At 41.3% G+C, this 72089-nt stretch overlaps 1 protein-coding gene across 4 annotated transcripts; it reads right to left on the reverse strand.

Annotated features, from left to right (window-relative positions):
• Nucleotides 1-25895: 25895 nt before the first annotated feature.
• Nucleotides 25896-53004, reverse strand: LOC148035154 (Nucleotide excision repair, TFIIH, subunit TTDA). Of its 4 annotated transcripts, XR_015691160.1 has the most exons (4): nt 52794-52993; nt 52407-52592; nt 26731-26836; nt 25905-26555 (listed from the first exon to the last, which is right to left on the reverse strand). XR_015691160.1 is itself a non-coding variant. In XM_087680122.1 (3 exons), the coding sequence occupies exons 1-2, from the start codon at nt 52826-52828 to the stop codon at nt 52415-52417; spliced, it is 213 nt and encodes a 70-aa protein (XP_087536248.1). In that variant the 5' UTR covers nt 52829-52995; the 3' UTR covers nt 25896-26555; nt 52407-52414. The 4 variants fall into 4 exon arrangements, 3 of the variants coding, with proteins under 3 accessions (XP_087536248.1, XP_087536250.1, XP_087536249.1); XM_087680122.1 differs by lacking the exon at nt 26731-26836 and having other exon boundaries at nt 25896-26555; nt 52794-52995; XM_087680124.1 differs by lacking the exons at nt 25905-26555; nt 26731-26836 and adding an exon at nt 50658-50677 and having other exon boundaries at nt 52794-53004.
• Between the last annotated feature and the right edge of the window lie 19085 nt (nt 53005-72089).

The raw sequence follows: 72089 nt of genomic DNA on the forward strand, positions 1-72089 counted from the left end.
CTTGTTTCTTCCTTGATACAAACATGCAAGAGTATCTTATGTACCAGTAACTATCTTACATGATTGAATATGTGGGATCACGGTTCACTTAACAAACAATCCAATCAAACCATGAGCCTCTACATCTTTTCCATCCCAACAAATTTCCTAAAAATTAGGTGGTCGTGGTACTCTAACATTAAGTGAGTAGAATTGGAACTTGTAGCATTGTCGAGAGCACATGTTCTCTTGCTTCTACTGCACTTATAGCATCTAAAACATGACCAAGTCATCTTTGAACTTAATGTGCAATGTTCTAAAGCCCCTTTTGAAAGGTGAGAAGGATCAAAGCTTGCACTCGAGAGCTATGGCGGGAGAGCAAAAGCAAGAAAGAGAGAGACAAGAAATGGGAACTCCAATAGTCACAATGTGTGACTGGGCCTTCCTTTATTCAAACTGTCACTAAAAGAATAAAGAATAAAGTGGCGGTGACGGGCGCCCGCCACCTACAATGTGTAGTGGCGGTGACTGTCTCAGTGTAGTAATACAGGAGCGGCTAGGCGGAGGTGCCTTTACCCCCAACAACCTCCCACTTAAAGGCGGATCTACCCTAGTGAGGAGTGAAAAGAAAAAGAAAAAAGACAGTATAACATGTACACATGTACAACAGGATGAGGAAAGACGTCATCTCATCCCACGCCCATCAACCTCCTAAGGAAGGCAAAGCACTCTATAGAGAGGCTTTTCATGAGCAAATCTGCAGGATTCTGGTCAGTCGAGATCTTGACAAGATCAATAGACTTGTCCTCAACGACCCCATGTATGAAGTGATACCTCACCTCAATGTGTTTCGACTTCGCATGGAAGACCGGATTCTTGGCTAACTCAATAGCACTCACAGAATCCGAATGCAGTGTAGGGGTAGCATCAATACCAAGGTCAGCAACCAAACGACCCAACCAAATGACCTCCTTGCAAGCCTCGGTGACTGCAACATACTCACCTCTATAGTAGAAAGGGCCATGCATTTCTACACCCTGGATATCCAAGAAACGGCACCTCCAGCATAGGTGAATACATAACCGGAAGTGGACTTCCTACTATCTGCATGCCCTGCATAATCAAAGTCAGTGTACCCAGGACTCTTGTATCCTGGCTGCCATAGCATTTGCACATATCTACAATGCCCTTCAGGTACCTCATGATACCCTTCATGGCATCCCAATGCTTCTTGCCAAGTGTAGCCATATAGCGTGCCACAACACCAACTGCAAAGGCAATATCTGGACGAGTGGCGATCATGGCATACATAAGACTGCCCACTGCGGATGCATAGGGAATCTTGGCCATCTCGGCCCTCTGGTCATCTGTCTGTGGACAATTAGCCTGTGATACCTTCACATAATAAGGCAATGGATAGCCAATAGGCTTTACATCTTGCATGCGGAAGTGCTCAAGGACTTTATGAATGTACTTCCTCTGTGATAAGTAGAGGAGTCCTTGATGCCTATCGCGTCTAATACGCATACCAAGTATGTGAGAGGCCTATCCCAGATCTTTTATCTCAAAGCTCTTCTTGAGCTGAGCCTTAAGAGCATCTAGCTCATCATGAGCTTTACCTACTATCAGCATATCATCCACATAGAGTACCAAAATCAATAAAGAACCATCACGGGCTTTCTTTGTGTAAAGACATGGATCCATAGCACTCCTGTTGTAGCCCTGTGACTGCATAAAGGCGTCAAACTTATGATACCACTCCCTAGGTGCCTGTTTCAAGCCATAAAGAATTTTCTTCAATTTGCACACTAGGTGCTCCCTGTCAGGTTCTGCAAATCCCTTAGGCTGCTCCATATAAATCTCATCATGCAAGTCCCCATGTAAGAAAGTCGTCTTGACATCCATCTGGTATAAATCCAAGTCAAGCTGAGCAACCAAAGCCAAGACTAAGCACAGGGTGGTCATCTTAACCACAGGAGAAAAGACCTCATCAAAGTCCACACCATGCTCTTGCTTAAAACCCTTTGTTACCAATCTAGCCTTGTATGCTGTCTTGGGGTGTCCACTAGTACTTTTCAGCTTGTGCACCCACTTACATGGCAAAGCCTTCTTGCCCTCAAGCAAGGAAACTAAATCCCAAGTCTCATTCTTATGCAAGGAGTCTATTTCAGACTGCATAGCCCTCTCCCAAGAGTGACTATCACCCCTGCGCATAGCCTCATCATAGGTGAAAGGCTCTCCTGCATCTGTAACCAAGACATAATGCATCGAGGGCTGAAATCTATCTTGTGGATATCTGTCTCTAGTAGACTGTCTCACGGCAGGCTCTGTTGCGTGCCTAGCTACCTGTCCAATACCTTGACTGTGAGCATCTGCTGCAGCTGTAGGCTTTCCAACTAGCTATGTGGGAGCTCTCGGCTCCTCTTGAAATATGACCCTACGGATCTCAACAACTCTCTCAGGCTGCTGATGCATCTTGTCTTGATGGAAGATTACATCATGACTGTGGATGACTTTTCGCGTGCCTGCGGATCCCAGAGACGGTAACCCATCTCGCTTGCATCCCCATAACCAAGGAAAATGCATTTGACACTCTTAGGATCCAGCTTACTTCTCTTGTCCCTGGGCACATGCCAAAATGCCTCACATCCAAGGACATGGAGATGCACATAAGAGGGAGGTTTTCCAGTCCATACCTCCTCTACAACCTAGAAATCCAAACCACTAGAAGATGATCTGTTTATGACATTCACAGCTCTACTAACTACCTCAGCCCAAAAGCTCTGTGGTAGGCCTGCATGGCTAAGCATACTACGTACACGCTCGTGGATGGTTCTATTCATCTGCTCAACCAAACCATTCTTTGGGGGGGGGGGGGGGGGGAGGGGGGTGTAGAAGGCAGTCAATTGACGCTTAATACCCCTCTCTTCATATAACTGCTCAAAAGCACGTGAGACATACTCACCCCCATTATCTGTCCTTAGGCATTTGAGCCTATACCCAGACTGGTTCTCAACCAATGCAAGCCATCTCTGAAACTTAGCCAAGACATCGGATTTCAGCTTAATGGGATAAGCCTAAACATTCCGTGAAAAATCATCTATGAAAGTAACAATATATTTTGCACCACCTATAGACTGACAAGGCATGGGCTCACAGACATCCGAATGTACTAGTGCCAAGGGCTCACTCATGCATGGCCTACCAGATTTCTTATGCGTAGACCTAGTCTGCTTGCCATAAAGACAATGCTCATATGAATTAAACATGCATAATCGAGGGGTGGTAAGTACTACAAACCAGAAAGCATTTTCATTCCCTTCAAAGACATATGGCCTAAATAGGCATGCCAAAGAGATACATGTGGGATAGAACCCACAAACAAAACATGATCAAGGGAAGAAGCGGATACAATCAAGGGATAGAGGCTACTATCCTTGGTACCTCTCGCAGTCACAAGTCTGCCACGAGTGATCTTCCATGCAGAGTCTCCAAAAGATACATGATAACCTATGTCATCAAGCTGTCCAGCTGACATGAGACTGCGTGTCAAAGCAAGTATATGATGTACATCCTGCATAACAAAACTACTGCCAGAAGAAAACCACAGCCTAACATCACCAATGCCCACAATATCAAGAGAGCTGTCATCACCCAAGCACACAGAACCCGAAACAGTATGGAATGAATGAAACTACTCTCGGTAAGGTGTCACATTAAAAAACGCACCTGAGTCTAAGAGCCAACACTATGCATACATAGAGTGTATCTTTGTCATCTACGAAGCACTAGAAGAAGCTACAAGGATATAATCATCATCATCAACATCCTCAGGCTACATAACATTGATCTCTTTAATTTTAACACTAGACTTTGCAGGCACTATGCTGTGATCAGAAGACTTATCCTATACTTTGTCTTTCCCCTTATCTTTGCGCCTTTCATTACGCAGTTCATGGCATTGTGGCCTAATATGGCCCTTTTTTCCACAATGGTGACAAGTAACATCTGCATTCCTGCCACAGGATTTGCTACATGACTTCCCACAAGGCTTGGACCAAGATTTTTGGGAATCCCGTCCACGGCCACTGCCACTGCCATGCTTTCCATATCCATCATTTTTCCTGCCTCTAACTGTCATAGCATGCAACACACGAGAGGCATCCAAATTCTTACGGTGGCATCCAAATTCTTACAGTTAACCTCTTCCTGGAGAAGAGCACTCTCAACCTCAGATAATTTCAAGGTAGCAGTAGAGGCACATAATGCAGTGCGGAATACATCCCACGACTCATTAAGAGTACCAAGCAAGAAAAGAGGAGTGACATCCTTTGCAAAAGTGATATCCTGTGAAGTCAAGTTCTTGAGTATAGCATGGAACTAGCTCAAGTGAGCAGAGGTAGTCACATTCTCCTTCATGTGTAAATCCATAAGCTACTTTAGTCTCAATACATCTGACTCGGTGGACTTTTCTTGTCATAGAGATTCTTGATTTTATCCCACAACTACCATGCACACTATTCTTCCTCAAATACATTGTAATGAACATGTTCTGTGAGAGATAATACAATAGTGGACTTGCATAACTCATCAAGCTCAAGCCATTCCAATAGTCACAATGATGGCCGCTCGCCACCTGTAGTGTGCAGTGGTGGTGATTGTAAGTGTAGTAATACACGGGTGGCTAAGCGGAGTGCCTTTACTCCCAACAGCCTGTAGTGTGCAGTGGCAGTGACTGTCAGTGTAGTAATACACGGGCGGCTAGGTGGACTTGCCTTTACCCCCAACAACCTCCCACTTAAAGACGAATCTGCACTAGTGAGGAGTGAAAAGAAAAAAGAAAAAGATAGTACAACATGTACACATGTACAACAAGATGAGGAAAGACGTCATCTCATCCCATGCCCATCAACCTCCTGAGGAAGGCAAAGTGCTCTGTAGAGAGGCTTTTCGTGAGCAAATCTACAGGATTCTGGTCAATCCAGACCTTGACAAGGTCGACAGTCTTGTCCTCAAACAACCCCACATATAAAGTGATACGTCATCTCAATGTGTTTCGTCTTCGCATGAAAGACCGGATTCTTGGCTAACTCAATAGCACTCATAGAATCCGAATATAGTGTAGGGATAGCATCAATACCAAGGTCAGCAACCAAACAACCCAACCAACTAGCCTCCTTGCAAGCCTCGATGGCTGCAACATACTCGGCCTCTATAGTAGAAAGGGCGTGCATTTTTGCACCCTGGACATCCAAAAAACAGCACCTCCAACATAGGTGAATACATAGCCAGAAGTGGACTTCCTACTATCTGCATGTCCTGTATAATCTGAGTCAATGTACCCCACGACTCCTGCATCCTGGTTGCCATAGCATATGCATATATCTGCAATGCCCTTCATGTACCTCATGATACCTTTCACGGCATCCCAATGCTTCTTGCCAGGCGTAGCCATATAGCGTGTCACAACACCAACTGCAAAGGCAATATTTGGATGAGTGGCTATCATGGCATAAATAAGACTACCCACTGCGAATGCATAGGGAATCTTGGTCATCTTGGCCCTCTGCTCATCTGTCTGTGAACAATCAGCCTGTGAGACCTTCACATAAGAAGGCAATGGACAACTAATAGGCTTTACGTCCTGCATGTGAAAGCGCTCAAGGACTTTATGAATGTACTCCCTCTGTGACAAGTAGAGGAATCCCTGATGCCTATCGTGTCTAATGTGCATACCAAGTATGTGAGAGACCTATCCCAGATCTTTCATCTCAAAGCTCTTTTTGAGCTAAGCCTTAAGAGCATCTAGCTCATCATGAGCTTTCCCTACTATCAGCATATCATCCACATAGAGTACTAAAATCAATAAAGAACCATAACGGGCTTTCTTCATGTAAAGACATGGATCCATAGCACTCCTGTTGTATCCCTATGGTTGCATAAAGGCATCAAACTTATGATACCACTCCTTAGGTGCCTGTTTTGTTGGGGGTAAAGGCGCCTCCGCCGTGCCACCCCGTGTATTACTACACTGACAGTACCAGCCACTACACACTGCAGGTGGCGGGCGCCCGTCACGTCACTTTATTCTTTATTCTTTTAGTGATAGTTTGAATAAAGGAAGGCCCGGTCACACATTGTGACTGTTGGAGTTCCCATTTCTTGTCTCTCTCTTTCTTGCTCTTGCTCTCCCGCCATAGCTCGCGTGCAAGCTTCGATCCTTCTCACCTTTCAACTGGTATCAAAGCTTGGCATTCTCTTGCTCCAGCTCGACTCAGTGCTTCCCGACCTTCGCATCGACTCGCTTCACGCATTGGGTCTCCATCCCGGCAACCATATCCGATCTCCCCGAGCTCCCGTCACTCCCCGGCTTCCCGAGCACCTTCCCAGCCTATTGAGGCACCTTCAAGGCATTGACACTGAGGTATTTGATCATTCTTTCAGGGTTTTATTTCAGTCTACAAGTTGCAAATAGCAAGGGCAGCCATGGCTTCAAACCCTTGAAGCTTATTCCCCTCATATTGTGCCTTACACCTATCAAGGCTCAAAGAGGCTTGTCATAGGCCTTTGATAGGCCCTTCTTGAGCCCCCCATTACCCCCTTTTCAGCCCATGTGGAGCAGCAGCAAGTTCAGCACCAACAGGGTAGATTGCATCATTTTTTTCCAGGCTGTGAGCACTCATCTACTTCAGCTCCACACTTGGCCATTGCTTCTTGCTCTCTACCTTGATCAAGAGGGCTATAGACTTCATGTTTGATGTCATTCAAGCTTTGGGCATTGGTCTTGATCATTCGGGGCTGATTTCTTCAGATTTGGGACTGTCATAAACTGTCATAACAGGCTGAAAACAGGGCAGCACCATTGGCATTAGCATTTGTTGCTTATACTCCATTCCGGTTGTGCTATTTGATGCCCATATGCGGTCTACATGATGCCTAGTGCCTTGGGAATGTATGCACATGATTATGCCATGATTTTGGCTTGAAATATTGGCTGATTTGGGACTATTATTTACTATTATATAGTGCTGAAAACAGGGCAGCCACACTTGGCATTGGCATTTGATGCTTATACTCTACTCCGGTTACCTTATTTGATGCCCGTATGCAGTCGACTTCCTACCCGGATGTATTGGGGATGTATGCATTTGGTTTGACCATGATTTTGGCTTGAATTCGGGGCTGAAATCTACTATTTAGAACAGTAAATACATGCTGGAATAACAGTGGGCTGAAGGTACTTTACATGCTTTGGCACTTACCTACCGATACCGGATGTATGCTTTGAGCTTTGGCATGATGTCTCTAACATTTGGGGACGACTTGGAGCATATGTATGAGATTATGGGATGCTTTTGAGCTTCGCATTAGCTCCGTCTTCACTGGCATTTGGACCAACTTGGCATGCTCGTGGACCGCCTATGCCTCATGTCTCTGCTTAACAATTAGGCTTTTGCATTACATGCTTTGGTTCGTGACATATGCTATTTGGTTCGTGTATGCCATATCGACATTTGGAGCTTGGATTTGGATGTATTTGAGCATTCCCGGCTTACTTGATCACTGATCTTGGTTGCTATTTGGATGTCATTGAGTTGACCGAGAGCTTATTTGGGTTTATGTATTGCTTCATGGTTAATACGATCGGTGCTTCATGTATGTCATACTCTCTTGGATGCGCTTGATGCATTGACAGGGTCACTTATCACTGGTGCTTTCTCTTGGGTTATTTGAGCTTCTGAGCTCGCTTTGTGCGCCTTTTGTGCCAGTGGGAGCATTTTACATGCTTGCTTGACCTTTGACAGTTGCATGCTATTGGAGCACTTACATGTATTTGGAGCAGTTTATGTCTTGAGCAGCTACATACGCATTGAGACTTTGGGATCATACTCCGATCTTTATGGATATGCATTGATGTACTCTTGGTTCACAGGATGCTTATGAGCTGAGTCTCATATTTGGATCTTTCTCTTTGAGCAGACACCTATTTGTGTCAAGTTTTGGCAGTTACAGGAACACTTTGCCTAGAGTGTCTGGGGGTGTGCCTTTCACTGGCAGATGTTATTTTGACATGCTTCGGTGTTGAGCTCATGTTCTTTTCACTGTCATTGGCCTTGCTTATGTCCGTTTCATGCCGGCTTTGGACCTAGCATTGTTTGCTTGACATTGGATCCTATTTTGGGACAGTTTGCTCTCTAGATTGCATACCTGCAATTTATTACAGCAAGCAGTTATTGGTGGACTGAGGTGTACTTTTCATGCTGAAATATCCTGATTTGGTGTACCACACCTAGTACTAAGTGGGCAGCAACTTTTGGCACACTTTGCTCGCCCTTTGGACCCCGTTTTGGTCATTTTTGGGTAGTTTCTGCAGTAAAACAGCAAGTAGTTTTTGGACTATTTGGGCATTTCCAGCCTGCATAATGGCGTCATCTTCGCATGATAGTGCCATCTTTAACATTACAAAGTTGGATGGTACCAATTACTCTTACTGGAAGAATTTAATTTGGCAGGTCTTGGTGCAGAAATCTCAGATTAAGCCACTTTGGTTGAGTGGAGAGCAGCCTGAAACTATGGACAATGACGACTGGCTTGAACTTGATGAGCTATGCAAGTCCACGATTGTATTGTCTCTCACTGAACAGGTACATTATAATGTATTTGAGGAAGCACAGAGTGCATGGGATCTATGGAATAAGATAAAAAATCTTTATGATAAGAAAAGTCCGGCAAGTCAGATGTATTGGTTGAAGCAGCTTATGGATCTGCGCATGAAGGATAATGCGACTATGTCTGCTCACTTGAGCCAGTTCCATGCTATACTGAAGAACCTGACTTCGCAGGATATCACCTTTGGAGAGGAAGTAACTCCTCTTTTCTTGCTTGGGACTCTGAATGAGTCATGGGATGTTTTCCGTACTGCTCTTTGTGCCTCTAGTGCTACTCTAAAATTGGCAGATGTTGAGAGTGCTCTTCTTCAGGAAGAGGTGAATCGCAAAAACTTGGATGCCTCTCGTGGTAGTCATGCTTTGACAGTTAGAGGTAGGAATGACAGGAATGATCGTGGTAATAACCGTGATCGTGACTCGCAGAAGGGTCGGTCTAAATCTCGTGGCAAGTCGCGTAGTAAGTCGTGTGGGCGCAATGCAAATGTCACTTGTCATCATTGTGGGAAAAAGGGCCATATTAGACCACAGTGTCATGAGTTGCGCAATGAGAAGCGCAAGGATAAGGGGAAAGATAAAGTGCAGGAGAAGTCCTCTGATCGCAACATAGTACCTACGAAGTCCAGCGTCAAGATTGAGGAAATTAATGTCACGCAGATTGAGGAGTCCGATGGTGGTGATGAGTTTATACTTGCAGCTAGTTCTTCTGATGCTTCACACTTGACTGAGACATCTAGTATGTATGCATAGTGCTAGTTATTGGATTCCGGAGCATCCTTCCATGTGACACCTTACCGTGAGTGGTTCCACTCTTACCGCACTATATATGGTTCAGTCAGACTTGGAGACGACAAGTCTCTTGACATTGTGGGCATGGGTGATATTCAGTTGCAGTTTTCCACTAGCAGTTCATTTTTGCTTAGGGATGTACGCCATGTACCTGCGCTTACGCGCAGTCTTATGTCTGCAGGACAGCTGGATGATGCAGGATTTCATGTACGTTCTGGGGATTCTGCCTGGAAGATTACTCATGGCAGACTTGTGCTTGCTAGAGGCGCCAAGTCTGGCAGCCTCTATCCTCTTGTTGTATCTAGGTCCTTAGTTGACCATGTTTTGGCAGTGGGTTCTATCCCACATGTATCACTTTGGCATGCTCGTTTAGGGCACATGTCTTTGAAGGGAATGAAAATGTTATCTAGTTTGCAGTATCTTCCGCCTTTGGATTATGCATGTTTTGACTCGTGTGATCATTGTCTTTATGGTAAGCAGAATAGGTCTACGCATAAGAAATCGGGTAGGCCACGCATGAGTGAGCCCTTGGCATTGGTGAATTCCGATGTTTGTGGGCCTATGCCTTGCATGTCTATGGGTGGCGCGAAGTACTTCGTTACCTTCATTTATGATTTTTCTAGGAAAGTGTGGGCTTATCCCATAAAGCAGAAGTCTGATGTCTTGGCAGTTTTTTAGAGATGGCTTGCTCTTGTTGAGAACCAGACTGGGTATAGGCTGAAATGCCTTAGGACTGACAATGGGGGAGAATATGTCTCACGTGCTTTTGAGCAGTTTTATGATGACAGGGGTATTAAGCGTCAGTTGACCGCCCCTTACACCCCACCCGAGAATGGTTTGGCTGAGCGCATGAACAGGACAATTCAGGAGCGTGTGCGCTCTATGCTTAGCCATGCAGGCCTACCCCAAAGTTTTTGGGCTGAGGCAGTTAGTACGGCAATGCATGTCATAAACCGATCGCCTTCTAGTGGATTGGATTTCCAGGTTGCAGAGGAAGTTTGGGCTGGTAAGCCACCCTCTTATGCGCATCTCCATGTCTTTGGATGTGAGGCATTCTGCCATGTGCCCAAGGACAAGAGGAGTAAATTGGATCCAAAGAGCATTAAATGCATATTCCTTGGCTATGGTGAGTCAGGAGAGATGGGTTATCACCTATGGGATTCGTAGGCGCGGAAAATAGTACGCAGCCATGATGTCGTCTTCCATGAAGACAAGATGCACAGGCAGCCTGAGAAGGTGGTTGAGATCCGTAGAGTGATCTTTCAGGAGGAGCCTAGAGCTCCAGCACAGCCAGTAGTACAGCCTGCAGCAGTTCCTCCACAAGGCCAGGGTGTTGGACAGGCAGCAAAGCCTGCGGTGAGACGGTCTGCTAGAGACAGACGTCCACCTGACAGATTTCAGCCCTCTATGCATTATGTTTTGGTTACAGATGCAGGAGAGCCTTTCACTTATGATGAGGCTATGCGCAGGGGTGACAGTCACTCCTGGGAGAGGGCTATGCAGTCTGAGATAGACTCCCTACATAAGAATGAGACTTGGGATTTGGTTGCCTTGCCTAAGGGCAAGAAAGCTTTGCCATGCAAGTGGGTGTACAAGCTGAAAAGTACCCCTGGATGCCCCAAGCCGGCATACAAGGCTAGATTGGTAGCAAAGGGTTTTAAGCAGGAACATGGTGTGGACTTTGATGAGGTCTTCTCTCCTATGGTTAAGATGACCACCATGCGCTTAGTCTTGGCTTTGGTTGCACAGCTTGACTTAGATCTATATCAGATGGATGTCAAGACGGCTTTTCTACATGGGGACTTGCATGATGAGATCTATATGGATCAGCCTAAGGGCTTTGCAGAACCTGGCAGGGAGCACCTAGTGTGCAAGTTGAAGAAGAGCTTGTATGGCTTGAAGCAGGCACCTAGGGAATGGTATCATAAGTTTGATGCCTTTATGCAGTCACAGGGCTATAGCAGGAGTGCTATGGATCCGTGTCTTTACACGAAGAAAGCCCGTGATGGCAGTTTGCTTATCTTGGTACTCTATGTTGATGATATGCTGATAGCAGGGAAAGCTCATGATGAGCTAGATGCTCTTAAATCTCAGCTGAAGAAGAGCTTTGAGATGAAGGATTTTGGACAGGCCTCACATATACTTGGGATGCGTATTAAGCGCGATAGGTATCAGGGGCTTTTGTATCTCTCACAGCGGGAGTACATTCGTAAAGTCCTTGAGTGCTTCCGCATGCAGGACGTAAAGCCTATTGGCTGTCCATTACCTTCTTATGTGAAGGTATCACAGGCTGATTGTCCGCAGATAGATAAGCAGAGGGCCGAGATGGCCAAGATCCCTTATGCTTCAGCCGTGGGCAGTTTGATGTATGCCATGATAGCCACTCGTCCAGATATTGTGCATGCAGTTGGTGTTGTGGCACGCTATATGGCTACACCTAGCAGCAGACATTGGGATGCCGTGAAGGGTATCATGAGGTACCTGAAGGGCACAGCAGATATGTGTATTTGCTATGGCAGCCAGGATACAGGGGTCGTGGGGTACACTGACTCCGATTATGCAGGACATGCAGATAGTAGGAAGTCCACTTCTGGCTATGTATTCACCTATGCTTGAGGGGCTGTCTCTTGGATGTCCAGGGTTCAGAAGTGTACGGCTTTGTCTACCACTGAGGTCGAGTATGTTGCAGCCACTAAGGCTTGCAAGGAGGCCATATGGTTAGGCTGTCTAGTTGCTGACCTTGGGATTGATGCTATACCTACATTGCATTGGGATTCTATGAGTGCCATTTAGTTGGCTAAGAATCCGGTCTTCCATGTGAAGAGGAAACACATTGAGGTGAGGTATCACTTCATATGTGGTGTCATGGAGGACAAGTCTGTTGACCTTGTCAAGATCTCCACTGACGAGAATCCTGCAGATCTACTCACGAAGAGCCTCACTACTGAGCGCTTTGCCTTCCTCAAGGGGTTGATGGGCGTTGGATGAGATGTCGCCTTTTCTCATCCCTTGTACCTATGTACATTTGTACTATCTTTTCTTTTTTCTTTTCTCTCTCACTAGGGCAGATTCGCCTTTAAGTGGGAGGTTGTTGGGGGTAAAGGCGCCTCCGCCGTGCCGCCCCGTGTATTACTACACTGACAGTACCCGCCACTGCACACTGCAGGTGGCGGGCGCCCGTCACGTCACTTTATTCTTTATTCTTTTAGTCACAGTTTGAATAAAGGAAGGCCCAGTCACACATTGTGACTGTTGGAGTTCCCATTTCTTGTCTCTGTCTTTCTTGCTCTTGCTCTCTTGCCATAGCTCGCGTGCAAGCTTCGATCCTTCTCACCTTTCATGTTTCAAGCCATAAAGAATAGCCTCATCATAGGTGAAAGGCTCTCCTGCATCTCTAACCAAGACATAATGCACCAAGGGCTAAAATCTATCAGGTAGACGTCTGTCTCTAGTAGACCCTCTCACGGTAGGCTCTGTTGCCTGCCCAACTGCCTGTCCAACACCCTGACCATGAGCATCTGCTGCAGCTGTAGGCTGTCCAAACTGGCTATGCCGGAGCTCTTGGCTGCTCTTGAAATATGATCCTGCGGATCTCAACAACTCTCTCAAGATGCCGATGCATCTTGTCTTCATGGAAGACTACATTATGACTGCGGATGACTTTTCATGTGCCTACGGATCCCAGAGACGGTAACCCATCTCGCCTACATCCCCATAACCAAGGAAAATGCATTTGACACTCTTAGGATCCAGCTTACTTCTCTTGTCCCTGGGCACATGGCAAAATGCCTCACATCCAAGGACACGGAGATGCGCATAAGAGGGAGGTTTTCCAGTCCATACCTCCTCTACAACCTAGAAATCCAAACCACTAGAAGATGATCTGTTTATGACATGCACAGCTCTACTAACTACCTCAGCCCAAAAGCTCTGTGGTAGGTCTGCATGGCTAGGCATAGTGCGTACATGCTCCTGGATGGTTCTATTCATCTGCTCAGCCAAACCATTCTTGGGGGAGGGGGGTGTAGGGAGCGGTCAATTGACGCTTAATACCCCTCTCTTCATATAACTACTCAAAAGCACGTGAGACATACTCACCCCCATTATCTGTCCTTAGACATTTGAGCCTATACCCAGACTGGTTCTCAACCAATGCAAGCCATCTCTGAAACTCAGCCAAGACATCGAATTTTTGCTTAATGGGATAAGCCTAAACTTTCCGTGAAAAATCATCTATGAAAGTAACAAAATATTTTGCACCACCCATAAACTGACAAGGCGTGGGCTCACAGACATCCAAATGTACTAGTGCCAAGGGCTCACTCATGCATGGCCTACCAGACTTCTTATGCGTAGACCTAGTCTTCTTGCCATAAAGACAATGCTCACATGAATCAAAATACGCATAATCAAGGGGTGGTAAGTACTACAAACCAGAAAGCATTTCCATTCTCTTCAAAGACATATGGCCCAAACGGGCATGCCAAAGAGATACATGTGGGATAGAACCCATAGACAAAACATTACCAAGGGAAGAAGCAGATACAATCAAGGGATAGAGGCTACCAGCCTTGGCACCTCTCGCAATCACAAGTCTGCAACGAGTGATCTTCCATGCAGAGTCTCCAAAAGATACATGATAACCTGTGTCAAACTTATGTACCAGTGTCAAACTCATGCACTCTGTTCTTCCTCAAATACATTGTAATGAACATGTTCTGTGAGAGATAATACAATAGTGGACTTGCATAACTCATCAAGCTCAAGCCATTCCTCATCTGGCATAGTTACAAGCGAATGCCCGCTCAACCTCAAAGGTTTGATCTACGTTTTATGCACCAACACTTGTCAAATCTGGCTCTTCCAATAAGAGTAATTCGTATCATCAAGCTTATTGATGTTGAAAATAGCATGATTAGTGGACGGACTCGCCATAATGCAGACTGAAAGACTATAGACAGTTTAAAATTGCTTGTTGTTTACTGTAAAAAATGACAAAAAAAATCACCAAAATCGAGAGAAAAATGACGAGCAAAGTGTAACCAAAGCTACTGCCCACCAAGTACTAGTAAAAGTACATCATTTCAGAATATTTCAACATGAAAAATCCATGTCAGCCCGGAGTTATATGCTTGTAATAAATTATAGTAGGGTATTGTGAGAGTCAATTGCTGACCAAATCACTGCACCAAGTCAATAACACCAAAGCATCTGTTAGTGAGTAGGCATACCCCCTGGACAATAGGACAAAGTATACATAACACTCGCAAGACCTGACACCAGTAGGTGTATGCTCACAAGAGTGCAAAGCCCAAGCTCAGGTCAAAAGCAACTCCAAGATATCAGTGCATGAACCATGCAACATTTAAGTATAAAAGATCCCAAAGTCTCAAGTATCTGCAAAATGCTCAAATAGCATACACCTCATCCTCAATGTCAATCAAGCATACAAGATGCTCCCACTGGCTCAAAAGGTAGATAAACGAGCTCAACAGCTCAAGCAAACCAAGTCAAAGTACCAAAGACAGGTAACCAAGACAATGCCTCAATAGCATCCAAGGTCGTAATGGAAAAAGCCAAGTCGTAACGGAAAAATCCAAGTCAATGTCTAACTGCTCAAGGGAATACTCAAATGAATGTCGAGACAAGCTCAAACAGCTGTCATCCACAACCAAAGCATAAAGCATTCACCAAGACATCATAACCTGTACTGGGTAGCCTAGATATAAACCATGTCATAGATGAAATGCCAACTGCAAAGAAGTGACAGTCAAACCCAAATCGAGCTCTAATCTCAACTCAAAAGCATTTCGGAGCATAAACAAGACATGTGGCATAGTCCAAATACATCATGACATCATATCGAGTTGCCGAAAGCACCCCGTGACCAATAGACATAACCCAACTGTAGCATAAATAGCTTCAGCCCTGAAGTTTCCAGTAGCGTATAACCTCTATAAACTTAGCAAATCAATGCTCAATCCAAGCTCAAATCCATAGGCAAACCATAGGCATACATTCCCGTATGTATAGGCACCAACCATGCATAATCAGGCATCAAATGCCAAGACATCTAAGCATAAAATTGAAGTAACAAGTGACTGCCCCGTTTTGGATAGATTTGGGATTGTTCAAAAAGTCAATGGCTGAGCAAAATTAGCTCCAAATGCATCTCACATAAGAGGCATAACGTCCACAAGTGATCCGGTATCAATAGACATCAGTAGAAGCATCACATAAGCCATAGGCATACAAATACGTGTTGTCTCAGACCTAAAATCTGTTGCAAAATATTGTCATCAGAATTTGGCAAATCCAACATCACCATCGCGTCTAAAGTGTGCCAAAACCCCAACTTAGACTCTTACCTTGCCTGAATCGGGTTTCGAATGCCCAAGTTATGACAAAAATAGTGATTTTTGGGCCAGATTTTGAAACAGACGCAAAAAAAAACGTGAGCTGGCTGGGGGGGTCTGCTATCCCACGTGTCAACAATGGGGCCCAAAGGGGGCACAAATGGGGGCCAAAGAAGGCCTACACCAAGCCTCAGCAAGCCTTGATAGGCTGGAAGCAAGATCTAGGTGAAGGAAGCTCCAAGAGGTGTGAGCTATGGCTGCCCACAACAAACCTGTGAAAACCATGTTTACCTAGACCTATGGATTGAGATAAATCTCTGAAATAATGAAGCAATACCTCAATGTCAATGCCTTGATGGTGCCTCAATAGGCCGAGAAGAAGCTTGAGAAGCGAGGGAGACGGGAGCTCAAGAGAATGAGTTATGGCTGCCGAGAAGGAGACCCAATGTGAGTGGGGAGTCAATGGACCGGGCCTTCCTTTATTCAAACTATCACTAAAAGAATAAAGAATAAAGTGACGAAGACGGGCGCCCGCCGCCTGCAGTGTGTAGTGGCGGTGACTGTCAGTTTAGTAATACACAAGCGGCTAGGCGGAGGCGCCTTTACCCCCAACACCTTTGTAACCAATACTTGATACATTATATAAGCCCACAATGGATAATTGGTTCGATCTGACTTGTTGTGAACAACCAATATACGATATACATCAATAGAGATGGCAATTGAATAATCTTGAAACAAAAGTTTCATGTTCTATAAATAAATTTAAACAAAAGGATAAAAGAGCCTGTATAATATTAGCAATAGTGCAAATGAAGTCCAAAATAAACCCAAATCAAAAATCTGATCATACTCAGTCCGTATTCTGAGCTGCAATATTTTTTGACCCATGAGCGCTTGTCAAATCTCATACCAAACTTAGGTAATCAAGCAAAGGGTGTTAACAACTCTACTGAAGAGTTCAAAGCCCACTTTGATACCAATTACTTGTTTTAGGATCACATGAGAGCAAGCACATAGCTTGGAGAAGAAGACACTCAAGAGAGTACATCTCAAAGTGTATTGAGAAGTGTCAATAAAGAAGATGTACAAGAATAAGTATGCCTTAAAAGTCAATAGATATGTATACAAGGTTGAGAGAGAAAAACCTCCTAAAGAGAAAAAAAAAATGCCCTAAAAGACCTCTTATGGAAAAAGTGGATAGGCATATATAACATCATGGAGGGAAAAAAACCTCATGCCCATGCAATCCTAAGTGTGTTCACACACATCACTAGTAAAGTATGGTGACAACATTATATCCACACGACAATGAGAAATCTCATCCATAACAAGGAACAACCTAGGAGTGAGTTGGTATCTTATGAAAAGATACATCAATCACACTACTAACTTATGCAAGTTATATGACTATCATACCACTTACTGATGCTCTCTTGAGATATGATGATTTTTTATTCTAGTTTGCTTATCTCATGGGTACATGATTCTTTGACTTAAGAGGAGCTTGTCATGATCCTTGAGCAAAATAGTCAAGATGTTGACAATATTGGTGGGTCTTTGGATATCATCAAGTCCATCATACTATTATAATAAGTTCTAATATCATGGTAGGAAAGAAGAGGAAGAAGGAGAGGGTAAGCAAGAAAACAAAAAAGGGAATGGAAAGAGAGAGAAGAAGTAATGAAAGAGGAGCAACAATATGAAGAGTCAATGTTGGAAAAAGTGCCCCTTTCAAGAACTTGATTTGGCTACTTCAGAGTTGTTGATATGCTGTGGATAGTAAGGCTACTATCTTATGGCATATCATAGAGATTGGGTCAAACAACTATTTCTTACTACATAATTCATGAGCATAATAGCCCCACTAACATCTAAGAAGGCAATTTTCAATGCACAAATCTAGATATTGAACCTTGTTTGCTTCTTATTATTGATGGATTATAAGCAATAAAATTGCATAAGCAAGGCAAAAAAAACACATCTTTACATTATAAGAATGATACCAAAAAATTTTATTCATATGCACTTTGATTTGCAAAATTACTATCATGGTGTTAGTTGTCTTAGTGTTAGTATATAGCCATAATATCATGCCTTTATAAAGAGAGTAATTCATACTTAGAGAGTGATTCAAAAGTTGGTCATGTTTTGTTGGTCCAACTTTTTTTTTATGGAGGGTTTGACTGCAATAAATGGCCTTGCTTTCCACTGGGTGGCACAAGGCTAGGAAGATTCCAAAGGGTGAAGAGGAGTAGGAGGACGAGGGAGGGGTGAGGGAGGGGTGAGGGAGGAGAAGGGAAAAGAGAATGTGAGGGGCATTATTTGGGGGGGAGGGGAGAGGAGAAACAAAAGAAGAGCATCAAAAAGGAAGCAAGGAGGTGAAGGGTTCGTTTTCTTATGCTAGGTTTGTATATTTTTCTTGTTTTGTTTTTTCTTTCAATCATATAATAGAATTTCACATATTTATTTAATACTTCAAAAATTTGAGAAAAAACAAACAAAAAATTATCATAGATGCACATGTTAAAAGTTGTATGGGTAGGTTATGGAGCATACACTGTGGATAGCAATGAGAATTGCCAAACCAAGAACATGTTGCATTTCAATCATGACAACCATGTGATGATGGTAATGTTAGTAGGATAGTTGAAGAAATAGTTATGAGAACATAGAGTAGTTGAAGAGGGCACCAATAAAGCTACTTTTTGGTTACATTAGCATCATAGAAGGTTGGAATCATGTTTATCTAATTCTTAATTGATTGAGATCTGCATGTGTTGTTTTTCAATGCTAGAAATGGTTGTGAAAATGTGTCATGGGGACCTCGATAATGTGGTTGTTATGATGTATTTTGAGATATTCTAGACATGTTTTGATATCCCTCTTAGATTATTGAATGGCCTAATGTTTCTATCCTTTGTTTTTGAAGCTCGTGTTGCCTTGTATGTCTTTGTTGAGCTTTACACTTTATGTGGGATGTTTAGCTCAAGTTCACTTTATGCCTTGCAAAAGGGTGGATTTAGAACATTTTCTAGCTAGCTATCTCAAAGTGGAAGTTTCTTGAAGACTCAAGTTAGGAGTAATGTGACATTACAATGTGAAGAGATAGTGAAAGGTGTTGTAATGGCTCTCAAACTATACAATGCCTCTCCATGATGTCTTCACTACTAGTTATTCACATGTATCATTCGTGAGACATTTGTATGTGGTGTGTCAGTCGTATGATTGTACATTTGTGAGATTTTGTGAAAGAAAGACACTATAAAGACATTTTGATGCTATGAAAAAGATTTGTTTGTATTTTCTATGAGAATAATGGATTTGATTCTTGTTGGTGTCATAATATACATTTTCCTACACTATTTTCCCTTGGATGTTCTCTAAAGACCACATTTTTATATGAGATTGTGGAAGGTGCCATCAACAAGCCACTCTTAGATGCTAAAATTGAAGAAACGGCTCCATGGACAAGTATTCCATTGAAGGCCTTGTAAATCCTAAGACCTCCCAATGCCTCAAACCAAGGCCTCTTCCTAGCCCAATTCATCCTATAAATATGGATGTTCATTTTGCAAATGTAGTTCCATTGTCAACCTTTAAAGGAAAGTATAATGCCCAATAATGCTAGAACCCCAACGTTTAGTAGTAGCCTCCACCAACTTCAACGGTGTGAAATGTCAAATCATTTGAACATATGGCATATGGATGAGCTAAAGCAAGCTTTCCTAACCAAATGCAAGCAAGAAAAATTTAAAGAGCGTATGCAAGAGGACTTTAGGAATCTACATTAGTTGATTGGAGAAAGAGTTGAATCATATATTTCTAGAATAAAATCTATCATAAAGGGATGGTCAAATCATAACTTGGATGAGAGAATTCAAAAAGGATTATTCCTTAAAGGATTGGAGCTAGGGATAAGAAAGCTCATGAAGTTACCTGTAAATTTGTATACTGCACTACAAGGTGTCCAATCATATGATAAAGTGGAAGGGAGACTTGTTATGTAATAGGAAAGGGTAGTATTGCCTACTTGACTACAAGAATAAATTTAATAAAATATTCATATTATAAGTGATATTTTATAATCCTATCATCAAATGCCAATAGTTCCTCAATACAACGCAATCATCTAGCAACAACCCCAATCAATGCCATCGATGGTGAATGGCCAACGAAAACCACCCAACTTGAATCAACAAAAAATGAAACTCCAAGTAGAATCAACAAGAATTCCAACTCAAACTCCCAAATCAAAATCAAAGTGGGGCCCCTTTGCTTGTTACCCAATCCATGCATATTGTTACCATAGAGACACCTCAAAATTCTAGTACAACAACTCAACTATTTGGTGAGAATCTTAAGGATTATCCATGTAATGAAATAATTATATCAAGAAAGAGTTAATGGATGCGATTGTATGTATATCTACTACATCCAAATATAATTTATTTAATCCATACATTGGGGTTTGCTAGAGACGCGTTGCAATCTAGCACATCATGTGAAAACTTCCATCAAACAAGCCACTTACCCATTGCACGTATTGAAAGCCAACAATACCAAGTGCATTATATTCTTACTATTTAAGAAATAACTCTATTCAAGTTAGTTTTTCCCTAAAGGAGACACATTATGAAAGGAGACAAGAAGAACAAGCTAGGTTTAGCTTGTTGGAATCCAAAATTACAATGCAAGTTGTTAGGGAAAATCCTAGGGAGTTTAGATCAAACTTTCGACCCAAGAAGTTTCTCTCTCAAAGTTATTTGGATGCTAGCCTAGAGGAAAGTAAAGGTCAAAAGTAGAATGCTATGGTTATGAATCATTGTATAGTAGAATACATAAGCAAACTACCACATGACAAAAGACTATCCAAGTCCAACATCATCCAATGCAAATATCATTAATATGTAGTCCAAGGTTCAAGAATGTACATCCAACTTGGGAAGACCTTAAAGGAGTTTTTGTTTCCCCTACAAAGGAAGGAGAAGTAATAGCACAAAATTCTATTCCTCCAACTACAAAGGCTATAAATTTCAAGCTTCTAGTTTCAAAACTATTGAACAATATAGTGCATAACAATCCAATGTAGAAGAACTCACAAGAGATAGTCTAGTAGGATGATCATGAGATCAATGAACTAGATGAGTAGATATGCCAAGAACCTTAAATGATGATACCTGCAACCTATTTTTGAAGAGCTTTTATTTTTTTTTTTAAATGGGTGTTTCCTACTTCCCTAAGAGAAGCCCATAGAGCTAATCAGGGAGTACAATATGATACAAGATTTAAATGCACTTATATTAACTCAATGTTCTATCAACTATTGATGTTATGTGTAGATGGAGATTTAAAATTTTTCTATCTAAGAGAAAAGTACAATACCCTACCCATCCTACAAGTGTAGCAAAGTACACCTCAAGTCCATGATTTGTAAAGTAGATAAATATGGCCAAAGCTTTTCTAGATTTGGAAACTCTAAAGATAGGATTACAAATCGATGGCGGTTGATAGCCAACACACTAATTAACAAAGGTTCTTCAATGAAAATGATAATCAATGTGACAAGAAAGGATCTAGGACGTCAAGAAAGCATCCAATATGATGGCTCATTTGATGAGGTGACCAAAATAGGGTGCATTTTACCCTTGCATATTCTCCCCTATGTAAATACCACCTTTGTTGGAAAGGACTATTGGCTCTCCGACTTAGTTATCAAATCGAATTCCTATGGTACCTCTCATCCACTACTATTGGCTAAACCTAGGTTCTTCAAAAAAAGGGCTTAGATTGATTGGTTTAAAGCAACCCTAACATTTGGATGAGGATTAAACAAAAAGGTCCTCAAGTAGTATGGAGCTCAAAAGGGCAATTTTTCCACCACTCTAAAAATCTCTTTCGAAACATCTAAAGAGATGCAAGATGGAACCCCAATAAAAGAGGATGAAGTGAAGCATATCTTTTCATTGAATATAGGACAACCACTTAGATTTAGAGTTGCTACTTGCTTGCAACTTAAAGCAAAATCAATGACCATGAGTGACTATTTCTTCCTACTTCTAAATCACTTACACATAATCAATTTTTACACTAAAATTTAGATATGGTTGGACCACTTCCCATGCTATACAACTAGTTTAGAGCTAAGCGTTATGTAGCATGATTCCATATTACCTCATCAAGTGGAACAACATAAGCTTCCATCACTTACCCATGATCTAAGTGTTTGCCCCGCTCTTTTCCATAGTTACCCCCATCTACCTCATCATACCTCTACATCAACCCCTTTAACTCCTTGGGTGGGCTTCAAGTAGTCTCAACTAGCGAGACCTTTGGTCCAAAATCTTGCTCTCTTTCGGGTGGGACCTTTGGATCAAGACTAGAGCCTTCTTTTCTCTTCTTGATCACCCTTTTTGGGCCTAAGTGAGGGTGTCAAGCCACAAGAAAGTGCCAGCTTGTTCAATCTACTTTGTGGTACTTTTTTAGCTCCTAAAACAATTCCAAGAGGGTTACATAAATTAGTATAAGATTTGAGAATATTCAACAGGACAACTAGCTCAAATTTTCCTTTAGAATGAAACTTAATGTGCATTGCCCAATTCATCCCTTTATCCCTAACTTTTATCCTTTAATGAAAGCTCACCCCATACCCAATTACCTCACATGTTGTCAACAATAGTCTCTCTTTTAACCACCATGATCAATCTTTTCATCCCCTAGTGCATTTAGGCTACCACCCTATTGCTTGCTTACTAACTAGTGTTGTTGCCTACATCTCCAACCCTTCTTGAGAGGTGCATTTTCATTTCTTGACACTCATCACTACAATTTTTTGTCTATTAATTATTGCTCACACCTTCTTAGGTAGTCACCAAGCTACATATCCTTCTATTTTGACATCCCAATAATCATACTTGTTGCCTTTCACTCTTGTATGATGTCTTTATATCTTTAACCTCTTATCGTCACTTATCTTCTCCAAAAAATTTGTGTCGGATAGTCATCTTCATCTATGTTGCTACCATATTGGTATACATCAAATTTTTGCATTGGCATGGGCCATTTGTTACACTTGGGATCCATTCTTAGAGGACAACACACTCCCTTAACCAACTCCCACGAGAGTGATAGGATGTTAAACAACCTCCACCCCTTAATTTAGTTGTAGATCATCCTTGCTATTTCATTATTCGTTCAAGATTCATCACTCATTGTCTTTTTCTTGATTTCTTTTCTTGTCTGAGCTCATATAGTGTTAGCTGCATTCATACAATCTCTATGTTTTCTCTACAAATCCTAGTGTATCCTCATAACAACTCTTGAATATCACTGATTTTCCTTCAAATTCAAGAGACAATCAAGCAAAAAAAAAAGCACAATTTTATAAAGGTTGATCTCTCGAGAAGGATTGTCACATCTTACACATAAATCTCTAATTGTAAGACAAGCTTTGTATAATGCCTCTGTACTAGAGAAGAAACTATTATACTATCATTGTAAAACAAGGCAATGTAATTGCAAGGGCTTTCCTTCATGAGACCATAAGCATAAAAAAGAAAAAGAATAAATTTAGATCAACCAATAATTCTTAAATGATTAACTCCTTTTTTCAAGTAGAAACAATGTTCACAAAATACATCTTTTGGATTTTTTTCACATATAGGAATACATTAAACTTCAAATTTCATGGACATTAAGTAAAAGTAGTAAGTAAATATAAAGGGTTCCTTCAATAGAACCCTTTTCCAAAATCATGGTAGATTCTTTCTTGAGTTGGGGGTCATTCATCCATTTGTTAAAAGCCTTCTCCAAAATATGATTACACAATGTTCTTTATCTTAATAAGATACCATGTGAAACGTGGAAATCTGATTCAATACATAAACTTCATTTAATAAGTGAAAAAGGGAGCCTTTTATTGAAACCCTCAAATCTAATGAAAATTTTGGGGATTTTCAATTCTAGGTTATTTCACTTTACAATTCATAAAGGGTTGCAAGCTTAAGGGTTTTAATAAAAGAATGTATGACATATGCCTTTAACATTACATGTGTGCCACATCAAGGACAAGGGTATCTTGTATAGTTTAAAGTGAGCACGACAATTTCTAGTTTTAAAATTAGAAATGAAGTATGTAGAGAGGTAGCATATTCATTTGGTGGCCCACGCTTTGGCAATCATGTATCAGTACTTAGTAGGGAGCTTAAGTCAAGCGAAATGGATCTAAGCAGAGCTTTTTGCAATAGTTACAAGCAAATACATAGGTGTTATTAAGCAAGTATACATTGAATTCCAAAGGAGAGTGATGAAAAAAGTATCATTAGAGAGAGAGAGAGAGAGAGAGAGAGAGAGAGAGAGAGAGAGAGAGAGAGAGAGAATTCACATCAAATGTGATGATCATCAAGCTTATGTTTAAGGCAAATCAATGTTTGTCATGCTATTGAGAAGTTTGTCAATGTGCATCTCTACTTTAAGATAAAAGAGGAAGATGCAACAAAAATGAGTTTTTGGTTACAAGATATCCTTGGAAGGTGTGGGATCTATAGTAAGATTGTAGGGTATGATGGCATGGTAGTCTAAGAGGAAGGCAACCGCATCCAAAGCCCAAGTACATAATATCAATCCAATAACAAAAAGAACAAGCTAATGCATCAATAATATGCAAAAAGAAGGGGTAAATAAAATGGAGATAATCTTGCAATGGAGTATTGACATAAGGAACAAATATGCTACCCAATAATGTCTAGAGCAATCATTAAGGCATTTGTGTGGGTTACATGAGAAGCCAGATTCATTCCCAAACAAACTGGTGGATTTCAACTTCTATATGTATGGATTCTCTAAGGGGATCTAATAAACTTGCCAAAAATGACATCATATCTTTAAAAAGGACTAGCTATCCGTGAAATCCACAAAGATCATCCATCAACTCAAACTTCAAAGTTGCACCGTGAATGATAAATGGAAAAAAATACACCACACTTTATTTTGTCAAACTTTCAAGTTGCAACATATGCCATCCACATTAATGATTTCTAAGTACTTTGTCATAAAAGAACACATGATAATGACCTAGATGATCGTGTTTTATTTTGTCAAAGTTTCAAGTTGCAACATAAGCCATCTGCATTGATGATTTCTAAGTACTTTGTCATAAAAAAACACATGATAAGAACCTAGATGATCGTGTGTTCTTGACCCAACAATCGATTCCAACTTCAGGCAACTAATTCCAAAGTCCAAAGTGTACAACAAAAACAACATCCAACCTATGAAAGACATGGATGTGACATATGGATGCCAATGTTTTGCCATGAGCAGCTTCTTTAGGGCAAGTACACTTGTCCAAAATCCTCCCACAAGGCCATATCAAAGAGATTCAACATCTAAACAAGACTTACAAAGAGCCTCCAAAGAATTATATGGAAAGTCTAGCTTAAGTTTGGTGCTTTATCACAACCCATTGTAATAACTTCCGCAATAACTAGCCCACCTTAAGTCCTCCATCACCTTTTTCAACACCTCAAAAAATTTAACAACAAAAGCAACTCTCGAATGGAAGGTCAAGGCTTAACAATACCCATAAATGGGATCGCATTGACTAAAGTAATATATCCCTTGTCCCAATATTACCTATCCTTCAATCAACTTGCATTTTTCTCACTATGGAGAGCAAGAAGAATATTAGTCTTACGCATAAGAGTCGAAACCCCATGGACATTACAACACCATCACAATGACAACTAGAAATATAATATGTAGAGTGTCTTTTGGAAATCAAATTTGCCATCATTGAGGGAGGAATCACAATCATAGCGCCACACATTGTATGAGGTTTGCTTAGATCCACCTCAGACACTGAAAACATAATCTTCAGCAACACAACAGAAATAACATTGAACACTCATTCTTTACTTACTCTTAGTGTCAAGGGGTTGACTAGTGTGTCTACTTGAGGTGATTTTTATATAGGGTTTGAATTTTTGATGCATCCAAGCAAGGGCAAGTAAAGGATATGCAGACTTAGGTTAACTAGGATGGCAAACCTACCTTCAAGAACCCAGTGCAACCTCTCCCCCCTGATCTCTTCTCCCATTCCCCCTTCCTCCTCTCATTCACTTCATAAATTTCACATCTACCTCTCCTTCCAATTCTCTAATTAAGTGGCATTTTATCCTCCTAACCTAACAGATTATAGCGGGTCTATAATGCACATTGCAACACCAACCTGACACCAGCTGTAAGCACGTTTACTTTAATATTGTATTTTTCAAGGCTTTGCAACGAGATCAATTTACATACCTTTTCTTAGCTGAATACACTTTGGTTTGTCCTGCAACTTCAAGCTTTGAAGCAAATTCTTGTGGACAGGCACCAATTTGTATCCCTTTTCGAACAACATATAAATGTCCGAATTTTCATGATTGCTTGCCGCATTGATTTCAATCCATACCCATGAAAGGGACCACCTTCACTTTGTGAATTCATACATTTGGTGTCGGGGATATTGATGCTAGAAACAAGCATTATCAAGACTAACCCAAAATGCAGAAACAATTCTCAGTTTTAATTATCACCTGTGCAGATAACAACAAAGTAACATTCCAGTTTGGAAAGTGAAGAATAGCCCTGTCATGTGCATTGGTACAAGTCCCTTACAAACTTTCATATTGGTAAACATTTGAAAGCTTTCTGCTGCGATATAAACCCAATTCTCTTATGCTGCCCCTGTAAGTGACTTTATGTGCTACTAAAAATCTGTAACCTGCAACATCCAACCAGCTAAGTAAATAGGTCTTCCCTACAGATGCCCAAGATTTATCTACAAAACTTCCACCTCTCCTTGCCCTCCCTCTCCTGATCCTTCTTATAGCCATTGGTGGAATGCTTTTTTATCTATGAAACCATGGCCAGAATGAACAAGAATGCGAAGCACTTACTGTAATGTACTCCACATGGCCCCCAAACATGGTTTCCAGAAAATGCTGGAACAAACCATCTGACGCTCGAATGACCTAGTTCAGGTTTTGTATGGTACAAAAGAACCTGTATAGCATTTGGAGCTTCACTTTAAGAATTCATACAATTAGTTTCATGGTTTTTGATGTTTCATATGGACTATCAAGACTAACCAAAATGTTCATCAGAAAACTTGCCAGCTTTTGATTATCATCTGTGCAAATAATAGCAAAATAAAATCCAATTTGGAAAGCAAATAGTAGCCCTGTACAGTACAGCTCATGTACATCGATATACATTCCTCGATGTTTATTTTTGGTAAAAATTTCACAGCTTCTGTTTCCGCTGCACTCTAAACCCAATGCTCTTAAGCTGTATGACAGCAGTTTTGAGATGTCCTGGCGCTGATGACAGCAACAGGAGGCTGGCAGCTGCATAAATTGCCTCCAAACAGCGGCTGACTGCATTTATTGCAGGTTGGAGCAGACAGCAGTAGATTGAAGGGTTTTCTTGGGAAGAAAACCTAATTTCTCTCTCATCTCAGTTTTCTCTCACCTTCTCTAGACTATTTTCTGAAAATCTTAGCATCTCTCAACCAATTGAAGGTGTTCTCAGTCTGATCTGATGGACAGCAATGAGAATACTGATGTAAATCCTAATCCTTGCAAAAATTAGGGTTTAGCAGCCACCTCAGGACACTTGTCATCAGTTAAAGGCATCATGCACTGAAAATCCACACCTGAATTTCAAGGAATTGTTAGAGATTTCAGATGCCAACCCATCCCATTTGATTTGGGGCAGCATTTGGCCAATTTGTGGTCCCATTTGTACAAATGTTGGATAAAGATGAAGGGGCAATTTGCCGAAGTGGCTTGCTGATCAATTATAACAGCAAGGAGCTTGCGGATCAGCAGAGGAGATAAAGATATCTCTGTTGGTACTCCATCCAATTTAATATCAATTAAAGAAATACTACAAGGGGCACCAATTTTGGGGCCAACAGAGTGTCCAATGTCCAAGAATGATGTGGTAAAGTATGCACTTCAATTTATATTCATTCCTAAATTGCTGTAATTAAGTGTTTGATCAAGTTTTACCACCCTTTTTGAGAAGGAAAGACTGGTTTCATGGTTCCATTGTCGAGATACCACCCAATCCTTTGATTTGGTGGACCTGAGGCACTTGATTGCAAGCCAAAGCTTTGTGCTAGTGCTGATTTTGTGCTCAATTGAGTAATTACAGCAAGATGTCTTCATACAGTGAGATGGAATCAAGCAATGATGATGCCTCTTAGTATGGACACTGACATGGGGAAGAAGGAAATGCAATGACTGATCTTGGACAAGGCTCGCATGATGGACAGCAAGCTGAAAATGTTACTGTTGAACAAGATGCACGGCCTTCAAGGCAAAATGCGACCAATGCCCGGCAAGGGGAAGACGAATCCAATGGCCAATTCAAGAATCAAATGGAAATTGAATGCTCAATCTTGAACAAGGCTCACATGATAGACAACAAGCTAAAAATGTTATTTGTTGGACAAGATACAAGGTCTTAATGAAGCTGATGATGACCAGCAAGGGAAAGAGGAATTTGATGACTCGTTCAAGAATTGAATGAGGACACCGACAAATCTCTTTCTTGAATTGGCAAAGGATCCTTAGTTTGTTCGATTTTTAAATGAACCTACAAAGGACAACAAGTGCAAGAAGAAAAAGTCATATTTTCTACGCCTTCGAGACAACAATGTATACTGAAGATGGTGCCAAACCTTCACTTGAAGCTCCCAAAGAAGCCAATGAAGAAAAATTGTTTGAATCTACAAAGCAAGGTATGCAAATGCAAGGCCATCATGGTGTTGGGTGTAAAGGCCATTCATTATTCTTCCCGTGTATATATTTACTTATACATGTGAACACACCCTTACGGGTGTAAGTGTACCGTACCCTAAGTATAAATACATTCTTTTATTCTTTGTGTGTACCACACTGCTACACATCCTACTCACATTTTTACTCTCTACTACTACACACGTTGCACTCCTGTTGCACATACCCCCTTCAAACTGGTATCAAAGCTTCACTCGAGGCGATCTCTCGACACTACAGCAGTCAGCACTTTTGGGATTTTCTCTGATTTTGCATAGTGAATGCTTGTGCAATGACATTTGACCCAAAACTTGCAAACATTGTACACATTGGCTTTGGAACATTTGGGGCTTTTCATGTATTAGTGAAATTTTGCTCAATTGAGTTGAAATCACCGACATCGGTGCACACCTGGACCTAAGAAATTTGGGGCAATTGCAAAATTTGTTAAATTTTTGCAACATTTGCCATTGTTTAGCACTCAAGAACCTGTATTAATATAATTGGGACAGATTTGTCGAAGAAATTTTGGGATTGTTCACATCGATGATGTATTTTGCGCTAATTCATGCTTTGGCAATAAAATAACAACAAATTCATTGTTGAGTGGAAGAAATTCTTGCTTAAGATGTATCAAATGTTGTTAAAAGGCAACTTCCTTTAGTACATGTATTGCTGAATGCTCATTGTGCAGTGAAACAGTGGCATATATAGCACTTGGGTTGTTGCATATGAGCATTACGATGATGTATTATTGAAGTGGGAGTTGTCTTTTATGCATACTTATCACATTTTGTGCATGTAGATTGGACTGAAACTGCAGCACATTACCTACTTCTTAAGCACCTTTGGAATTGCACTTTGTATATTTGTTGTTATATTCAGCAATCTTACTATTGGCTGACAGTATTCAACACTTTATTGCAGAAATTTATCGCTAAAAATGGCTAGCTATGCATCCACTTCTAACACAAAGAATCTTTCAAGATTCGGAAATTTAATGGCAACAACTTCAACCTTTAGAAAGATCGTATGCAAGGTATCCTGTTTCTAAAGGATTGTGATGATGCTTTGGAAGAAGAAAAGCTTGTTCCTTTGTCAAATGAGGAATGGGCTAAGATGAATAAAAAGGCTATTGCTTACATCAAAATGGCAATCATTCACAAATGATACCTTGGTTGATATCAAGGAACTCTCCATTGCACGTGAACTTTGGGTGAAACTCAAAGCTTCATATGAGAATACAACTCCTTTCAATTAGGTCCATCTCATGCGGAAGGTTAACTTGGAGCTTGATGAGTCCAAGTCCCCCGTCTCAGAGCATTTGAATGCATTTACTAGGATTTTAAGTCAGTTACACGATGCAAGCTTGCAACCTTTTGATCCCAAGTTGAAGGCTATCTTCTTGCTCATGACTTTAATAGATTCATGGGAAGCATTGGTTGTCTCTTTGACCAACAACCCCAACTTGACTTTTAATGGTGTGCATGGTTCTATTGTCAATGAGGAGATTAGACGCAAGGCAAGCAGGGGCAATAGAGGATCGGTCTATAATGTAAGAGGAAGGACTAAAAAGAAGTCAAATGCTGCAAATAAACACAAAAATCGCAGCAAAAGTAAGGAAAAATAGCAAGATGTCACCTACTACTAGTATGGACGAAAAGAGCATAGAAAGCCCAATTGTAGGTATTTTAAAAAGAAATAAGAATGCAAAAAGCAAGGACATGTAAAAGGCAAAAAGAATGAGAAAGATAGCAACTCTACCCCTAAAGAAACAGAGGAGGCAAATGTGGTATCTAGGGTTGTCATTCAAGAGACCGAAGAAAATAAAGATGCTGCAGATTTGTTGGTTGCATCTTCAGATCCACATGCTACGACAATAGAACACATGTATATCACTAAACAGGATGTGATAAATGCCCTGTTGTCTACTCATGACGGTTTGTCACAATCGTGGATTGCTCACAATGGTGCTTCATTTCATGTAACTCCGTCTTTGGAGTGTTTCTCTTCTTATACAACACCTCACCTTAGAAAAGTTTACCTAGGAAATAACTGTGCATGTGACATAGGGGAAATTGGCACCATATACCTTGCTCTTGAAAATGGCCAGGAATCGATTCTTCATATGTTAGCTAGCACAAGAAGAGTTTGCTTTCAATCAGGCAATTAGACCACAAGGGTTACTCCACTACTTTTGGTGGAAGATGTAGAAAGAATCCATGCTTGTCACTAGAGGTAGTAAAAAAGAAACTTTGTATTATCTGCACTGCAAGGCACTTCCTGGAGAGTTTTTTACAGTTGCAAAAGTGCAGTCACACATGGAGCTATGGCACAAGCATCTTAGATGCATGAGCCAAAAGGTTTGCAAGCACTCTCTTCACTTGGAAGAGTTAATGTGAAAGATTCAAAGCTTGACTTTTGTGATGACTATATTTTGGGAAAACATGTAAAGAGTTTGTACTCTCATGAAACCTCTAGAAAGGCATGTATTTTGGATTTAGTCCATTCTAATGTATGTACCATGCCAATAAAAACTCATAGTGGTTTCTCTTATTTCATATCTTTTATTAATGGCCACTTTAGAAAGCTATGGGTTTACTTGCTTAAGCAAAAAAGTGAGACATTGGACGTTTTTAAAGGGTTTTATGCGTTCGTTAGCACTCAAAAGGGTTTAAAACTAAAGTGCATAAGAACAAATAATGGGAGAGAGGGTATGTATCAAAGAAATTCAATCAGTTTTGAAATATAAACGGGATTAAACAGGAACTCACTGCCCCTTATAATCCATCATCTAATGGTGTGGCTGAGCGGATAAATCACACTTTATATGCGAAGTTCTGTGCATACTATCCACAGCTAATCTCCCACAATCGTTTTAGGGGGAGGCACTTAAAACCACGATGAATATTTGCAACCAATCTCCACATCGTGCACTCAATAGTGGCATACTTGAAGAGGTTTAGTCTAGAAAACCTGTTTCATATGACCACTTATGGGTCTTTGGTTCTGAATGTTATGTACATGTACCTATTGATAGTAGAACCAAACTTGATATGAAATCCATCAGAGACATCTTCATGGGTTATGAAGATGAAGGTGAAATGGGTTATAGAGTTTGGATTCCAAGCATGAAAAAAATAATATGCAGCCGAGACATGGTATTTAATGAATCAAGGCTGCTGAAAAATGCCACATCTAGTGACTTGGACAAGAAAAAAGTAAAATTTCAGCATAATCAGCCACTTGAACAGCCATCAGCCACCACTGAAAATTCAGCCTCATTTGATGCTAGTTTTAATTATCAATGTGTCATTATTGAGCCTAATGAAAATGGGCAGCAAAGGGATGCTGACAATCAGCTTGGGCAGCATAATCAGCATGCTGAAAATGAATTACAACAGCCAAAAAATATAGTTCAGCAGCTATGAGGTTATTGACATTCCTTTGGATATAGAACCTTTGCCAAAGAATACAAATCATTGGGTGAGAACGTCTACACATGTCAAAGGACCTATATGGCGGTTTGATCCCTCTTTGGACTGCATTTTACTCACAGCTGAGGGTGAGTCTCTCACATACAAAGAGGCACAATATTGTGAGTTAAAGCAAAAGTGGGAGCTAACTATGTAGGAAGAAATTAAAACTTTGTATCAAAATGATACTTGGGATTTGGTCCCACTGCCCAAAGATAGGAAAAAAAATTGGGTCTATAAATCAAGTGTGTAGATGGCAAACCCAAATACAAAGCCAGGCTTATGGCTAAGGGTTATACACAAAAGAGGGGATTGACTTTCAGGAAGTGTTTTCACCTCTTGTCAAGATGACCACTCTCTGTGTATTGTTTGCCATTGTAGCATCTATGGATTTGGAGCTTGATAAGATGGACGTTAAAACTTCATTCATGCATGGTGATTTAGAAGAAGAGTTGTACATGAAGCAGCCAGAAGACTTCGTTATGCCAAGAAAGGAGTATTTGGTGTGCAAGCTTAAGAGAAGCTTATATAATCTAAGCAAGCTCCTAGACAACGGTATAAGAAATTCCATGTCTTCATGCTATCACATGGGTTCAAGAGAAGTAATGCAGATCACTATTTATATACAAAGAAGGTTGATAATGGAAGCCTTATTATTCTTGTGCTTTGTGGATGATATACTTATTGCTAGTAAGCATAAGAACCACGTTAATGCATTAAAAAGACAGCTGGATTCAATCTTCTCTATGAAGGATTTGGGTGCAACTGAACACATTTTGGGTATGCATGTAATAAGAGATAGAGAGTAGCAGCTCTTATTTCTCTCACAAGAAAATTACATTAGCAAAGTACTTGAGTAAGTGTGGGAAAAAACGTGAGAATGTCAATATTCTGAACTTAACCAACTCGATCAATTATCACCATGAAAATTTGGGGGGGGGGGGGGGGGGGGAGAGGGGAAGAGAGAGAGAGAGAGAGGAGTCAACACCACCCTGAGCGAGGAACCGACCCCTCCCCCTTTATAGGAATTTATTTAAACAAAACCACAAGTATCAAGTGCCTGAACCATACACAAAATGGTTGATTTGCTACAATTTTGAATATTAGGGTTTTGAAACCCTAATTTCTACAAACTCTAATAGCAAGTTGATTTTTTTCTTTAGTGCTTGGATTAGATCAAGCTAAGTAGAAAGTGTTTCTTGGATAAGAGATAGATAGGAAAGTATAAAGCATGTGGCTGAAATTTCAACATGGGAGTTTTTTTCAAATGAAGAGAAAGACCTCGTGAGACTTGGGTGCTCAAAAGTGAAAAGTAGAGGCTACAAATGACAAGCGTTTACTAAAAAGTAGGGACACTTGTCTCTTTAAAATGACACATGTCTTCTTCTAGATACCACATGTCACTTTTCTAGACAAAGAAGCTTACAAATCTTCTACTCTAAAAATCTCTCAAATGGTTAAGAATTTGAGATAGCTGTTAAAGGCAAAATTGTTCCTTACATATTTTGGAGCCTTTGACATGAATAAAATTTTCATTTGAGCAACTTTCAAAAATAGTAACCTCCTAAATTTTAGGAGTTGCCAAATTTAGCTTTTGAAGAGCTTCATTATATAGGTTCGCCATTTCATGGTGTATTTCTTCGATCATGAGTATTTGGTTTCACTTTCTAAAACCACTCATTGTATGGGCTTCTAATCAATGTGACTATCTGAGTATAAAGTCTTAGTCATCTGAGCTTTCTCGTCAATCTGACAACCCAAAAATAAACTTTTAATTTCCCTTAGATATCTCGTCAATGATGACCCAAATATAATTATAGGGTGTTCTAGCCATTGGCCACCCTTAAATAAGATGAACATTTAATCATATTTTAGAACGCTTAAATAATACAAATTGAGCATCAAATTAATTTGGAATCATTAAGCTAATATGTCTTGGTAACAATTGATATACAAAAGATTTGTTGCATTCCTCCCTCTTGAAATTCATCTTGTCCTCAAAACGTTACTTAAAGTATGTTTGTTCCTATGCCTTCTTTATAAGCTGCAAGTATTTTTGAATAGTATTTAATATACTTCTCAGACATCCATTTAGAATCTAAATCAAAGTAATTTTTAAATTTCAAAATGAATTTTCTAAAGATTTTCTTTCTCGTATCCTGAACATATGAAAGACTATTTGCTTTTGTTGTAGTACCTCCTCCTATTCATCTACTTCAAGTGGATCCTCTATTACAAGTTCCAATGGTGGAAACCCTTCATAAGGCTTTATAAGATGGATATAAAAAGCATTGTGAATTCTTCAATGCTCTGGAAGTTCTAATTTATAATAAATATCATTCATCTTTTCAGTGACTTAAAATGGCCCATAATTCTTTTACTGTGAGCATAGCAACTTAGTCTAAAGGCTTGTTAGAGTTCTTAGACGAGCTTTGTCAAATTTAAGCCATATCCTATCTCCTTCTTATAAAATCAATTGTCTTCAATGCTTATCTACTGTTTTCTTTTGTTTATCTTAAGATCTTTTGATAGCTTATCTTACTCGTGTGAAAGCTGTATCCATATCACGCACACACTCATCAACATGAAATATCTCTTGCTTGGTTTTGAGAATAGATAATAAGAGTGATTTTTCATATATATTCTCAAATTGTGCTTTACGAGTAAATGTATGAATTGTGTTGTTATAGGCATATTCTACCAAAGATAAATATTTTTTCCATTGTTGGTTGGCTTCATGGCAATAGCACTTCAACATTTATAATATTGCAAGATTGGCTATCTCACTTTAACCATCTATTTGAGGATGATAAGAAGAAGAAAATGTAAGCTTTGTACCCAAATTTTCAAAAAGAGCTCGCCAAAAGAAACTAGTTGTTTGTGAATCTCCGTCATCCACAATGAATTGTGGTAACCCATGATTCTTAAAGATTTATTGAGTTAATATTCTAGCTATATGTTGAGACTTGATAGTCTTTTTGATTGAAATGAAATAAGTCTATTTGCTAAACTTGTCAATAATAGTAAATATCCCATCATTGTCGTTTGCTAATTTTGACAAGCCAAAATCGAATCCATAGCAATGCTTTCCCAAGGTTGGCTCGAAATTGGTAATGGTTACAAAAGCCCTGTAGGCTTTTGGCGATCAAACTTAATCTTTTAACACATAAGACATTCTTTGATAAATTGTTCAATATCTCATTGAAGACTTCGCCAAAAGAAATACATTTCAAGTGCCTTGGTTATGGCCAAAATACCACAATGAGCCATGTAAGAAGCCACATGATATTCTTCTATTAATTTAGGCATGAATTCTTTAGTAACATATAATTTATTCTCCATCATCATAAGATTCTACCCTTTTACCAAGTTGTAAACTCTCCCATATGATTTTAAAATCTTCATAAGAAGCATACATGTCTCTCATACCAATGAAATCTATATAATGATCACGAACACTGCATGAATTTTAGGTCTTCTTGACAAAGCAACAGCTACCTTGCTTCGCTTCCCAAGAATATGCAATATTTGAAAGTTAAATTTAGCTAAATAATTGGCCCATCAAATATACTTTTTAAAAATCTTTGATTGGTTGAGAAAATGTCTCAAACTCTCATGGTCCATCTTGATGAGAAATTCTCCACCTAAAAGATAGTGTCTCCAATATTTTAAAGCTTGAATGATAGCCATAAATCAATCTTCAACTTACGTAAGCAAGTGCTGTCCTTCCTGGTTTAAGACTACACCAATGCAATCTCCTGAAGCATCACATTCCTCAAAGAAAGGTTTCGATAAATTAGGTATAATCAAATCAAGTCCTTTGCTAATATAGAACTTTAGGGCTTCAAAGGCTTCTTTCTCTAGTTCGGTGCATCAGAATACTACTGCTTTTTTTGTTAAATCATGCAATGGTTCAACAACCACTACGAACCATTTAATGAATCTCTTGTAATAAGAGTATAATACCAAGAAACTTCGAACATTATAAACATTAGTTAATTTTGGCCATTCTACAATAGCCTTAACTTTTTCTCAATCCATCCGAATCCTATATTTGGATATAATATAATGGCCCAAGTAGTAAATCTCTTCTAGAAAAATTTCACTCTTTTAGCTATCTAAAGTTTGTGTTTGCGGAGTTCTTAAAACACTATTTTCAAGTGTTGCTTATGCTCTTGTTCATCTTTTGAATGAATCAAAATATCATCAAAGAAAATACTTGTAAACTTCCGATATACTCTAAAGATTATTTTCATCATTCTATTGAAGACTCCAAGAGCATTTGATAAGTAAGTGATAAGTGAAACTAAACTAATGAATAATCAAATCCTCAGAAAAACGTCTGACGATCCTGACATACAATGGCACGAGACTCGTTTCACCTCCCAACCTCGCCTAGATAGTTGCTAACACCTCTCTTCTCGTGTCCTCTGCCAGCCGTCCACTTCAGGTGAGTCCTACTATTCTCAAACTCTCTAACTCTGTAGGCTCCCCTAGACCCCGCTCGGGGGTAAGATTGCTAATCAACTTATTCTCATTCATTTTGATACAGGGACTACATATCATTATATTCATCCTGCTTCCTTTTCTCTGACAGAGTTTCATCCTATTGCAAGGATTCATTAGGTACAGCATTTGCTTGAGGTGTCTTTTAAGGCTGGTTTTTCTTCTTTGCCATGTGTTCTTTTTCTCCACAAAAGAAACATCGTCCTTCTCTTGTATATTCTGCCAACTGCTAATATGTTAGCTTCTTTTTGGATCGAAAGGTGGTCTACCTCCATCCCTATGCTTTGTTTCTTGTTTATCTGACTTCTTTTGGTCACACATCTTAGTCTTCTCCCTTTGTAATTCTTCTTTTGAGGCTTTACCAAGCATCCATGGCACATGCAATCCTTCAACTTCTAAGGTTGCATCTTGGGCTGCTTCCAAAGTATCAGGCTTTGTCATCTTGACAACTCGCGGTACTATTTGGGATAAACTTTCTCATCTCCATATTAGAAGCAACTTCATTAAGAGATGTAAATTTTAGAGAAACAACTGCAAACCTATTGATATATATTTCAACATTGTCTCCATGGCTTTGCTTTAGCTCAAACCATTCTTGTTGCACATAAACTTCAAAGGATAAAGGTAAAAACTTCTTATTGAACATCTTCTTAAACTCTTTCTAAGACTTGGGTTCCTTTTCCTCTTAAACAACTTTGAGCCACCGATTCAAAGTGACATCCTTCATATGCATTTTGACTATTCTAAGTTTTTATTTTTCTATTTAATATTCACCACCAAAAGTAACATCAAATTGTCTAGTAAAAGATATAACTTTGTGAGAATCTTTCTTACCATAGAAAACATCAAACTTGATGCGCTTCTCTCCAAGCTTGAAGTCTCTCTTAGCATCGTTTTCCTTTGCTAAAAGCATCTTTGGAGATTCGCCACCATAGAGATAGCCGGTTCTTTGACTTTCTCCTTACCCTTCTCCATGGAGGGATTCTTGGAACAAGGCGAGGTAGCTTGTGTATGATGAGACTTTGAAGTCATCGCTTGGGTGAATCCTCCAATGATAGGTGATATGTTACCTTTAATAGACTTAGTTGCATCAATAACATTGACAGCTTTCATGCTGAGATAGGCCTTCACATCCGTAATACCATCTATCTCAAGAGCCTTCTCAGTAAGGAAATCTGGCAGACTTTCGCTTCAGTCCATGCTTTAGCCCCTCTCTCCATTAAAGCTTGAATTTTTGGATCATCTTTCAGCTCCTTATATCTTTGTATCTTCTCATAATCAGAGAAACACATAGATACAGAGAGTCGGAAGCTTTCCAATTGTTCACCAAAATTCTCCTCTTCACCTCTTGACATGGTAAGAAAGTTGGGCCTAAATATCTCGTCACCCAAAAAAGTTCTTGCAAAGGAGAAGTCCCTTGCTCTCATACCAATGTAAGTGCGGGAAAGAGCGTGATAATGACAATACTTCTTAACCAACTCAATCATCATCGTGAAAATTAGGAGGGAGAGAGAGAGAGAGAGAAAGAAGAGCCGATACCATGTTGAGAGGGCAACCGACCCCTCCCCCTTAACAGAAATTTATTGAAATAAATGTTGGAGCTCAGTTGGGGATATGTAGCAGCTCCAGGAGAGAGAGAGAGTGATGGTGAGAGTCAAAGAGAGGAGAGTCAAAGTACGATTAGATTTGAGTGTACCAACAATGTATTGGTACACAAAGAATAAAATGTATTTATACTTGGGGCATATTAAGGGTGCATTCATATGTACAACTGAATAGTGTATACATACTATACACGGAGGTCAAACGGGCCTTTATCCCAACAACCTCCCGCTTAAAGGTCCAAAGTGGATCTCTAACCAACTCCCACTAGTCACATGCAATGCTCATGCTGAGCTTTGCTTAGACTTTTAGTGAGAACATCTGCAGGGTTGTCCTGTGTTTTGATCTTCGTCAATGTGATTAGACCATCTTTCAGAATCTGTCTGATAAAGTGATATCGTGCATCTATATGCTTTATGTGTGAATGATACATGGCATTCTTAGCCAGATACACAACACTCTAGCTATCACATCCCAAAACTGCACTACCCATAGACATGCCGAGATCCTCTGCAAGTCTGCTCAACCATATAGCTTCCTTAGAAGCTTCAGTAACTGATATATATTCAGCTTCAGTAGTATTCAGTGCGACAACGTTCTGCAACCTGGAACACCAAGAAATGGCCCCACCAGCAACTGTAGAGACATACCTGTTGGTGGACCTATGAGTTTCCAAGTCACCTACCATGTCTGCATCACAATAACCCTGCAAACTAAGTACACCCTGCCCATAGCAAATACACTTTCTTTGTGTACCCTTTAGGTATCAAAGAATACACTTGGCAGCCTCCCAATGTGTTTTGCCAAGATTTGACATAAATCTACTAGCAACTCCCACTGCATGAGCAATGTCTAGACGAGTAGCAACCATAACATACATAAGAGAGCCACAAGCTGATGCATAAGGGACTCCCTTCATAGCATTCACTTCCACGTCATCTTTTGGATTGTTGGCTTTACTAAGCTTAAGGTAAGGAGGTAAGGGTGCCCCAAAAGGCTTAGCTTCAGCCATGTTAAATCTGCCCACTACCTTTTCAATGTACTTTTATTGAGATAAAACAACAATTTCTGCATTCTATCTCTGCAAATCCTCATGCCCAAAATATGCTCTGCATTCCCCAAATCTTTCATGGAGAAGGCTGATTTCAGCTTATTTTTTAGAGCATCCAAGCTAGTCTTTCTTTTCCCAACTAGCAACATATCATCCACATACAAAACAAGTATGATGGGTCTACCATCTGTATCATTTTTCATGTACAAACAATGATCTGCATGGCTGCGTGTAAACCCATAAGATAGCATAAAAGTGTCAAACCTTTTGTACCACTACTGTGATGCTTGCTTCAGCCCATATAAACTACGTTTTAGTTTACATGCCATCTGTTCTTTTCTAGGAATTACAAAGCTCTCACGCTATTTCATGTAAATTTCCTCATCAATGTCACCATGCAAGAAAGTTGTTTTTACATCCATTTGGTACAGCCGTAAGTCCAATACAGTAGTGAGAGCAAAAAGCACATGTAGAGTGGTCATCTTCACAACATGTGAAAAGACCTCTTGGAAGTCACTCCCTTTCTTCTGTGCATACCCTTTAGCAACTAGTCTTGCCTTGTACTTGGGTTTCCCATCAACTGTCTTTACTTTGTAAACCCATTTGTTTGGAAGAGGCTTTCTTCCTTTGGGCAACGACACAAGATCCCAGGTATCATTTGTATATAGAGATTTAATCTCTTCCTGCATAGCTAGCTCCCACTAACTACTGAATTCGCATGACTTGGCCTCTTTGTATGTAAGAGACTCACCCTCGTCTGTAAGCATCACATAATGCAAGGAGGGGTCAAACCTATGAGGTTGCCTTTTTACGTGTGTAAACCTATGTACCCAATGATCAACATTTTCAAGAATCGTGTCTACATCTTGAGGTATGTTATTTTCAGCATTTGTTGGTTGTTATAAGCCATTTTCAGCATGCTGTTCGTGCTGCACAACATCTTCATTTTCATTACCAGCACCTCCATTTTCATAATCAGCAAGTCTATCTTGCTGTCCATAACCTCCTTATCTGAAGTAATAGGTGGCTGTAAATTCTGAAATTTGACCTTTTTCATATCTTCATTAGAGGCTAAAGTACCTTATAGTAATTTTGCTTCATTAAACACAACATTACGGTTGCGAACAATTTTCTTGGACCAAGGTAACCACACTCTGTAGCCAAAATCACCCTCATCACCATAGCCCATGAAGATGCCTTTGGGGGATTTTGGGTCAAGTTTGTTTCTCAACTCATCTCTAACATGCATAAAAGCATCATAGCCAAATATGCGTAAATGGTCATATGAGATCGATTTGCCAGACCAAACCTCCTCAAGGATGCCATTATTTAAGAACCTGTTTGGAGAGCAGTTGCAAATGTGAAGCGCAGTTTTGAGTGTCTCTCCCCAAAATTCATGAGGGAGATTAGCAGTGGACAGTATGCATCACACTCTTTCACATAAAGTCCTATTATATCTTTCAGCCACCCCATTTGAAAAAGTGACAAAAGGACTTGAAGTTAACAGATGTGAACTCACCCCTATTATCAGTTTTAAGCATTTCAGCTTTCTACCTATCTGAGTGGTCACAAATGCATGAAAAGTTTTAAAAACAGCAAACACTTCACTTTTCTTTTTCAACAGATATATCCAAATCTTTTTGGAACAATCATTAATAAAAGAGATAAAATATGCAACACCACCCAACAATTTCACAGGCATACTACATACATCAAAATGCACTAAGTCCAAGACATTAGACTTAAGAGAGACACCAGAGTAAAAGGATTTATTTATTTGCTTTCCAAACTATCACTCATTAACAAAAATCAAGTTTAGAGCCTTTTCCATCAATCCTCTTCGGAGAGGTAAGAACATCAATTCCTTTCTAGCTCATATGGCCTAATCTCTTATGCCATAATTCCAAATGACATCCAATTTCAGCAACTACAAGAAACTTGTCATTCAAGGCTTTACAGTGCAAATAATATAAAGTGCCTTTCTTGATTCCTTTTGCAATCAACATGGAACCCTTTTTCACTTTCCACAATCCACCACCAAACAGTGTAGTGTAACCATGCAAGTCAAGCTAACCAACAGATAGTAAACTCTTTTTAATGCCAGGCACATATTTGACATCTTTTAATACAAGCTCTTGCCCATTGTCTAAAGACAAGTGTACAGTGCCAATTCCATCAATGCTACAAGCATGGTTATTTCCAGGATACACCTTTCCATAACAGCTTGCATTGAACATAGCAAAACACTCCAAGCAAGGAGTTACATGGAAAGAGGCACCAAAGTCTACAATCCAAGTGCGAGTGACACCATCATCAACTGACAAAAGTGCATCAATCACATCAACCTTGGTAATCTGCATATCCTGCATGGGATACACAAGGGCATCATAATCAACTACACATAGTACATCAACCTCTGTATCCAAAAGCTCCTCTATGACCACACTGGAGGCCACATTGGCCTTTTCCTTGCCTTTGGCTGCCTCAAATGCATATGTCTTATTCTCCTCCTTTTTGTCTCCTACATTCTTCTTTCTCTCCTGTTCCTTCTTGTACTACCTGCAATCAGGTTTCTTGTGGCCCTTCCGACCATAGTGATAGCAAGTAATGTCACTCTTTTCCTTTCCTCTACTTTTGCTTCTGTTTCTCTATCTTGCATTTGCAATTTTCTTTTCAGCCCTGCCTCTTACATTATAAGCTGAACTATTGCCTTCTCCACTAGACATACGTCTAATTTCTTCATTCAAGATTGAACCCCTCACCCCATCATATGAGAGATTTGGGTTATTGCTGAGAGAAACCACCAAGGTCTCCCAAGAGTCGGGCAATGTTATGATCAAAAAGATCGCCCTCAACTTATCATCAAAGCCTAAATTTGCATCCTTGAGCTGATTTAAAATGCCTATAAATGCACTCAAGTGCTCAGCTGCAAGCTTTGACTCATCCAGTCCCATATTCACCAACTTGCCCATTAAATGTACCTGATTAACAAGTGTGGTGATCTCATAGGTAGTTTTCAGCTTCTCCCATATTGCATAACCTGTATCTAAACCCTTAATGTCTGTCAAGATGTCATCAATGTGACACCCATCTTAATGTAAGCCACAGTTTTTTTATTTACTCTAGCCCAATCTAAATCAGACATTTGTGTGGGTTTATCTTCTTGCAAAGCATCCTCACGATCCTTTAGGAACAAATTGCCGTGTATACGATCTTTCCAAAGGTCAAAGCCATGACCATCAAACCGTTTGATTTCCATCAAACTCTTGATGTCTAAACTGGAAGAAGTTGCAGTCATTTTATCACGAACACAAGAGTAAATGCCCGGGATTGTAAAAGCACAAGCTGAACCAGCAAACACACACCTATTCTTTCTCAAACAATAATAAATCTCTCCTATTTGTACATGAACCAGCCACCACACGGGTAAAAATGCAGAAATTTACCAAATTCTACACAAAGTCCCAAAATTTCAAGTCTAAAAGTGCATAAATGTTAGCCAATCTGACCCAGTTGAGCAAAATTTTACCAATACATGAAAAGCCCCAATTTTCGAGGATCCAATGTCAAGAAATTTTACTCAAAAGAGTGAAATTCCGACAAATTTGGCAAAATTCGCAATTTGATTGAGGTCACCACGCGCAATGTTTGCAATTTCTTATCTAAATGTCACTGCTAGGAATAGACGGGATTAAATCTAGTAAAAGCCCCAAATATTGCTCAAATTTGCACAAATCTGAGATCTATGCCTCCAATGCTGCACAAACCCCCCTTAAAGGAAAAGAATTCGAAAGAGATTTGAGAGAAAAATAAAGTTTTTGATTTAAAAAAAGGTGGAATGACAGGGGGAGGGGTTTCCATTGACCCATCAAGCGGATCCCATGACGCCACTTGCTTGTTACGAGGCACCCAGATGTGGGCATGACTAACCTGTCACGTGGCGCCTGCAGCCCGCTCTGTCTGTCGATCTGCTGCCATATCACCTAATTGCTGCCCTGTCGCTTGGTCACGCTCGACTGCAGCTTACCTATCGCCTGTTGCCCAACACGTTGGTCGCCAAGAACTCCAGCCGTCTACTGGTCGTCAGCTCATCAGATAGTCACAGCTTCCACCTGGGCCTGCTCGCTGGACATCAGCCTCATCACATGTCAATCGGCTACACCTTGATCTCAAAAAGCGCACAGAACCTTAAGCTCTGATACCAACTGTTGGAGTTTAGCTGGGAATGTGTAGCAGTTTGAGGAGAGAGTGAGAGTGACAGTGAGAGTCAGAGAGGGGAGAGTCAAAGTACGATTAGATTTGAGAGTACCATCAATGTATTGGTACACAAAGAATAAAATGTATTTATACTTGGGGCATTAGTGTGTGTGTACTATATACGGAGGTCAAACGGGCCTTTATCCCAACAATAAAACCACGGGCACATTGGTGGGGCAATTTCATGGTGCTCTAAATTGCAAAAGATTGTATCACTGAGATTGAATATATTTCAACCATTGATGCTTCGAAAGAAGCTATTTGGCTTGGCTGTTTGGTCAAGAATTTTGGGCTGCCTGACAAAACATCTATACTTGGATATGATAGCCAGAGTACTATATGCCTAGCTAAGAATGTCATGTTTCATGCATATAACAAACATATTGATGTGTGGTACCACTTTATCAAACAGGTTTTGGACGACGGTCTAGTCACACTGACTAAGATCGAAACACACCATAACCCTCGAGATGTTCTCACTAAGAATCTTACAAAAGCTCAACATGGGCATTGCATTCGACTAGTGAAAATTGTTTAGTGGAAGTTGGTTAAAGGTTCACTCCGAACCTTTAAGTGAGAGGTTATTGGGTATAAAGGCCCTTCCTTACACTTTTCGTATATATATTTACTTGTACATGTGAACACACCTTACGGATGTAAGTGTATTGTACCCCAAGTATAAATACATTCTTTATTCTTTGTATGTACAACACCAGTACACACCGTACTCATGTTTTTGCTCTCTCTACACTCTCTACTACTGCATACGCTGCACTTCTATTGCGCATATCCCCTTCACACGGTAGTGCCAATTCAATGTTTTTTGTACAACCAGGCATGCATGCAATAATGGGGCAGCCAAGATACTTTGGTGGTAGCACAATTGACAAGATCCTGCATGGAAATGTATGGTACAACTCTCTATGGCATGCAGCAGTCAATGCATGGTGTGCAAGGCCTAATGTATACAAGTACGGTTGGTAATGTGCATAATCCTATATATGGCAACATTGGTTTGATGTCTGGGGCACAAAGTGGCATGTTTGGTAATGCATATGCACCCCAAATGCTTACGAGGCTCAAGAAATGAGTGTTGGTCATGCAAATCTTTCTTCTAGACTTGGACATGATGCAAATATAACAAGTGCATTCTTTTTGCAACAGCCAATGTATGATAGCTTGACTCCCAAAGGGGCAACAAAAGACTATGATGAGGATGGAAAAGGAGTAAAGTTTGAGTTCTTCAATGGTGCACAAGGTAAGCTGATATGTTCATGGGAACATGACATCTTTGAGATACCTTGCTCTCGCTAGTAACATTTGATTAATTTAATAATGAAATGTGCAATGTTGTAAGGCACATGCAATGCACATGGTAGTTATTTCATGATAGCAAGCCAAGGACCCAAAGGAAGCAGTGGATATCAAAGGCAAAAGTTGTGATAGGTTATGCCAGTCAAGTTTTGAATGTCAATTGGTGTCAATTTGACCTTGGGACAATCAATTGGCCACTAAGTGTCACTAGTGACACTAGGGACTAGGCATTAATTAATTAATTAATGTTATTCTAAGGGTCAATTAAGGCAGAGGACCAATTGGGGTTGCAAATGGCCCGCCGGCCAATTAAATTGTGGATGGGCACCTTTAGTTTCGGGCACAATCAAAAGGGCAAAAATTAATCTTCAAATTAATTAATTCTGAAAAGTAGTTAATTGACCGAAAATTGTTGAAAAATGGAATTAGAAGGCTGCAATGGTAGAGAAGACTATTTGGGGCTGAGAGACTGATGGAATGCATTAAGCTTGGCAGAGAGAGAGAGGGAGGCTGTTTTTGATCAGTTTCTGGGGCTGTGGAAGGCCATTGGAATGCATTAAGCTTGGGAGAGAGGAGAGGGAGGCTGCTGTTGATCAGTTTCTGGGGCTGTGGGAGGCCATTGGCAGCAGACGACAGCAATTTGGAGGTGCCAAGGATTAGGCAACAGCAATTTTGTGGTGCCCAAGTGCTAGCAACAGCAACAAGAGGCTGGTGGTTGCATTAGATTACCTCCAAAGAGCAAGCGACTGCATTTATTGTAGGTTGGAGTAGATAGCACGCAGATTGGAGGGTTTTCTAAAGTGGAGTTTTTTCTTTTTTTGGATTACAAGTGTTTCATTCGTCGCTGAGAACCCTGCACACAATTGTTCTTACTTTGGGATCTCATTATGTTTATACTTGTCATGCATATAAAAGTTGTTCACAAGAGCATGTCTCTCGCTCCTCTTAAGGAAACTTTCTGGGCTTGAGTGGATGTATTGAGCAACCAAGGTCATTAGATGGATTAATAATTGATTCTAGTGCATGAATTCCTAATTTGATCTCCATTAACACCCAAAAAAAAAGCTTTATTTGTATTATTGGCATTTATTGGGCATGGTAGGAAAAATGCTCCAAATCCCCTATAAATAGGGCATGTGTGGGCATTCATATTCCTGTTCCGTTCATCTTTTCACTCATTTTTAATGTTTTTTGAGATCTGCATCATAGTGTTTGACATATACACACTATGTTCCTCCCTGCAAACCCTACTATTTGTTTATAGTAGCTTGATCACCCACTACTTAGGTACGCATGATTCTCTCTGCTTTTCATTGTTGCATGTACTATGGTGGGTCTTTCATCATTGTATACTTCATTGTGCTAGTCACCCATGATCTGAGAGGATGTTAGCATTGTACATGGGTTGTATGGGTTGCAATGGGCGCTTCATTTGCAGCTGAGTGGGCACTTAGTGGCCAGCATTAAGCACATTTCCTCATTATGGGCAGACCATTCTCAGCCGGGCTGACATGTATTTCTAGCCTCTTTGCTTTGCTGGCCCACCTGATCCACATTAGCCCCATTACTGTCTTGTATATGTGCTCCATCTCCTCCCCCGTTTTATCATACTTGGTACACTGCATAGTATTGGAGAGACGGAGACTGGAAGCCCCCTCCTGGTTGCCCACATCCTGTGTGGATTGTACACACTCATGCTCTGGTATATGAATTCCATTTCATAAATACTTTGTCTCTGAGTTCATCTGTTCTTGTCTTTCTGTTCAGTTCACCTGTGTCTATAGCAGCTTCTGTTGCTCTCGGTCTGTCTCACAGTCAAGAGCAAGCGTATATATTAAAATAGCCCTTTCTAGAGTCAAGAGCAGTCAAGATAAACGTCCCTTTCTGGACTAGCCCAATTGTGCTCTATTAAAAACACCAACAGAGTTCAGTCACTCTAGCTGCTCCATCAGAATTACTACCGATTTTTCTGAATTCTTTTTATGCACACAAATAATAAAAATGTGTATCTCTGCACACACATGAAGGGTACTGCAAGCTATCTTGCTGTTGGGAAGTGTGTCACTCTCCACTCTAAAACTGTGGCCATCCGTAATTGCATAGCTTTGTATGCCCTTAGGAGACAATGTCTCCTTACTGGACTAGCTCTCCTCAAGCAACACAACCTCCCAAACTAGACAGACCCAAAATTATCAGTGTTGAAGCTCATGTTGTCATTTATACCAGTAAAGGACTAATTGCTATGGAAATAGAACCTTATTGTTATGATAGAAGTGTAGCAAGATAAGATATTTGTTGTAAAGAGAGATGGATATGCAATATGTGGACAAAAGGATCCCGTAATGATCCTAATTGTAAATATCTCAGATATTAGAAAAAGGGGATCACCTACTCCATTCAACGTATCATGTATATATACAACTGCAAGTAATGAAATAAGCAACTATAGTTCACTCTACTTTTTATACTCTCTATCTCTCTTCATACACTGTGCACAGTGTCTTCTCATCCCCTTATCTTCTAGTCTACCATCTTCAGTTCATGATATCAGAGCACCAGTTCTAATTGTTTAGCCCATCATTTCTTCCCCGCTATTTCCAAAACCACAAACTCCTTGTTCTTCTCTCTTTTTATTCCCATTAGTCTAATCCAATGGCTCTCATCAATAGCACTACTTCTTACAACCACCACATCAAGTTCGACAAACTCAATGGCAATAACTATCAAGTTTGGAAGTTGAGAATAGAACTCTACCTAACTCAAGCCAACCTCTAAAACATCATCAATGGCAAAGAAAAATGCCTCGAACAAGAAAGAACAGTCCAAGATGATTAGATGCAAAGAGATGCAATTGCAAGGATGAAGATTCTAATCCATTGTGGAGATCGACAAGTGAAACTACTAAAAACAACACCCACTACAAAACATATTTGGGAATTCTTCAAAATACCTACGAATACACAAATATTGTACATCAAATGACCATGTCCTGAAAGTTAGCCATTGCCACTATGCATTAATATCAATCTACTACCAAGTTCTTAGAGAAGTTGTAGTGCTTGTTGAGTGAAACTATAATATCTAGTTTAGTCATTTCTAAATAACTACAAGCTATGTTTCTCCTCTCCTCTTTGCTTCCATCCTAGAGAGCCTTCATCACCACTCAAATCTCCATTGATAAACTCAAGCTTCAACCTCTCATCAATAGAATCAAGCAAGAAAAAGTCATGAGGGATATCTTTTCACTTCCTCTACCCAAGAAACCAAAGCTCTAGTTGTAACTGCCCCTAATCCAAAATATCCTCACAAAAGGCTTCATACCTTTCATCAAAAGAGGAGAGATTTCGGGCTTTTGATGAAAGGTATGAAGCCTTGGCAATCCTTATCATTTAACCTAATTTTCATTATTATCTCAATCTTCATCCATTCCTAGAAATCCTCACTACCACTTCATATGTAATATGTATAAATGATAGGGTCATATTAAGAAACATTGTCGTCAAAGAGACAAGTTTAATGAAAACCGCTCAAGGGCAAGCTCACTTTGTTAGTATTAAAAACTACAACACAGAAGGTCAATCAAACATCATCATCAACCTAGCTACAAGTGTTCGGGTACCACATCAAGACTCCAAAGAAGAATACACTTGGTTCCTAGACCCTAGAGCTACTCATCATATGACCTTCCACAAAGAATGGTTGGTGACTTCCAGAAAATATCATTTCCGCTCGATGTAGCCATGGGCAACAACAACATCCAACAAGCTAAAGGATATAGCACCATTTGAGTGAAACTTCCATCCAACCACATAATTAGGGTACACAAGGTTTATTATGTTTCAAATCTCAAGAAGAATCTTTTTAGCATCCATGAGCTCACTTCTCGAGCCTCTCTCACTACTCACTTCTTTAAGGACCATTGTATCCTCCAACTAATCACCTTCTATCAAACTTACTTATTCACTCTTAGTTACTTAATCCTTAAACCTATTGCTAATGCTTCTACTTATTCCACAACACTCTCCTCAACAAGCTCATCTCAAGTCTCTCTTCTATGGCACTTTTGACTTGGTCATACCTCTCAACATATACTCCAGCAACTTGTCCATAAAAAGCTTGTCCTAGGCATCCCATCATCTCTCTCTAATCTTCCCTTCTCTCGAGCTTGTGCTCTTAGCAAAGCCACTCGCTGTCCTTACTCTAAATCTCGCTCTATTACATGTCAATCCCTTCAACTCATACACTTCAACATTCATGGTCCTATCAATCCTGCTTCTCTCATAGAAGAGAAATATTTCATGGTATTAATAGATGATTACTCTAGATATACTATACTATATTTTCTTACAAAGTCACAAGTATTTTCAAAGTTTCAAGAGTAGAAAGAAGCAATAGAGAATAAGCAGGAGTTGCGAATCCTACCCTCCAAGCCACATGTAACAATGCTCTTTCACATGGTCAAAAGAGTCTAGCTCCTCAAAGCTTTAAACCCAACAAAAAAAAAAAGATTACCCAAATGACAATTACCCCCCTGACACCTCAGGCCTGCTCATGCTGCTTCTGGTGGCACAAATCTATCTGCACCTCCTACTAAATCTGCGTTTTCAGCTCCTACAATGCCTCACCATCATTCTTCTGAGCATAATGATGCTCCACAACAACCTGGAATCTCATCAATCTCTCCTTCTCCACATAATGCAGCCCATAGATGGCACCATATCCAGCAGTCCAAAAACATAAGACAGCAAAACACTCTCCTACTAATAAAACAACCCTATCTTCAGCTCAGACAAAGCCATATTCAGTAGCTTCAGCCCTTAGAACCTCCATTACAGCACCACCAAGAGGTCAAAGCAACAAAGAGACATCTTCACCAGTCCCGCTTCCCCAAAGATTCAACCCACATTGCTACCGTGTCTTCTACCTATAGCACTATACCCCCTACTACCCTTACTGTCAAAAGCATTAAGACTGCATTTCTCAATTACCACTTAGAAGAAGAAATCTACATATCCCAGCCTCCATATTTTGTAAATCAGAGATCTGTGTGTCTCCTTAAACAAAGCTCTCTATGGCTTAAAACAAGCACCCAAACAATGGTATACCCAAATACATGCCCATTTAGTATACCATGGTTTTTTAAAGCTCAACACTGACCATAACATTTATGTTTTTATGCAAGGCAATACCGTCAACATCTTAAGACTTTATGTTGATGATATACCCATCCTAGCAAACTCATTTTATGTTGTATCAAAAGCTAAGTCCATCATATTCTCACAGATTACAATTACCAACTATCGGCCTATGTATTATTGACTTAGAATTGAAATAAATCAATCCCTTCCATTCATTAGAATGCTTCAACACACACACACACACACACACACACACGTGTGTGTGTGTGTGTGTGTGTGTGTGTGTGTGTGTGTGTGTGTGTCCTCTTCCGCTAACTGCTTGTAATCCAATGATAATCCCTCTTACGTACGTGTGTGTGTGTGTGTGTGTGTGTGTGTGTGTGTGTGTGTGTGTGTGTGTGCTCTTCCGCTAACTGATTGTAATCCAATGATAATCCCTCTTGCTCAAAACCTCATTCTCTCTCCACTACGCAAGCCAAAGAAATGAAAACTATCTTATACATGGAAGCGCTTGGATATTTAAGATACTTAATCACTTGTACTTGATTAGATTTATATTATGCATAACATATTCTCTAAAAAACTATGCATCAACCAACATACAAGCAAAGCACACAATGAATTTACCTTAAAGGCTGGTTTGGATACAGATTGGGATGGAAACCTTGCTACTAGGAGATCTCCTACAAGATTTATTGTCACACAAGCAGGTGGGCCTATGTTTTGAAGTACAAAGTAGCAAACATTAGTAACCCTTTCTACTACCGAAGCAGAGTACATGGCAAAACAAAAGATAATCTACACCAAAAAACGTCTACAAGACATCAATTTTGGCTACTAATCTCAACCAATTCCTATCTTCACCAACAACAAGTTATGCATTTCTATGGCCCAACAGCCAAAACTAAGTCTTAAGCTCCGTTATATTAGCGTGGGCTATCGCTTTGTACAAGAGTTAGTGAAAAACTCTCATATTACACTTGATAATGTTTCCTTTTGTGACAATGCTGCTAACTTTCTTACCAAATCAGTTTCTCACCTAAAACATAAATTTGCAATGCAAATCCTTTGCATATTCCAAGGATAGAAACATCGTATGGATGAATGGATGAATGTATGATCGTTATTATCAACTCGTTGATTGTTCTTTCTTTCAATTGTATTCAATTATATTTCCTATTTTACAATCATCATGGAATCCTTTTGAGGGGGAATATTAGGATAGAATTATAGCAAGATAAAATATTTATTGTAAAGAGATAAGAATATGCAACATATGGACAAAAGGATCCCATAATTATCCTCATTGTAAATATCTCAGATATTAGAAAAAAGGAGCTCACCTACCCCATTCAATGCATCATGTATATATACAACTGCAAGTAATGAAATAAGTAACTACAGTTCAATCTTCTTTTCATACTCTCTGTATCTCTCTCCATACATTGTGCACAATGTCTTTACATCTTCAGTTCAATGAAAACTTCCATCATTTGATAGCTTAGCCTCCTCCCGTCTTTTATGAAAGTGGAGATGAGACCACATCCTTTTATCAAATTGCTAACATTGAAAAGCAAATGCATCTTCTAATTTTATGATAGCTTGAGCATGTATTGCCACATACTTACTCTTCTCAAGAATCTTGGATTGCCTCTTCTTATATGATGTAAGCTTTGGCAAAACTACCCTAAAGACTTCAGACTCCAGTTCTAAATATTTAAAAGTGGAAGACAACATCATAGTGATGGTTATTGGCTTCCCTTTTCTAAGTTGCTAAGCCTTCTAGACATCCTCCATTTGCAATGCATAAACAATTTCTGATCAATGTCTTGCAATATATGAAAACCCTAGAGCTAAGATAAAGAGAAAAATAATCTAGCAAGAGTTATAAATATGTAGCATTGTACGACGTGCATGTCATCATGTCCAAACGTGCATGCCACACAAGCATAACCCATCAGGACTTGTGGCTTGGAAAGATGTGAACCTGATTTGCAAGAAAATACCAATGTTTTTTAGATGAATGTAACTGCCCAAATTGTATCTGTGTTTTTTTCATGAATATAAGAGCCAAACTCTTGTTTTCAAGGCAAAGAGACTTTGTAAGAGTCCACAAATTTCAACAGGTACAAACAGCCAATAATCCAAAAATAAGAGTTTGCAAATGGCAGTGCTTGGATTGATAGGACTTTTAACAATGCATTGACAATATAACCACATTAACTAAAGCTGGAAATGGTGCAGGCAGAGTCCAGCAATATTGCAGAGCTAATGATTGAATTCCTCAAAAATGATGAACAGATTGGCAACCACAACAAAGAATATTGCAGAGCTAATAATTGAATTCCTCTACAATAATATTGCAGGGCTAATTATTGAATTCCTCTAAAGCTATCACCGAACGGTGATCACGAGATGGGAAGGGAAAGGTGAAGGTCATCTTACCATGTGCCTCACATGGGCTTCTCGAAGGTGATCTGTTCTCGGAATTCTTGAACCTTCTTCTGGATCATGTCCACAACATGGGGCTGGACGAAGAGGCGGCTATCGTCAAGCACATGGATGATGAATTTCTGAGCATTGGGCATACTCTCGTTCAAGCTGATGACAAACTGTGCCATAGGGATGTCGCTGCAATTTTATGAACAAGATTACACATTGGAACACATAGAAATAACAAAGACTTATCCTGGTTCAATATTCCCTTAGAAAACAGGGCAGAGCCTGTTGAAGCTCCTTTCAACAGGAAAATAGAGCGAGAATAGCAAAGAGTTATCGTGGTTCAAAATCCCCCAAAAAACAGGCATAGCCTCTCCAAGCAGGGAGTCGCACCATTCAATATACACGCCTCTGATCGCATTCACCATCGTGTGCCGACGATCGATATCTCTGCAGTGTGTCGTACAATATCCATAGAAGGAAGGAAAGAAATCTTGCTTCGGGCTTTAAACTAGGCGCGACTAAACCTTTCGATAAGGAATACTGGCTACTGCCCATGCAAGCCTAGGGTGCTGTTCTCATAGGGGTTTCCACAAAAAAAATTCTAGAAAACGGTTTGTGGTTTTCATCAAAAACCCCTCCACCCCTTGAAAACAGCCCCTCCTCCGTTTTCCAACAGGAAACCCAGCTAAAATGTAAGGGCTTTGTAGCTATACCATATCGTTGCTACCGAATGCACCTACATAGAGAGTAGTAGTGACTCAAAGCCCTCCTTGTTTTCACACTATATGTGATTCTCTGTACCCAGTGGTGAACCCTCTTATGTGTGGCGTTACGAGGGTGTAGTTCTGGGATGTATTTATGTTGTCCCACTTTTTGGATTGAATAATACAAGGGTATACCTTGAGCTCATATATGGTGTTACCTTTCCGTGCCATGTTATCACCACCAACCACATGGAGGACGAAAGGGAGAATGTCACCCTCCTAACAATGGAAGAGAGGAAGAAGAGTAGAGGGCAAGAATGGAGAGTGGCCCAAGAGGAGAAGGTGGCCGGACTGGAAAGGCAATTAGATGGCATGTCAAGCATGCTGGAGTCAATATGGAGGAACATGCAGATGAAGGAAGAAGAGGAGGAAAGGAAGAAAAAACTAGAAGTGGAGTAGGGCTATAGAGAATGGGTGATACAACAACAAGAGGAGGAGAAAAGACACAGAATGCAAGAGGAGATGGATAGAATGGGTAGAGAGGAGACATCTAGGAGGATGCAAGATACAAGGAAACAGAAGGAGAAGGTAGTAGAAGCAGGAAGTAAGAAGAAGAAGAAGAAGCACCACCGTAAAGAGGAGGAATATAGTGATAGTTCAGAAGACGACTATGGAAAATTCAAGATACCCCAACCAGCCAAGTATAAAGGAGAGATGGGCTGGTCCTGAAGAAATGGATCGCAGAGGTGGACAGGCACTTGAAGTATTCACGAATAACTGAAGACAGGAAGGCAGAGGTGGCAGCCATTTACTTGGAGGAGGACGCTGCCAGTTGGTACCTGCTAGAGCAATGTTGAGATTCAGCAATCACACTCACTAAACAGCCTCTTTGTATGGAGCTTCAAGGCCAAGGACATGCAGGCTAACCTATCCCATATGCACAATGGTGCCTACTGCAGTTTCCTACTTTCCTATAAAGCATTGTACTTGCTTCCTTTTCTTAATGCAATGATAGTACTCTTTTCTTTTCAGTGAAGTGTCAATGTCATTGTCCACATACACAAGATTGTGTTTATGAGTCCAAGTCTCAATCTTGGAACCTAATTCACTTGTGTAACAAACAGTGTCTTTATCTTCTTCATCATGAGTCCACACTTCTCCTTTCATCCACCATAACTCACTGCCATGCTCTAGATCCCGCATTTCTCACAAGCAAGAGTAGGGCCCACCATCTTTTCGTGGGAAGAACTGAAGGACTACTTCATTCCAAAGATGGAAAAATTCAAAGTGAGAGATGAATGGAGGAACCTCAATCAAACACAAGGAAAGATGAAAGAATACGTCAGCAAATATAGGCACATTATGCTGCAGCTACCAAACATGGATACAAACACTAAATTACATGGATTTTTGTTTGGGATGCAAGAATGGGCTAGAAGAGATGTGGAGAGACAGGAGCCAACGAGCTTAGCAGAAGCCATGAGAATGGCCGAAAGACTAGTGGACCTGGAAGGCAAAAGAACAACACAAAGGAACCAAAGCAGGTTCAACGACAACTCATGGAACCAAAGGCCCAATGCCCCTAGAGGGGCATTCACAGATACAAGGAGCCAAAACACCACCACCACCACGGCCATGTCACAAACCGCATTAGTACCAAGAGGAGTAGCAAGAAGATGGGGAAACAATCACTATATAGGCCAACCCCTAGCACATCGTATGGACCCGCAGGATCAAATACATCATGGTGGAGACCCCCAGGCCCGTCCGTCGGGATTAGATGCTTCAGATGCGGGGGCCCACACTACCAAAATAGATGCTTGATAAAAGATACAATGTCATCAAGAGAGTCAAGGGTGAATGCGACTATCACATATGGAGAGAACCACAACCACTGCGCATCCAAGAAATCCCAAATGGAAGTGAGGAAAGCATGGACCACCCAAAGGTAGGGACAGTTAGCGCATGACCCCAATCCATGGCAGCCAGAGTAGCGGCAGTCCAGCATCTATACATCAAAGGCCGAGTGAGCGAAGGAAACCAACCCATCATGGTGGACACAGGGGCAACACACAACTTCATGACACCAGAGTGCACAACAAAACATGGATTAACAAGCCCAAACTAAAGGACCATCGTATCAAGACACTCCGAAAGGAACAAGCGGGTTGGAATGACAATGCGACTCCATCCAGTCCCTTTTGAGGCATGCGAGGAAGCAGGTGGTGTCGTGTAGCCAAGGTCTCACGCCCTAATGCGAGTCGCGCAAGAGTTCTCTCTTGCCGCACGAAAGTGAAAGGTGAGCCATGAGGTTCGATTTCCTTCCAGTTTGGTCTCAACTCGTGATACCACGAGGTGGGTTTAAGGTATGGCTATGCCATATTGCACCCCTTCAAGAAATTGAGTAGCGCGTGTGGTGACATGTCTGATGCCCACACCTGCTCAATCGCAAGGAGTATACGGTGATGCGTCTGGTACCCGTGTGCACTTGCCGCAGAGGAGTGGAATGTGTGTTGCGTGCGTGTCTTACCCTCTACATGGCGTAATGCCAGCAAGACCGCCAAGGGGAATCACTCGAGACACTCCGAAAGGAGACAAAGAATAAGCTTGAAGAATCGACGGCGACTCCATCCGGTCTCTTTTGAGGCGAGCGAGAAAGCAAGCGGTGTCATGTAGCCAAGGTCTCACGCCCTAATGCTAATCGCGCAAGGGGAATCTCTTGCCGCGCGAAAGAGTCCGGTGAGCCATGAACTTGTGCCTTCCTTTGAACTTGGTCTCAACTTGTGCTTTGCACAAGGTGGGTTCAAAGTATGACGAGTGGCAAACTCCATCTTTTCAAGAGGTAAGGTAGTGTAGTGGTGACATGTCTGATGCCCACTCTTGCCTTATTGCAAGATGTATACACCGGGTCTTGTATGCTCTTGCCGCAGAGAGGTGGATTATGTCTACTTGGGCGTATTTTACCCAAAAATTGGAAAATAAGCAGGGTTTTTTTCCTTCTCCAAGGGAAACTTAGGCTAACTCCAAGCACCCCGACAAGTTGAATAGACTGTTGGGATCTAAAGGAAGCTGAAGCCGGAGACGCAGTGTGGGGCTTGCGCACTTATGCCAAAACACTTCAAGGATAGGCCATAGGGACTCGAGAGCTCCCCGCGGGGGCATCTCGTCACAAAAGCCATGAGTTCGAGAAGTGATGAGTTACGTCAGGTGAAGGAGTTGTGCAACCAACTTGGTAACACAAGAGTATGCAGGACCCTCACCCTCTCAATGATAAGGCACTCATGTGGCAACGGGACAAAGTGCGAGATTCTGAGAGAAGCCGTGTCATGGGGCATCTTCTCAAGGAAGAGTCATTTCATGCAGCTTAGAAGGATTGTGTCAAAAGACAAGAATCCTAAGGACAAGAGCCAGCACAATGCCCCCCCTCGGTTTGTTATGAAGAGTGCCCCCGCTCCCCCTAGAAAAGGGAGCAAAGTGCAGGAGACCCCAAGGGAGGCTGCCTCTAAGCCCCCCCAAAAATTTCCCCCCCTTAATGGGACTGCAAACAACTTGGGACCCTTCTGCAAAAGCGTCTCGTCATGAGGAGTCAGAGGCCTAAGGGGAGATGAGTGATGACAAGTGAAGGAGTTGTGCAACAAACTTGGTATGCCAAGTGGTTGCAGGATCCTCACCACCCCAACGAGACCAGCTCGCGACTGGGAACAAAGTGCGGCTTGTATCGATACGGAAGGAACGTAGCATGTGGACAGTTCGTGAAGGTCTTGGAAGGGACCACGCAGCGGATTAGGAAGGCCCGCGGGAATGTAACAGACAAGACCACTTCAGTCCTCACCCTGCACCCTTATGGGACCCTAAGGGGAAAGATCGTCTCCTTGAGGTGGCTAACCCCTCCGATGCCGTTGGGTCTCCCATAAGAGACTATATTACTCAAGTGAGTGGAACGCCACGGAAGCTGGAAGGCCAAAGGCAGGATGGCAGGACCCGCGTAGCACCGTCTGTCTCCGAAGAGTAGGGGCAGAATTGGGAGGATGAAGCGTAGGCGGTCCCACCAGGCCCTGACCTCCCAAGGGATGGATGTTGAGCATGCACCTCAACTTGATCCTTCAGTATGTCAAGGTCACCAGTCGTAAGAGACTCCCCGTCCGGATAAACGACCAAGATCTGGGTAGTCTCTTCTTTTTTACTTCCATGGATTGTTCACATAATGATATACGCTCTTCATGGAGCCTTCCTCTTGGTGGCCCTAGGAGCTCCGCGACGCTAGGGGCCACCCCCAGCGTTGTTATTACGGTACCATGGCAGAGGCTGGGTAATGTAAGCGGGCCGATCGTCAGACCCTTTGGTGATACACGGGGACCTGGAGGACCAATGAGTGTATCACCTTTGAGCCAGGGCTCGAGAGGAGTTTCCAGTGCTCCTATCTCCTCACGGCCTCATGGGGGGATAGTATCTCTTTTAGTGGGGCAATGCTTGACCAGTGCCAGGAACGGAGGCACACATAACTCATCAAGGGTGGTATCGCCAAGGCAAGACAATGGGATCCACCCCATTGAGGTCGCACACCCTTCGAGTGCAGGGCAAAGCAACGAGACTTCTCAAGGGAGCCAGCTCGGTCCCGACTACATTCTCGTCAATGATGCTGTCGGATCCCACCATGCAGCCCATTCGAATAGTTTCTATTGTGGGAGAAGACAGGCATTAGCATCATATGCCGAAGTGGTCACTCGCTCCAGCACGAGGAGCGGGAGTGGGGTAGGTAATCTTCCTGCCCCGACGATGGACCATAACACCGCCAATGTAGAGAGGGTGGAGCCAAGCCACCCCACAACAGCAGCAGGGTTAGCTTTGGTAGGATCGAACATAGAAAGAGTGGCGGTAACCAACACTTCACTTAGACAAGCGACGGCAAGCGGGGAAATTGAGAAATGCGTTAGGGGCGCTGAGAACTTGTCGGAGCGCCCCTTTGGGCAGCTCCTAAGACGAGCCTCAGGGAACTTGTGGCGCCACATCTTGAAGTGGGACAGAGTCCAGAGCCTCAGGTCTGGGAGCAGCCGTTTCGACATCATAGTACATTGAAATGAGGCTACTGCACTCTTGGAAAGATTGAAGTCGGAAAGCAGGTTTAGTTGGTGGCACATTAGAATGTCCGTGCCTTATCACTCCCACCATGTGTTATGCAACGATACTCGTGAGCGAAAGCGTAACGTGAGACCCAAGATCGTATCTCTCAACATAAATGGCTTGTGCAGCAAGCGGGGCGAGGTCGACTACCTCGCTCATAGACTGGCATGGGGAGTAATTGGCCAGTAGGAGACTCGAATCTTTCAGGGCAGTTGGCCTATGCGGCTCCCAGGCTACACCACTTTCTAGGGCTTGGGCTCTTCGAAACCCGGAGAGAGAGGCCTGGTTACACTTTCAGCAATGAAATATCAGGCTTTCGAACTTGGCAGAACCTCCCCCAACATGTTATTCATACAGCTCCTACCTGCAGGGAAGGAGCCATGGATCCACGGGAATATATACATCCCACAAAAGCAACTCAAGGAGGCGAGGAAAAGAGCACTCAACAAGCTGGCAGTGGCCCTCAACATGCTTATGCGCAAGGGCCTCCCAATCATCATTGGAGGTGATTGGAACTGCAAGCGGAAAGCCTGCATGAGGTGGTTAAGGAAGGAGTGCCCCGAGTTCTCAATCCTCACGATACGGGGCTCGGCGCTAACATACCACTCTCCAAGAGGAAAAGGGAAATCGGACATTGACTACTTCATAGTCAATCAACAAGCGGCATCCTTGCTAGCGCATGCGAAGGTTGAACGCAATGTGGATATGTCAAACCACTGGCCTATATCATGCTCAGTTAGAGCCATGGTGGATACGAGGGTGTGAGAGGAACGCCCACAACCTCCGCGCATTGATGCTTCCAGGGTGGAGCTGGCGGCTCACTCATTCCTATCAAATAATAGGTGGAATGTCTTGAGAGACCTCCCAGGGGAGGGATGCGATAACGTGCGTGTTCTATGCGAGGAGTATGAACGCACGGTGAAGTCGATCGCGCAAGAATCCGGCATGATGACGGTCAAGCCCCCACCTCGACTGAGGTGCGGCTTCTGCCTTTCCCCGAAAGCGAGGAGGGCGATCAACCAAAGATGAAAGGCTTGGTGGATAGCCAGAAAGTTGGCACCCAACTCGCAGGAAGGACGGAAGGCTTGGTCCCGGTATCGGAACCTAAAGATGATAGCCATTAGAGAATGTCGGAAAAGCTCCAAAGACTCATTTGATAAATTCATAGAGAAGGGCGCAGAGCTTCTACATGAAAGAAACCTCAAGAAGTTCTGGACTCACCATAAGAAGCTGACGGGTGAGTGTAGGAGTAGCGGCATTGAGTCGCAACCCATCCAGGACCCTTCTGGGAACTTGCAAACTGACCCGGAGGTTCTAAGGAACCTCTGGTTTAGACATTACCAGAAGATTTTTGAGGCAGGAGAGGGACACAGTAGGGATGCGGACTTCTGGAAAGATCGGGGCGACGACCTAAGACTATGGCCTCGAATGCATGAGGTGGAGAGTCCCATCGAATGGCAGGAAGTCCTCTTCGTGTGTCGAAAACTCAAGCAACACAAGGCTCCCGGAATTGACAGGATTCCTCCCGAAGTCTTCAAGTTATTGGCGAGAGACAAGGGACGTAAAGATAATCCTGGGATACCACGCACTAGGATGGGGGAAGCAACTCTCCACTTGCTGAAGGCTATCTTCGACTCGGGAGAGATTCCTGAACACATTGATACCTCGGCGGTTGTTCCCATACCCAAAAAGGGTGACCCGATGTCAATGGACAACTATTGGGGTATCTCCCTCATCACAGTGGTACGCAAGGTCCTCTCCTCCATTGTGGCGCAGCGCTTGTTAGACAACCTCGAGAAGAGAAAGTTCTTCCTTCGAGGACAAGCAGGATTTAGACCAATGGAGGAATGCATTGCCCAGGTCGTGACGCTGGATGAAGGGATCCGACGCCGCCATAACGTGGGTAAGCCAACCTACACGATGTACATTGATTTTCAGAAAGCATACGACATAGTACCTCATAAAGCACTCTTCATGAAACTGCAAGCGGCAGGCGTGGAGGGCAAAACTTTGAGATTTATCAAAGCACTATATCACCGGTCTACAGTTCCGGTTAGGGTGGGAGACTCATTATCTGACCCCATCCCCGTAGAAAGGGGCGTGAGACAAGGTTGCCCCATGTCACCCACCCTATTCAACATCTTCATTAACGACATCATACGGGAGGGTGACAACCTAGGTTGTAGTATCCTTGGGTTGAAGGAGAAACTACAAGCTCTGCTATTTGCAGATGACGTGATTCTCCTAGCAAACAGCCCAGAAGACTTACAGAAGAGCTTAGATAGGATTGCTGAATGGGCGAAGAAGTTGGAAATGAGATTCGGAATTAGCAAGTGCAAAGTTACCATGTTCCTTGGTAGTGATGCGGAGAGGACAAGCCTTCAAGGCGAGGCAATTTGACTTTGGATTATGAACATCTCTCCATTGAAAAGATCACTAAAGAGAGGCTGGGGTCAGGAAGGAAGGCATTGTATGCCCACCAACACTTCCTCACCTCACGATCTGTGCCAATTTGGACTCGATTGTCCTTCTTCAAATCTTGCGTATACCCCGTATTGACTTACGGGGCGGAGCTTATGGGGGCCCAAAATTAGGGGAAGTTGCGCTCATTGGAAAGGATGGTGGCAACTGGAATGCGATGGATTGTGGAAAAGAGTAGCAACTCGACTACGGTGGGGGAAGCCACTTTGCACCACGAACTACACATTCCCCCTGTGGCCGCATACTGCGGAGGCCAAAGAACCCGAGCTCTTGCCAAGTACCCACACCTCAAGACTTGGGTCCGAGAGATGACTCAAAACCCAGCCCCTAAGGGAGTGAGAGTTAAGTGGACGTGGGAAATGCGAACACGACACTGGAAGAAACGATACGTGCCTGATGCCCCGCTAAACGCGGTGCTCCCACATGTGTGGGCCAAGTGGGATAAACAACACGACTGTTTGTCCCTCAAGCCATATCTACAAAACAAGTTCGTAGACACCACAGGGTACTTATTCCGAAGTAATCTCAGGAGAGGGGTGAAGCATGGAGCAGAACGCTATCTACTCTTGGCACGCGTTGGAGGATTGGTCCTTCGGGACAAGATTCACCCAAGGAGACCACAACAATGCCCCTGCTGTAACCAGACAGAGGATGGGTCTTCACTATGTCACATAATGCTCCAGTGTGGCGCATTTACGGACCTTCGGGACCGTACTCTTGGCAACCTCATTCGAGACAGTCGAGAGATTCTAGGCCTCGACGGCACCGATGAGGAAGCTGTCGTGATCCTCCTTGGAGGGGAGGCTTGTGGGAAGAGGTTACCCAATTGGGTGGCCCCGAAACCGTACTCGAGGGGTGTGGCGGCTGGACATGTTTCAGTCATTACATTCCTAGGTGAAGCTATACCACAATACCTGCGAGAACTACATAGCTCATAAATTCCGATCCCTTGGGAAATGACGATGATACCCCGAAGACATGAAATACATGTGTCATTGAGCTGTATTCTTGCGATATCACCAAACGGTTGGTTTCACCAAAACTGGTTACCTGTAGCAATGGGGTCTTAAGGTAACCCGCGGGAACGGACCCCTCCTACGAGCCGACGTCCAAGCTGGGCATGGCACTCCCTCTGCAGGAACCCATCGGGATGGGGCGTTTTACCGCGTGAGAGTTAGGGCAACCCTTTCTCAAGTCCCGGACTACTTGGGCTCCCATATGGGGGTCTTGGTGCCTATCCTCACTAGCCAAGAGGCTGGTCTCCCCGGAGCTATCAACCGAAGGGAGCGGAGGAAAGCGGATGCGTCCGCCGAAGCCGGAGGCGAAAGGGTTTGGCCCTGTGATAGTGCGTGTACTAACATACCATACTCACTTAGTGAATATGGCATGAAGGTCCACACCCGACTCACAAAACAAAACAAATTAATAGTAACATTCGCACAAGGAGAAGCCAAGGAAGTGAAACAAGTCTTTGCAGTCCAAGTAGAAGCTGACAAGTGGAAAGCAAAACTCAACTTCTTAGTAATCCCCATGGATGGTTTTGAAGTGATATTGGGCTTGGAATTCTATGACAAGTATGTCATTGCAATGTTCGGTAAAGGTGTAAATGAAATGATGCTAGATATGCAAGGAGAAGGCATCAGAGTACCCCGTGAAAGAATACAACTGCCTGGCAGGACCCCAATCAAGGTGCAAATGAAGGAGAATAAGCCAGGAGTAGTGAAGCCAACTACAACCCAACCAAAGGGCCATACCCAAAATGCACCAGCCCAAGGGACTGTTATCAGGCCACATATCATGACATGCACTGCCAAGCAGGTAGAAAAATCAGTCAAACAAGGAGATATGGTCTACCTATGTATGATCCGGCCCATTGAAGAAGAAGAAGATGGCAAGAAGCCCAAACAACAAAGGAGGAGCACAGAAGTGGCAGAAATACTTGAAGAATTCAAAGATGTAATACCAACCGAACTACCCAAGGGTCTACCACCCATGCAAGATGTGGATCACAAGATTGAGTTGATCCCAGGGTCTGCCCCACCAGCCCAAGCTCCCTATCGTGCATTGTGGAACTACCCAAGTCCCATGGGTACACAATCATCTTTGTAGTGGTGGACTATTTTTCCAAACAGGCCCACTTCATCCCGGCTAAACCACCACTAAATGCCAAGAAGGTAGCACGTCTCTTCTTCACACGTATTCAAACTTCATGGCTTACCACTAGCCATAGTATCAGATAGGGATGGAAGATTCATGAGCGACATGTGGAAGGAACTTTTCAAGACCCTGGAAACACAATTGAGATTCTCATCATCCTTCCACCTAGAGACAGATGGACAGACAGAACGAGTCAACCAAGGCATCAAAGGCTATCTCCGGAGCTATGCCCGTGTGGACGAGAAAGATTGGGCCCTATACCTTGATGTCTTGGAATTCCACTACAATAGCTCTATCCATTCGGCAATGGGGTACATCCCCTTTGAGTTAGCCACAGGAAAAGAAGTCATCACACCACTGGCCTTAGCATCCGGAGCAGCCAAAGCGGAAGATCAAGATGTAGAAGTGTTCCTGAAGAAATGGAGAGACCGGAATGCAGTAGAGCTAAGCAAAGTCTCAAGCAAAGCAAGATCACCATGATCGGCCAACAAGAAAAGAAAGGCCGTACTATTCGCTAAAGGAGACATAGTCCTAGTCAGCTCTAAGAATATGTCACTTCCCAAGAACATGACTCCCAAGTTCAATCATCGCTACTATGGACCCTACCGAATCACTCAAGTGTTGAACGAAGTCACCTACAAACTGGACCTGCCAGACAGTCTTTGTGCTCATAATGTGTTTCATGCTCGTCTTCTGCACAGGTTCTATCCAGACAACCAATGGGGACGATGCGTACCAATGCTCCATTCCAACGGTCCCTTTGAAGTAGAAGCATTCCTCCGACGTCGGGAACAAAGAGGCTTCCCCAAATACCTCACCAAGTGGCACGGGCATCCACTCAAGGAGGCTACTTGGATCTCAAAAGGGAAGGCTCGCAAACACGGCAAAGATGCCTTCGCCCTTTAGCTCGAGGAGAACCCCCCTACCCCTTCCAACGACCCTTGAGCCTCTCCAAAAAACCAAAAAACAAAGCGGTTCTCAATCAAAGACCCCGACGTGCCTCCACTCCTCAAATGTAATTGAGTCAAGGGTGGACGCGCATGGTGATAATCATTAATAACTCCAAACACAAAGCCCTAATAATCTAGTCTAGATGGGCAGACACTGACCAGCTTGCTAGAAAAAGGTTCTGTTAAGACCCCCAAGTCCTAGTGCGGCAGACACTGGCCAGTCTGATAATATAGACCGTGTTAAGACCCCGCGGTCCCTTAGACCGGTAGACACTGACCAGCTTGATAGGAAAAGCTGTGTTAAGACCCCGGATGAGTCAATAACAAATGCTACCCTTAGATTGCTGAGGACAGCAATCTAGTAAGCGGGGGTGAGTGTAAGGGCTTTGTAGCTATACCATGCCGTTGCTACCAAATGCACCTATATAGGGAGTAGTAGTGACTCAAAGCCCTGCCTTGTCTCCATACTACGTGTGATTCCCTATACCCAGTGGTGAACCCTCTTATGTGTGGCGTCACGAGGGTGTAGTCCTGGGATGTGTCTATGTTGTCCCACTTTTTGGATTGAATAATACAAGAGTATACCTTGAGTTCATATATCGTGTTACTTTTCTGTGCTGTGTTGAGTGCATAACAAGTGCAGGTTCATCACATAAAATTGGGGCATGCAACAATAGCCTTCCCTTTTTGGGGAAGGCATACCCCGCCAACACACAAGAGCCCACCACACCATTGAATATTGCACCATATGCAGGGAGACAAGCAGTAGCACCCGCCAACAGTGCCTTCTATGGCCCTAGATCAAAGCGAATAGTTCTTTGCATGCATGCTCCTTGCCTACATCCAATCTTTGCACCAATAAGGTGAGCTTCCACTTTTCTAATTGCATGTTAAATTTTCCACTCCCCTACCAGCTTTTTTATGTGCTCATAGCTCTTAGGTTTCCATTCTTCTCTCGCTATTGGAGATATCAAGCTCCTTGCACAACCAATCACAATTGCAAGTTGAAGGATTCACTCTTTTGGTAAGTTTACTGGACCGCATGCTTGTGAAATTCAATCACTCCCCAATATTATCGCCTCTTCCTTTACACAAATTATCGATTCTTATTTCTACAAATTTTTTGCTATGTTGAATGTGCAGCAACACAACGACTGGAACCAACAAAGCAAACATGGAGCCCCATCGATTGCAAAAATTTGATCAAAAGAGGGACTTCTTTGCACACGCACATACATTGCATTCGATGTCAATTTCTTCCTAGTCGCCTCTTCTCTCCATTTCTTGCATTGAATTTGTGTTGCTCTTTCATGCTGCATGTTTGTTGCAATCTACCGATCACACTTGCCTACCCTCATGCTTCTCTCAAATTCCATTCTAATTGATTCCCCTTCCCTCCACAGAAATGTCATAGTTACGGTCTTGTGGCTTCTTAGTTGGCCTACCTGTGGTTTTGTATTGCACCTTCACTTGGCTGTCTCGTGGCTTTCTGTTGCACCTTTGTTGACTAAGGAATTTCTACAATTTGAAAGAGCCAATGTTGGGGATTTGCAATCATTCAATCCCAAATTTCCAATTTGCAACCCCATGCACGAACTACATTACAGATTTACAGCATCGCTGACTCGTGTTCTTACATTATTGCATCATTGTTTGTACTTGCTATCATGCTTGTGCACATGTTTTGCATTTGCATCTACAATGCACTTCTTATACATCCATATGAGCTTTTTTCTACTACTCTATATCAAAATGTTGCATATAAATTATTTTTATTCATGATCGATACAAACCGATTCTCAATCACCAGTTACATATTGGTTTCTTGCATGATCATCAAACTGAAGAGTAAGACAAGATCTCTGAAGGGTCTACTTTTTGGCTCCATCAGGTTGGCATTGACCAATCATAGAGTGCAAATGATTGTCTGTGAATTATTTTATTCTTCGAGTGATCATACCTTGGAGTTTGTGAGAATATGTCATGTGTTTCAAATTTAGAAATTTCTCCCTTTTTTTTAGAAATTGCAAAAGGAAATCCAATCTATGTTGTATTTCACATGTTGAAATCTGTCCATATTATAGAACATGAATCCAGGCAAACATCTACCCCTTTTTCCATTTAGAAATTTGCATCCTTGTTATTTAGGATTCCTATCAAATTGCATATGTGCTCCTTATGCTTTGAATTATTTTTTGGCTATGATAGATTATGGAATGCTCAAGTATGTATATGATCTTAGTGACAATTTCATATCTCATTATAATTTTTGTGTTTTCTACATATATTATGTTGCAAAATAAGAGAGAATGTCTTCACAAGACTGGTCACAGTGAGATGAGGTGAACGGCTTGGATGACTCCTTTATCCCTTCCTCTCAATTGGAGAATGATAGGAACACCTCTTCACACACCCTTGCTGGGCACATAGCACTCTGCATCTAGTACCTTCACACTCTATGAATATCTCCTCTCAACACTCAGGCTATGGCCTTTTAGGAGGGCCTTTGGGAGCTAGGCTCTGCTTACGGCTCATTGCGTCCATGGAGAGGGCTATGCAGCTCCACATTCCCTATCCTCTCAAATAATTTCCTCCATGGTGTCTCTCCCACCTCTAGACAACATGACCAATTACATTCAAGGATTGTTCGGGTTCCATTCCCCTATCCACATCACCATGGATCTTCGATGTCCATGCAAGTTTTGTCGGTGCAATGCCACCACGACTCTTTTGCTCCAACACAATACATGTGATGGGCAATCCCACAACTTCAATTGCCTCAATTCAAATGCCATTTTTGAGGTACCTGGGCATGTCCTCTCCGAGCATTTCAATGACTCCTCTTCATGTTGCAAATGTTGCATTTGAGTGCCAGAACAACATGCAAGAGTCCACACCATCGTTGAATGAGGGGGACAATATTTGCACTGATAATTTTGTGCCCTTGAAGCAAGAAACCCAAGAGGATAGCAACCCTCCAAGTGATAGAAATAACAATGATCCAATTGCTCCAACAAATGACTCTTAGGGTGCCAATACAAATCCTTAGAGTTCTTGGAAGATCGTGGTACTGATTGTCACAAAGCTGGACTTGGATGGTGAGATTGAAACCGATGTGCTGTCTGTATACATGAGAACTACCGTTTGAAGATGGGAATTTGTTGACTGACCATTGCACAAGGGTAAATGCCCATAGATCACCCAAGCAATGCAAGACTCAATGGAATCGAATGAATTAAGAGTACAAGGCCATCAATGATTACAAGCAACAGATCCCTTGGGGCCACCCGTCATATTGACAAATGTCCTCAAGGGAGAGAAAGTCAAGAAAGCCGCCAACATCATTTGACTTGTGGGTGTATGAGGTCATAGAGATCTACAAAGGCAATCAGCCTGGAGTTGATCCTAGGGACGATGTCATTGATACCTCCTCGAATCCACCAAGTGCATAACCATTAGATACTACTAGATGCATTTTTCATGCATTGATTGCTGCTACTTGAAATTTAGCTTGCTAATACATTTGCATTCTTTCATAGTACCTCCTACATGGCAAGAGACCCAAAACAACGATGGTAATGGTTGGTGAATCACACCCTAAAGAGGGAATGGAGAATGATGGTGACAATCATGTTCCTACAGACATTTCTTTGATGGGGGATACAAGTGGTGAAAGTGAAATAGGACCACACTAGGTAGAGAATTGAAAGAGAACACCAAGGAGATGATGGATCATTTCTCTAAGATGGAGAAAAGGCATGCGGCATGGGAGCACAACTCTCTTAAAGCAACCTTTTCCATGCAAAATGAGAGGTTCAATCACTAGGTAAAGAACAATTGTGCCCACATGCAAAATGAGAGGGAGGAAAATGAAGTTATGAAGGACCTTGCTACCTCTATTTGGTTTTTGTATGAGGTGACCATGTCATCGATCCATAGACCTAATCACAAGGATTTCCACTTGTTTTGAGAGTTGAAATCATTGTAGTGAAATCAAACTCATCAATTGTTCTCTAAAGTCCATGCTTTTCCTAGTTTATTACTTCATGCTTCATGATCTCTGGGTGTATTGTATGCATTTTAGAAAACTGAGCAACAATGCGATGTTTTGTATTGTGACAACTTTTAAAAACAAGGAAATGGCAAATGAACATTAAATACACCCCACCCCACCCCCCCCCCCCCCCCGCAAAACCAAAGCTCCCCTCTTAAGCCCCCCTTCATGCCTATTCCCCACCCACCACACCACACCCATCCCTCCCATAACCCATATTCCCCACACAGCCAATACCTACCCTTCTCTTGGCACCTATCCTTGTATCCCCCTCTAAAATTTTGCTTAGCTCGGTCTAATTGGCTGACATTTATGCACTTTTGGATGTGAAATTTTAGAGCTTTGTGTTGAATTTGGTAACTTTCTACATTTTTGATCGTGTGGTGGCCAGTTCATCTACAAATAGTAGAGATTTATTACTGTTTGAGGAAGAACAACATTGTATTTGTGGTGCACAAATCGGATGTTGTATGCGTGCATAGTGAATGCTAGAAGGTCCCCAAGAACAACGAAATCTACAAACCTTCATAATTTCAAGTACAAAGCAAAAGCAAATTTGCATGACATGAGACAAAAGAGACAAATTGGGTGCAATCTCCCCCCATGCCTTATGTGAGCACTTCACAAGGCATGTATTTATGGATTTATTTATCTTCAAGCTAAGAAATAGCCCAAATAGCATCCTTTTGCTTTTGCATTTGCATTTGCCCAAATATAAAGTAAGGCGTTTGGGCATCCAAAAGTTGGGCTCTGCCCAAATACAAATATTAAATAATGAAATATTTAACTGAGCACCTATGTGCATACAAGATAATAAATGTTTTGTCAAGTGCTTTAATAAATAAGCATGCTTAAATAAATATTGGCGCCACGCCTTTAGTGATAAGGCATATACCCATCAAAAATAGTAATTCTTCTAGGCGTTTGGATTCACGCCATCGCTTGATGCTACCCAACGCCACCATGCCTACTCTACACATCAATTGACGCATTCACAATTGTTAGAAATAATTAAATAAAACCCAAAAAAAGTGAATACCTAGCAGTCTTCAACTACAAAATAATTAAATAGGTTGGAACTCTATCCTAACCTTAATCTAATTCGAGTGCACACTCTAAACTCGTAAATATCCATTAATTTAATATGTATTTTATGAAATCACCCATGTGCACATTAAATTAGTTTGACATAAAAAAAGGATAGGCGTCTCCGTCAACTTCTCGCACAATGAATCCTCCTTGTGTACAAGCCCTGACAATAAATAGTTTTACGGAATCCACCATGAAATATGCTTCCTAGCATCATATCCCCGGGGTGGGATAGCAATTGTCCTCAATTGCTATTAGCTCAATGTGGAGCCAACAGTGAGGGGTAAGCACTTAACCAGATACCTAGAATATCTACGGCCAGTTCTAGTGGTCATAAGTTAGTGTCTAGAATAGTTTTAGGTTCAAGGATTTCAATTTCTTCTTCTAGTAAAGGAGGTTTTTCATAAATAGGGTGAACAGGTAGTTGGCCTCTAAAAGGTCGTAACAAAGTGATATGAAAAGTATTATAGATCTTCTAATATTTGGGTAGTTCTAATTTAAATGTGTTGTCATTGATCTTGTGGATTATTTTGAAAGGTCCATAAAACCTAGGTGCTAATTTAACAACAGGGTATTTCTCAACACTTTTCAATCTTCTCTTTTCAATGTGTAACCAAACATATTCACCAACATTGAAACTCATGGCTTGTCTTTCATTTTAAGCATGTTTAGTGCATGATTGCTGGTCTTTCACAATTATATCTTTAACTTAAGAAAAAATAGTAGCATGCGTATTGGCAATATCATCAATAGCTTTAACTTTATTTGACAATGATGTGACAGGTATAGGCAATCTATGTCTATAAATGATTTCAAAAGATGCTTTATGAGTAGGTGTGTGTGGTGTATTATTGTATGAAAATTAAAGTAGATACAAATGTGTGTCCCATGTTTGTGGTTTTAAAATTGTGTATGCATGCAAAAGATCTAGGATTGTACTATTAGTAGCTTATGTTTGCTCATTAGTTTAATGATAGAATGCAAATGAGAAATCAATCTTAGTGCCCAAATTAGCAAACAAAGTAGTCAAAAAATTATTACAAAATCTAGAATCATGATCAGAAATAATAACTTTTGGCAAACCATGATTAGTGAAAGCAGTCTTAAAAAATAATCGTGCAGCTTGAGATGCAGTTAATGTTTTCTTGCATGGTAGAAAATATGTTTGTTTACTAAATCGATCTACTATAGTCCAAATCATATCATGATTAGCTTGTGTATTAGGAAAACTAATTATAAAATCCATTGAAATATGTTCCCATGAATGGTCAAGAATTGGTAAAGGCATTAACAAACCATATTGCTTACCATGGTGTCACTTGACTCTTTGGCAAATTAAACACTTAGAAACAAATTTAGAAACATCAGATTCCATTTGCGGCTAGTAAAAATCTTCAACCAATGTTTTTAAAGTGAAAATAATACATTTATGACCTTGATATGGAGGACAATGAATTTCGTGCAACACAAATTATCTGAATTGAACAATGACACACAATCCTTTCTCATAAAACATGAATCCATCAGAATAAGACAAAGAATCAATTGGAATCTAGTTATTAGCAACTAATTTGTTCCAATTAGATTGAAAATTGGGATCATGGTCATAGGTATCCTTCATAGGAGTAAGGGAATCAAAGGATAGAACAGAAATATTATGGATACTTGGTCTCCTACTCAATGCATCGGGAATAACATTTTCTCTTCCTGGTTGAGATTGGATAAGTGGATGAAACTTTGAATGAAAGCGACCCATTTAATACGGCGGTTAGAAATTTGTGGTTGACTAAGGAGATGTTTGATACTTTGTTGGTAAGTTTTAATCATAATTTTGGATCCCATCAAATAATGTTTCCATTGATGTAAGGCTTAAACTATAGCCAACAATTCTTTATCATAGGTGGAATACTTCAACTCAGAAGGTTTAAGTTTGCAACTAGAATAGGCTATGGGATGTGAATCTTGCATGAGGACAGCTCCTATTCATGATTCATTGGTATCAGTGTGACTACTAGGAAGAATGGTCGACTAAAATCAAGTAATTGGAAGATAGGTGCATGTGTTAAAGCATGTTTCAGAAAATCAAAAGACTTTTGCTGGTTGTCAGATCAACGATACACAATACCTTTCTTTAACAATTTTGTCAAAGGCAATGCAAGCAATGAAAAATTTCTCATAAATTTTCTATAAAAGTTGGCAAGGCCTAAGAAAGAACGTAACTCATGCACATTTTTAGAGATTGGCCAATTCAAAATTGCCTCTATCTTTTTAGGATCAACGTGAATACCATCAGAAGAAACAATGTGACCTAAGTATTCAATCTGGGTTGGAAAAAATTCACTCTTGTCACGGTTATCATATAATTGATTCTCTTTCAACAATTTGAAAACTAAAGAAGTTCATAATGCTCATTCTCATCCTTATTGAAAACCAAAATATCATCAAAGAAAACAATTACACAATTCTGATACTTCAAAAATATTTGATTCATCATATGACTAAATGTAGCTAGTGCATTAGTCAAACTGAAAGGCATAACAAGAAATTCATAATGACCAAACTGAGTTCTAAATGCAGTCTTAAAAATGTCAGGTGTATCTATGCGTACTTGATGATATCCAGACTTGAGATCTATCTTGCTAAAAATGTTGGTCCCTCTTGTAGTTTATCTATGAGGTCGTCTACCTTAGGGATCATATATCTATTCTTAACAATGATTTTGTTTAGGGCACCATAGTCAATGCACATCCTATAGGTATTATTTTTCTTTTTAACTAATAGGACAAGTGCACCAAAAGGAGAACTACTGGGCCTAATGAGTCCTTGGTTCAATAGTTCATCAACTTGTGTTTGGATTTCTTTTTGTTTAATATGATTGTGTATATAAGGTGCTTTACATGGTGGTTGAGAACCTGGGATTAAATCTATTTTATGGTCTTCAGGATGTGTAGGTGGTAAACCAGGTGGTAAATCAACAGCAAAACAATCTTTAAATTGTGAAAAAAATAGTGCATGCCTAGGATGCATCTTATTTTCCTTAGCTTCAATTTCATTCACCCATACTAAATATAATTTACTACATTTTCTCAATGCACGTTTAGCTTGTGTGACTAAGTAGTGAAAAATTATC

This window comes from Lygodium microphyllum, chromosome 6 (assembly GCF_053477565.2).
Source record: "Lygodium microphyllum isolate KBCC chromosome 6, Lygodium_microphyllum_v1.1.10, whole genome shotgun sequence".
In the NCBI taxonomy this organism is placed as follows: domain Eukaryota; kingdom Viridiplantae; phylum Streptophyta; class Polypodiopsida; order Schizaeales; family Lygodiaceae; genus Lygodium; species Lygodium microphyllum.

Excerpts from the sequence above, each read along its gene's own strand:
- LOC148035154 (XM_087680122.1), bottom strand. The coding sequence starts at position 52,828 with ATGGTGAATGCGATCAGAGGCGTGTATATTGAATG. Across the intron at positions 52,593-52,793 it reads AGAGGCGTGTATATTGAATG|CGACATCCCTATGGCACAGT; the intron begins GTGCGACTCCCT and ends ATAAAATTGCAG.